The following is a 71559-nucleotide window of genomic DNA, read 5'->3' as shown; positions in this document are numbered from 1 at the left end:
AGATGCTACAAAAGCATGTTCTTTTATAGACTTCAAACATTTGATGAGCGACACTGGAGTTGTAAAGGTCCTACAAATGAAGAGAAAATTCAAATGTTAAGATTTAAGAAGGTCTAAAGAGACACAAGTAAGGTGTACACATTCAGAGATCGGACTCAAAGAAGTTCACATACCTTCCATGAAGAACATTGATATCGTCTTTTGCTGAATTAGGCCAAATATCAAGTTCAATCACCCTGACTCCTCTCTGCAATGCCTTAATTATTGGTACATCACTGCAGTCACTGCTGAGCTGATTCCCCGTTAAGTAAGAATTATGACCCGTGAATATGAAATAATGTTGCATTGGAGCAGTCATGTCATGATGCACCTGTGAAAAAATAACAATAAAAATATGCTTTATGTCAAGAGAAGACTACATATTCCCTGCAGGAGATCATTCATAGAATCATGTGTCAAAAAAAAGATAAGTTAAACTTTGACAATCATCAACTCAGCGCAAAGAAGTCCAATAGGCTAAGAAGTCCAATAGGCTAAAACATTGTCTTCAAAAAATGCTTGAAGTATAATTGAAGTAGCAGCTTGCATACTTGCTCAGGAAATTCAGATTTCTTCATAGTTAATATTGTCTATATTAAGTGTGTTAGGGTCCATAACACACATTTTTAGCAACAAAAAAAATCCACTTTCAAATGCTAAAAGTTACAACTTCAGCAGTAACTCCAGTAAGTATGGTCAGGTATATACTGTACTCACAGAGATACTCCTCCAATCTGAAGTCTTGAAAATTGTCTCAATGTACCGCCAAAGTAACACCTACACTTCCTCAATACAACAAACTACCGTTGCTATTTCTATCAGAACAACCCACTTAATTTTCTTTTGAGACTTTCAATTTAAACTCAAAACCCTCAAAAGGAGCAACAAAACCATCTATAATAACTCGAATCAAGAACAACAGTTCCAAGCACCCAGCTTTCGCCTCGTGACATTGAAGCCAGCATTGACAGCATAACCCAAATGGATTTTGATTCCAACCATAAATACCTTCACACCCCATTTGGACCATTTCTCCTACAAAACTCCAAATCATATATAGCAATCTTCCCTAAAGTCAAAAGCATCTAAAATTACAAACTATTCCATTACACCAGAATTAATTACTGCCAATTTTTAACCATAAATAACCCCACATACATTTCCCCACAAAACCTCCAATCACAAAATTCACCCCTCAGTCAATACTTACCACCTTTACACAAAAATTCACCTTTCCAATCACATTTTAACATACAGACAACTGATGATCAGTTGACATTCCTCAAAAAGAAATACAACAAACATATTCTGTTTCCCTTTTCCAAAACCCAAACTAAATTCAATCCCATCAAAAAAAAAAAAAAACATTTTCCATCCACAAATTACCCTAATCAAATAATTCCGTCTACATCATTTACACTTTGTGACTCTCTATACACCCGAATAAACAAAAACCCACCCGAATAAGCGAATACCCACTTTATATTAATTCTTAAATAATTCAATCCTGTCCGATCCAATCCAATCAATAATCAACCAAAAAAAAAAAAGGGAAAAATTACCTGGGAATTAAGAGGAGAATTAAGATCATCAGAAAAGAGAAAAAAGAAGAAATCATCAAGAGTCAACCCTTGGCGCGTAAACTTGCTAAGATGTCGTCGGCGTCGAAGAATGTCGTCGAGAAGACGAGTAGCGTCGGGCTCCGTCGTATCCTCCGCCTGAAAATCGACCAGAAAACGGTGGAGTTGCGCCGCATTCATGTGGGTCCCTTTTTGGGAGTAAATTGTAAAAGCTTCAACAAGATCAAATGGTGGTTGAATGTCATTGATCTTAAACTTTCTATTGAAACACATAAACATCTTGTAATTATGATGGGTACTACTACTCCCCATTTTTAATTTTTTTTTTTTTATCCAAATAAATATTATAAATTGTGAAAAAATATGATTAAATTTGAAATGGATTAAAATAAATTGAGAAATGAATGAAGAAATGTATGTATTTGAAGGGTTTTGATTGGAAAAAATGGAGATTTATGGAGGTAAGAAAGTGGGAAAGAAGGGAGATTTTAAAGTTGTTTGTCTTTGTATCTAATTTGATTTGATTTTTGATTGGTGAGAAAATAAATAAATGTAAGTTCGAAATAAAAGAAATAATAGTGAGTGTTGTCCTTATCTGAAAATAATAATCGTAAAACTGTTGGTGTTGACCGTTAAATATAGCAGTTATCATTAACACGGCTTCGCTACGTTTTTCCCGCTGCTTGGGTTGCTCAACTTTGATTTGTTTTTTTGGATGCATTAGATTGTGCAATAAAATGGTTATCATTTATAGAAAAAAATGGTTATCATTAATGATGGAGGAATTATCTTTTCAATTCACTCTTAAAATATCTAGTCACTAGTCTGCTAATCGGAATGGGTTGATTTATAGGAAGATTAAATTAAAGCCATGTTTACTAAATAATATTAAATAAAAATAATTTCAGTTTAATAAAAATAAGTTCAGTTCAGTAGAATTCAGTTTTCCTAAAGAAGAATTATAATCGAAGATCAGTAAAAATAATTTCAGCAAAAATAATTTAAATTCAGTAAAATTTATTTAAGTAAAAATAATTTAAGTTCAGCATATATAATTTTGTTTCAAAAAAAATAATTTTTATTCAGTAAAAATAAGGTAAAGTGAAAGGAGTCTAACTGTGTCATTCGCTTAATATATAAATTAAAAAATAGAGGAATTGTACTTACAAAGTACGTAATTAGGGTGCTTAAATAATTTGATAGGCCAAACAATATAGTTGTTACAATAAAAATAAAAATAAAAAAATACAGAGTTTATACATATGGTTAACAATAAATTTATGATAAAGAATTATATGAATTAGAGATATCTATGATAAAATTAATTTTTGGAGTAAATAAACTACAATTACTCTGTGTAATAAACTTAAACTTTTAGATGTAAGTATTAAAATAAAAAAAAATATAATAAAATAAAATAAAATAAAAAATAAAAATCTTATAGGTGTAATGACCCGAGATATTAATAATGGAAAATTAGTTTGATTATTTAATTTTGTTCCTATGGCATGGGGCATCAAGTATATGTGAGATATCACCCATATCAACATTGGACATGTGGCAAATTAAGGGCAACACCTCTGACAAATATCGGATCGACATAATATATGTCGCCACCAACCCACCACTCTTCAGTCTTCTTCCCTCATCAGCAAATACTATAATTGATAAATACTCATATTCCATTAATTATAAAAGAAAAGTACAGTATCTGAATTTTTAATTATTTTATGGGAAGAATAAATGTTTATGTATGTGAATTTAAATACACTTACACATACCATAATTAAATTGATAAGAGTAGAATTATTTGCTGGCTATGACGTACAAAAGGATGATTAAAGTTAATTACTTGGATTTGAATAATACGAGTATTAATCACCTCAAATAAAGCTGATGAATGAAGACCATTTCTTTAATATCACAGACGTGTTTGTTAAGATTTAAGAGGGATACAACAACTTTCTAACTATTTATTAACAACTTTCTCATGTGAACGTTTCACATACTTGCCACCATCTAATTTAATCAACTATATGGACATAAGCTAACCGTCCTTCATTCCTTCAAACTTCATTAAGTATTCATCGTATTATCAGTGATCGACCTCCAACAATATATTTTACAAGTTATATTAATGATGATAATTTTTAGTTGACGATCATAAAAATGTTGATATATTTTTTTTTCAAATATAATACTCCCTCCGTCCCTAAATTATATATTTTTATTTTTAACATTTATTCCTCACATAATAGAGGAAAGTAGGAATGTAATTTAGGGACGGAGGGAGTACTCACTATATGTATAAAGTTAAACTGATTGTGTTTTCATGAATTATATTGATTTAATTTGTTTACTTTTGACTTCAACTGAACTGAATTAAGCTGAACTGAACTGAGCTGAGCTGAACTGAACTGAATATTTTATAAGAGAATGAAATTAGGAGCTGAACTGAAATAAACTGAATTGAGCTGAACTGAACTGAATTTTAACGTAAGAGAACAAACCCTTAGTATGGTGTATTTTATTTATTTTAAAAAAATCTCTAAGATGTTTACGTTAACTAAATTGAACATAAATCTTTTCCTTTTTCACTTTTTCTTTGGTAGTTATAATAGGGGTATTATGTAATCTTTACCATGGCTTATTGTTAATGACAAAAACATCTTTATCTTTTGGGAATACCCATATACAACATAATGACACAGAAGTAGATCAAATTAAGACAAAAGCTATCAGAAATCTTCTATTTTGGAGCTACATTCAAATAAATCTATAAAGATAGGACAAACAAATCTAATAGTCATGAAAGTTTAGAACAGAAAATTTTAGTACTTGAGCAAATTGTCGGAGTACACTATAAAACTTGATTCACACAAAGACTAATTGTAATAGTATCTTAAATAGTGTTCATAAGCAAACTTTGTACTGTACTATTTTACAAGCATTTTTTTTTTAACAGTGAATTTAGTGACCAATGACCCTGCTGTTCAAACATTCAAGGGAGAAATTGCAATAAACCAACCCTAGTATTCCGTATAAGAGTACGTTATCTACCAACAAAAACCCAATAAACTTTTTAGGGAAGTAAATGTCCAATTATCCACTCAAACCGATAGAAGTGACAAATTCATATATGCCCTATAAATAATCCAATACAAATTCCGATTTGTATCGACATATATCAAACTCGATCCATTTACCTGAATTGACACGTCTACTCAAACTCGTAAAAAACATCCGAAACACCATTATTATTATACAAAACTAAAAACCCTTAGAACTACACATAAAAACATCATGAAAGCGAATACGAGTAACCAATTAGCCGGACAATCAACATTCGGTAGGAAATCGGGCGTTAATAGTTACTTCACTTACTTGTATTACTTATAGAAAACGGGCCTGATCTAAAGAGTCCGCTAATCAGTGATCTTCTGATTTCAATCTCCTACCAAAAAAGGAAATCCCTAAAACTGGAAATCAAAGTGAGCTCAGAAATATGGCGATTTCCAAATGGATCATATTTCCTGCTCTACTATGGCTTCTCGCTCTCTTCGGATTCTTACTTCTTATTCTGGTATTTCTTCATTATCTTTTTTTGTGTGTTTAATTTCATTCTAAACTAGTATATAATCTCATGTTTTTTCACCTTCAATCTCTCAATTTATCAGTGTTTTTTTCTTGATTTAATCTCAGAATTTGCATCTTGTCAAATCCAATTTCTGTTTGATTCAAAAAAATATACAAAAGATTGTAAATTTGTCAACTTATGGTAATCATTTAAGTGATCCCGGGTCACCTCAATTGCAAAAAACTAGCGATCCGCTCGTTAAAAGTGAGGTTTTAGGGACTAATGATGAGGTGAGCTTATAGTTTGTGTTTGATTTGGTATTACCCATTTGGGTTTTTTTTTTTTTTTTTTTGGCAATTTTACATGTTATATAGTCAATTGGTGTTTATTTGATTGGAAAGTATGTGTTTTAGGGGAAGGTGTCGGATGGAGGATTGAAAGAAGTGACTCACCGGGTTTTCTTTGATGTCGAAATCGATGGGAAGTTTTTAACATATACATTTGAGAAATGTTTGAATTCTTGATGAGGTTTTGAGGTGTTTTATGAGAAATGTAGCTGCTGGTTTAAGAAAAATAACAAAGGAAAAGAGAAAAGAGGTTCAAATTGTTATTGCATTAGAAATTTAGAATGGTTACTCGTGATCATAATAGCTTAGTGAAAGATTTTGTTTGAAAGGTGTGGATTTTGTCTGCAAGTATTCGCTGGACGTGTTGGTTTTTGCTTAAAAACTAGCAATCTGGCATATAATGTTATTCTGTTGCAAAATAATTCACAGTTCTGACAGTTCATAGCATAGTTCCTGTCATGGCCTGCATTTTTATTATCACTTACTTTTGCGTGGTATGGTCGGCTTGAGGTATCTGTTACCTGTATGCATAATTTGCATGACGAACATTTTTCTTATTTCCATGTGGATACATGCATTAGTATTGACAAAGGGCAAGCTGTAGCTATCTTACTTGACAACTCTAGCTCAAAACCGAGAGTTTTGTTGTTTGGGAAGACATGTGAAGGCAGATGTATCATTTTAGGAATAATGACACCTTTTCTAAGAAAACTCCTATCATTGCTGAAATAGCTAAAATGGCCACAGGCCCACATTTGATGGTTAGAATGGGATTGGTGTAAAATTTGGCTTATTCAATTATCTTGCTAGCCTTTTCTCTACTTGTTTGTACTCTTTGTAGCAAATTTACAGGTGTAAATGCGTATATAGATTAAAGTCTTATGAAAAAGGCCTCCTCCCTATTAAGCCTGCATATATCTAACACCCGTATCCTCTGAAAAATTTATCGGCAGTATATCACACAGTTAATTAGTTATATGACAGGGACCTCTTCTCTGCAATGAGCCTCGATAAGGCTTTAATGCTCAATAAACCACACCTTCAAAATATCTGCATAATATAGGAACATCTGCATTAGATGGCAGATTTAGTTATGATTTAAACATGTGTAATGTGGGATTTAACCTAGCTGGAAGCATTACTGACTATTGAGTTTGAATTATTCAATCTAGACTTGGTACTTTCCTCCATTTTAACCAAGTATGGATGTTCTTCTTTTCACATACTTCTCAATGGGGATGAGTCATTGGTAGAGATAGGGGGGAGATGTAGGAGAAATAAAAGTTAAAGTCTTTCCAACATAACTTCAGTACTGTAAGCTATGGAGCAGATAAATTGAACTCATCTTCCTTTCCCTAAGTTAATATATGTTCTTCGTATCCAATTGAAGGATTAGTGTCTTCATACATTTTTAAGCAAAATAACGTTGCTTTGATATTTTCCGGCATAGAGACATAAGAGTTTATATCAGTTACTGTCTAAATGTCTATCATATATAGATCAAGGTGGCTCATTAATGAATTCCATTCAATACACATTTAGATTTCATAAGAGCAGTCCCAACTGTTTTGTATTCTGGAACTATGTGATTAAAATTTCCATTATGTGAAGGGAATCTGATTATTATTTGTTTATTTTTCAGGACGAATTGTTATGGGCCTCTTTGGAAAAACAGTCCCCAGAACTGTAGGTACAGTTCTCAGTTTACTTAAATGCTCCATGTTAACTGCACTGGAAAATCACTCAGTGTTATTTTTTTTAATCTTTTTAACTGATGGGAAAATCTATCTTTTTTGCAGAGAATTTTCGAGCACTATGCACGGGTAGCCATGTAACTTTTGCTCCCTTTCTTTTAGTTTTTGCCTCTATTCATGGATCCAATTGGTGCAATTAGTATCTACAAATTTCCAGCTATATCTAATTTCCTTACTTCTTTCTAAGAGAGTGATCTTCAAAAATATTAAGAATTCGAGGCTAGTGCTCTTCTTTTTGCATGTTCTAGCCAGATGATGAACGCATCTTGCACATGGGTTTCTTGTGATTTACCTGTCCGGCCATCCGAGCATGTGATTTACTCTTTAATTAAAAACATACAATTCTGCCGTCAAATAGTTGCTTTATAAATTGTTAGGTGATCTGAGTGAATGTTGTTTTAGAAGCATATTTGTTATGACTTTACAAGTAATGAGAGTAATTGGCCGTATATTGTCATGAAATCCACATGCCATTGCCACCTTTGCAGCTTCTGAAGCTAATTCCCATATGCTACCTGGACAAGTGTGTTTCAGTTTTATTTCTTGCCTACACTCATCTTACTATTTAAGAATAATGGAGGATCAACCATTTTTGACAACATTTCCATGAAAGTTTGCATTTCTTGCTGGTATAAATGATAGTATGAGCTACACTTTACATTCTTGACAATGGATTATATAAAACCAACTAGAGTTGACTAGCTGAGGTGACTTACTGAACTGGATCGGAATAGCTTTGTCTTAACATTGAATTTTTATGACTTAAATAGATCGCTAATTATTGCAGGAGAAAAAGGAGTTGGAAACAATGGGAAACCTCTGCACTTTAAAGGAAGCAAGTTTCACCGGATCATTCCAAGTTTTATGATTCAGGGTGGTGATTTCACTGTTGGTGATGGCCGCGGTGGAGAGTCTATATATGGTGAGAGATTTGCAGATGAGAACTTCAAACTGAAACACACTAATCCAGGTAGCATAAATTACCACACATATTCATTATACTGGAGCTGTTTTTTTTTTTTTTTTTTTTTTTTTTGAGGGGCAACATGTTTATTTGTTTATCTTAATTTATTATATTTTTGCATTATGAGAATGCACCAGAGAAGCTGGGTCAAAGTTTCCTTGGGCTAGCCTTGTACCTTTTCTTTTGTGCAAAACTTAGCCTTGGTATGATTAATTTGTTCAAGAGTTATCTTTCTGAGGAAGTGGGTATGCTATGGGCACATGCCTTGACAAACTAGCTCCACTGCTACTAAACCGTAATGCTTCTAATAATGATTATAGTATTATATTGCAAGAATATGATCTGCAATTGTTTGCATAGCACTTAACTTCTCGTATTTGAATAAATCTTTTTGCTGCTTACTTTGGCCAGGAATTCTTTCAATGGCAAATGCTGGACCTGATACCAATGGATCACAGTTCTTTATTACAACTGTTAAAACAAACTGGTAAGTTGCTAAGTTTTGGATTCTGTTATATGTTTCTTGTTTATAAAACGGTGAGAGAGGGGGAGAGGGTGGAGGGCAGTTGGAATTGAGGCTCTCATGGCCCTTTCTTTCAGAATTTCTTGTTTCTTTTCATTAAAAAAAAAGAAAGAAAGAATATCTTGTTTCTTCTTATCAAAATCCAGGAACTTAGCTTGGTAACCATCCATAAAACTTGGCAGAATTATGCATATCTAACTATTATTGCATATCCTTGGCCGTTCAATATTTTTTGTGGATTCCACAACCCAGGTTCTGCCAAGTGGTCATCTAATTCACATTTTGTTAATTTTGCTATTAATTTAGTTCAGTTAAGATTATGAGTAGTATTAACGGGAAAACATTATATTTACACAATGCTTTGGTACTTAAACTCATTATGATATAAGAGTGGAAAATAATTTACAACAAACGTTAACGTCTAGGAGCAGGATTTTGATGCCAAGTCCAAATCACCAAAAACCCAACCAAAATAGACTTTTTCCCTGGCACAGTTACACCTGTCACATTGCGCTAAATTTGTCCCAAGCTGCGTGTCCATATGATTCTCTTTTAGCTTTAGATGAGGTTGTGTTGGTTTGTGGTCATTGTCGAGCTTTTGGAGGGGAGATATTAGATAAGTGGGACTCAATTCTAATAAACCTTGATGAATGCTTCAACTAAGGTTGTAATAATTTTTCCATTTGTGGTTGCACTTTATAGGTTGGACGGGCGGCACGTTGTGTTTGGTGAAGTGTTGTCAGGAATGGATATCGTTCATAAGATTGAGGCGCGTGGTACACAAAATGAGATACCAAGAGGCAAAGTTGTCATATCAAATTCCGGTGAAATAAAATCATCGTCGTCTTGAGTACAGAAGGCGTTGCACATCTTCACTCAGTAGCCCTTGGAAGCTGGCACCAGTGAGATACAGCAGACTTTTGATATTTCTTGGACAAACATATACTAGCATCTTGTACGATGTTGACATAATTGTAATCCCAGCATAATATGCCACTATGCCACTTACTATCAATATCTTCTTTTTGCTGAATTGCAACATCCTGCACTTTCAATGCATTCTTCTATATTCTGAAAGCTATGCGGGAGATCATGTAATTGCATAAATACATAATTATTGTACTCCGAGTCTTATAAATCTAGCATATATTCATGACGCGTCAATCAAGATGTTGGGGCCTTAGGGGTTGCTAGTCTAAGTAATTGTTTAAATGATTAGTTTAGGTGTTTGGCCAATTAGCCTAAGACACCTCGACGGCTCGACCATTGAGTGGTTGTTACGAGGTGACACCAACCTGACCGCTAACGTTGCTAGAGGCTGACAGAACCTCTAGAAAGAATAGCTTCCTTGCACTACTAGAGTGCTAGTTGCCTATGGCCTATGGGAATTAGTTGCACTGGGCCATGACAGTTTCATGTACTAGATTCGAGTCGTTCAACTTGAAATGGGGAACATAACATGGTATTTTTCTTTTCACCTATCATATCATATGAATATATGATTCATATCAATAGGTCAAATAAAAATGTACTAGTTCATTCATAGTTGAAATATCACACAATTTGCAGCATTTATGCAAGTTATTCAATGCCATTTTCTCCTAGCTTAGACTCCTTATCCAGTTATCCGTATTCTTCAAATAATTAAATGTGCTCATGCAAGAGAATTAGATGCCAGGGTATCATGCTGCACTTTTACTCCCACCTATGTCCTTTTCAAAGATGCTTATTGCTTTTACCAAATCTTTTCACCTGTGTTTGATCAAGATTCATATAAAAATCAGTGATCTCTTGAAAATTCGTCAACTAGATTCCTATATTACGACATTGAATACAATCAACGCGCTCCCTCTTACACACGCGCCAAAAAATATCTCACATCGGATGTGGTGTGTAAGATATTTTGAAAATATCTCACTAAACTTGAACAGTTGAACATATCCCATAAACGAGTTTGAGTTGAAATTTCTACATCTAACTCGTTTAAAAATAATAATTTCGGTTGGATTAAGGGATTTGCATCCTATTTGTGATCAACAAAGACTTTAACTTGACTTGATACGATATATTTGTTATTTCTAACTACATAATAGATGGACTACAAATCTATAATCATCCATAAATCAAGACTTGTTGACTAGATAATAGCCTACAAGAGTACAAGATTATCATTATAAGTTTCTAACAAATACAAGAAAGAGAATTGATCACTTACCAGAATTGTAGCCTAAAAGAGCCTCCTAAAGCAATTAAAGAAAAATAGAAAACAAAATCATGTTGTGTTAACTATCAAGTGACTTGTTCAACTAGAATCCAAGATGAAAAGTTGGCTCATTAAAGAGAACAAACAAAAGATCATGCGTAAAGTGCTCCATTTTACATTTTCACTAGCATCAATTGGGAACAAATCAATACACTGGCAAATTCTAGCAGATTAGATTTAAATGTAAATGCCCTGGACTTTGTAGATGGGATGATCAATGAGTGACTATTAGGGCCTGTTCCGATTGACTGAACTGAACTGATTAATTAGTGATTTCTAGCTACGGATTAGTGATCTTTGAGTATTTATTACTATACATATGTGTATATACAAATGTACATATTATTATTATTATTATTATTATTATTATTATTATTAATTTTGATTATAATTTTGATTATTATTATTATTATTATTATTATTTATTGATGATTATTATTATTATTTATTGATTATTATTTCAATTATTATTGTTATTATTATTATTATTATTATTATTATTTATTGATTATTATTATTATTATTATTATTTATTACTTATTGATTATTATTATTATTATTATTGTTAATAATATTATTATTATTATTATTATTACTATTATTATTATTGTTGTTGTTGTTGTTGTCGTTGTAATAAGAGCTTAAAAGAATGAAATTTGGCTTTATATCATTAGCAATATCATTAGACGTAAATTAAGAGCTGAACTAAACTGAACTGAATTTCAACGGAAGAGAACATGCCCTTAGTCTTTGCATGAATATGGATAAATACAAATACGCGTATAAACCTCATCTAAATCTTTTAAGATCAATTACATTATACTAAAAGCGAAACTTAGAGGGACACTTGGCAACATAATGTAAAAAAATTTCCCTCCAAAATTACTTACTAAAAAAAAACTATTTTTACATTAAAATAAGGTTTGTATCTAAATTATAATTTATACTTTGTACAAAATCTAAAATAAACTTCCTTAACTATCAAATTGCCTATTATAACTAAGCTATTACATCATATTTAATTACTTTCTTTTTTACAGTATATATTTATTTTATACATTTTTTTTGGTAGAATTTAGTGTAATATAAGTATTTATTAACCGTGCATTGCACTGGATTTTAAGCTAGTTGTTAATAAAGAGGAAATACATTATTTTAGGAGTTCATGTGACGATAAAAAGATAGACAAGAGTGATAAAAAAAAAAATCGTATATGATGAAGATATTAATAGAGCGACTAAGTGAGATCACATACAACTTACGAGTTAAAGAAACAATTATATTGAAAATTCTTTTTTTTTTAAAAAAATGTATAGCAATTACATGCATCATAATAAGATTAATAACTTAATAAGGACTCTTTAATTGTTTGATGTAGCAAAATTTAATACTTTATTCTTAATCGTAATTCCGTAAAGTTTACTACATATCTAATATCCATCAGCAAAAGGACTCCGCGGTTGTCACACTATATATATATATATATATATATATATATATATATATATATATATATATATATATATATATATATATATATATATATATATATATATATATATATATATATATATATGTGTGTGTGTGTGTGTGTGTAAACAGGTGCACAATACAAAATTTGATCCACACCTACCAGATTATGCTATAATACTCCATATAATATTTTGTTAATTGGTACTCCTTGTTACAAAAACCAAAAATAAAAATAATAAAAATAAAAAATAAAGATAAAGTGTCAAAATATGTTCATCAAGTCATCATTCCTCAATCGATTTTGAATGTGTTTCATGTTGATTGCTTTTCTTAACCTATCATCAATCCTGGCTCCAGCTATCAAAAATAGACACATCAAGTGCTAATTATCCAGATGTTTTGAGTGCTAATCCTGATATTACACATTTCTAGAATTGACTAAGCATGAACAAATGGACAATTTCATGCCAATTATATGATCCTCAGCTCCAATCTTTTTGACAAAAAAAAAAAAAAAAAAAAAAAAAAAAAAAAAAAAAAAAAGATTGGAGCTGAGGATCATATAATTGGCATGAAATTGTCCATCTGTTCACGCTTAGTCAATTCTAGAAATGTGTAATATCAGGATTAGCTCCAATCTATGACATATATTGTCAATTTCTAACTTCATTTTTTACAATATGTTCAATGATTGATTGATTTTTTATTCTTTAAATCAAAGTATCTAGTACTGGATTAATGAGTATGTTACTTATTCAATACCTTTATCATGGGATTTTTTTTATAAGAACTAACGGAAGATCGAATTAAATCATCATAGATATTGACTTTTTGCAGTATTCATCACTCTTGTTTGACCATATAATATGAGTCATACGTTAAGCAAAATATAGTCAAGTGAGATCTTATTGGATTCGTCTCATATAATACTTTCACAATATCCACTTTTTATAATTTTTACACTTACATAATTGTAGATATTTAGCATATAAAATGTGTTTTGGGATGCGTAATTCCTCCTTGTTGCAATATTAACAGAACGGAGGAAGTATACATTAACTACACTTATAAAAGTTTTTTACTCCTTTTTAAATTAGTAGATTAAATTCGAACAAATTTAGTACAGAGTAAAAACTCATTACGATTCATTACCAATCAACGTTCATCCTTACATCTCATCTCATAGCTTAAATTACATAAAATTGAACAAAGGAGCCAAATTCTCCTTCATTATTATTTTTTTTTTCCTTGACAAAACTAATTAGTACTAGCAATTAGTACCACTTATTAGTACTAATAAATCACACCAAGGCAGATAATCTTTTTTATCTTTAAAATTCCCCTTTTACTCATTATTCATCCTTCCATTGCTACTTCCTCCCTTTCCTCCACCTCCTTGCCGTTGCTGCTTCACCCTTCCGGCGAAATTCCCCGACAATTCGGAGTAAATCGACGCGACTTTCGTAATGTTCCCATTCAATTCCTGAATGATGGCCACATTCTTAACCATATTATCCGGCCTCCTCGACTGGTGGTTCTCGTTAGCCTGCTGGATCAGCATCCTATTCCGGTCCAACACCGACTGCACCTGACTAAAACTGTCCGCAAACGCATTCCACGCCTCCGGATCCCTGCAACCGTCGCCGGAGAAATTGTTTGCAGTTCTCCGGCGACGGTTGCCGGCGCCGCCAACAGACTCCATGTTCTGTTGGCGATCGCCGTCTTCTAAACTCGAATCGCCTCTCGAGTAAGACATTAGTCAAACTTTATTTTATTTTTTATTTATATATTTTTTCAAGCTACCATAGGAGGCTACTTGGAGCTCTGGTTTGAGGAGAGAGACGGGTAGAAGAGGGATTATATAGAGGTGAGTCATCAAATGAGGCGCGTGAAAAAGAGTTGGGAAAAAGGGTAAATTTGGAATTTATCACGCGCTGAGGATGAGAGTAGGGGAGACTAGAGATGAAATATCCAAGGGCGGAGATATTTTTGTAATGAAAAAGTGCAAAAAGAGCAAAAGTGATTCTGCCACGTAAGATGGAAGGGTGAGATGGTGAATACGGTGTCGTTTTGGGGTATACTATGAATTGTAAGCACTTTTTGATAAGCTCTGGTTGAATAGTCTTTTGGATAAAGTTTCTGGTGAACTTGAGAAAAAAAAAATTGATGAACTAATAAATAAGGGATACAGGCTGGACTTTGAAATTGACATTTTTTTTTTTTATTTGAAACGAGTATATTGTACGGAGTATATTTATTTTTTAATTTAAAAAGTTATTCCCCCTGTTTTTAAATGTTTACTCAACTTTTATTTTTTACAACTTTGACGAATGTTTGTAATTTATACTTAAGAAAAAATAATGTCCTGTGTGTACTTGTTGAAATCGTATCAATTAATGGATTATTAATTTTTAATTGTTAGAATTTCTACTTATTGATAATTAAAGATATTATCGATTAAAGATTAACATTGACATACGTACTCAATAAAAATGGAACAATTCTTTAAAAATAGAGGGATTATTATACAGTATTTTTGTGCTTTTAACTGGTTTTGTCATTGTCATTGTCATTGTGATCGTTGTTGTTATTTAGGTAAACTTTTATGTACAATTGGTTGTATTATGTACACAATACATGATATAATCAAATAAATCATAGTATTACTCGTATGTATTTGTTGTTGACTTGTTGTATTGGTGCCTTGTGTGCAAATAACTAAAAATTAAATTATTATTTTTTGAAAGAAACTAAAAAATAATTTTGATTGTACCTTATAAGAAATGGTTATTTAACGAAAATCGTCCATAATTATATGCTAATTATTTCACTAGTGAGAATGTGAGATGTTTTACGTATTCTTGTTCATTTTGAAGTTTGAAATCCAATGAACACATTAAACTTTAGTTATAAAGTGGTGAAAATGGATTCATATGAGGAGATTAAACTTTACACAAAATAAACTTTTAGAGTATATTTATATGAAAATGGTTTCATATGAGGAGATGAAACAAACAAACCCTTATTTTCACCTATTTTACACAATATAAGCTCAAATAAAAGTTACTTTGTATTAAATTTAATTTTTAAAAAAATCAATAAAGTCAAACAAAGAATATACCCTAAATTGAGCCAAATATTACTAAGATATTTATGGATTGAGTATTGAGATGATTTTAGTACTTCCTTGATAATTTTTTATTTTTTTTTAAATGTTACCACTAAGGATAGTGAGAAGCAATAACATTTTTGAAGAATCATAAAAAAGGCACAAAAGAGCAACATATTAACGCCACGCTAGCAACTAAATATGTTTTTTTATTTTATTTGTCTTCTCATGATGTTATCTCAGAAGATTTCCTCTTTCACTTTTCTCATTATTATTCAAGATCAAACCATGCATTATCTTTTAACATTCTTGGTCCTCTTAGATAGTTGGAGTAACATGCTAGTCATCAGGGGCGGATCTACTAAGGTGCACAGTGAGTCACGTGACTCACCAGCACAACAAAAAAAAACAAAACTAAGAGACAAATAGGCGGTCTCTTTGTGCTTCTATTTGAGATTAGCCCACTGTTAGCTTTTTTAATATCAAAGAGACCGCCTATTGAAATATCATATAGGTGGTCTCTTTCTTGTTGCTATTGCCACCACGTCATTAGAGACCTGTTATCTAGATAATAGGTCTCTTTTTGTCAACCATTTAATTAGAATAACTTTTTGCGCTGCTTTCATATTACATTAAAGAGACCTGTTATATTTAATAACAGGTCTCTTAAGTTATCTTAATTTTTTTTTTAATAATAATTCTTGTTTTTAAGTAAAAAATCATAAAGTTAGTTTAATGTAATAGTTTTATGGTATGTATTTTTATATCCTATTTTTGGATTGAAATCATTTTGGTGAAATATAATTTTTTTTATATAATTTTTGGATTGAAACAAGTGATCAATTATTGATAGTGACTCATAAGTTCGAAAATTCTGGATCCGCCACTGCTAGTCATTTGCTATTGTTTATTTAAAATATGGTGTTTTGGTAATATAGCACTTTAGATTCATTGCATAATTTTATAACATAGTGAGCACTTTAAACATAAATGTTTGAATATGAATAATGTAGCAAATGAAAAGATTTTTGTGGGGAAATTAGAATATATAAACCATGTGGAAAAAATATAACTATATGATAAGAATGTCCAATAATTTGTTGCGCCAAACTAATAAGTCATCGCTCTATCACAATTTATATTGCACTCAAACACTTGCTCAATGTAGGGCGATCTAATATTTGGTGGGTGTATACATGTTATAGAAGTGATATACAATGTCATATGAATATATGTAGTGAAATTCAAATATCCGCTAGCTAGGGATATTGATTTTTGCGCGTCTAATCAAATAATTGTGCACATAGAAATGTTTCACAATCTGTATGTACTCTTCTTCACTATATACATCATTAACAAATAATAAGATTACTTTTCTGTGGATAACACTAGTTTGGACTATAGAGAAATTTTGTGAGAGTTAGATTAAAATATGAATTTTACCCTATAACTGTTCATCATGTAATAATAATAATAATAAAAAAAAAAGTATAATTGTTTATAATAAAAGCAAAAAGATGTTATAAATTACAAATAATAATTATATGTTCCACTTAGATACAAAATACATAGTAATAGCTACGTAATATATATTCTAAAACGGTAGAATAAAAAATACGTCCGTCATTCAATGATACAAAATGTTAAATACTTTACTTAAAACCAACCTTTATACTTTTATCTACAACGCTACCACTATTCAAAATTATACTTTGTATGTCACTAAATGCCTCATATTTCTTTATCCACCATCCAATCCACCATGTATGATGTATCTATCCTTACTTCATCATTTAAAGAAATAAAGGTAGTGGTTGGATTAATTATATTTGGTAGCTAGTTTTTTTTTTTTTTTTTTTTTTTTTTTTTTAAGTCTTCTAATTCATACTCGAAATAAAAAAACAATTTATTTGCTTAATTGTCATCCACGCAATCATCAATATTTTATACAGTTGTACATACTTGTATTGAACTTTCTCAAACATGTAAGACAATTTAATTTCAGAGTTAGGAAGTTAAAAAAAAAAACATTTTTAGATAAACTCTGAGCCAAATTCATTTCCAATCAATATTCATCCTTACAATACAGCCACATTGCATAAAATTTAACAAAGGAGCCAAATTCCCCTCTTTTTAGCTCCTCATTTGTTCAATGTTATTTTTTGAGGGAACTAATTACTAATTGTTTGGGTCCAATTTAGTCAAAATTGGGCCGGAGCATTAAATGATCCAATTAAAAGCCCAAGGTCAAGGTTCAACTCTCCAATTGCTCAAAAGTCAAAAGTCAGCCCACAAAGTAAGCCAATTGGGCAAAAGCCCAACCTCTCCAAATATGATGAGGTATAAAAGCCCTCATATTAACACATTCAAGGGGACATCTCATAACATCATATACACTATCAGACACAACAACACATGCATCATCACTTGCATTATCTCATACACCGATTATTGCAGCTCATATGCTCATTCTTGCATTGAGAAATACTCCACAAAAGCCTCAAGCTACAAACTCTCTTGCATAGTGTCTTCCTTTTTACACATTGTACTGACTTTAGCATCGGAGGGGCCTTCCTCGGAAACACCCCCGAGGCTAGTTTACGTGTGTTAACTGTGCAGGAAACCTTCGGCCCAACACAGCTTGGATCGAATCCAGTCTTCTCCATTTTAGTGGACCTTCGGCAAGGTCCCATTGTTTTCAACCGAAACAATTTGGCGCCGTCTGTGGGGAAGACTTTCAAAAATCTTTAAGCCAAATTCCTAACCAAGATCATCTTGCAATTATCTTAGCAGCCATGGCTAAGAACCGCAAGAGCAAAAGCCTCCGTCAAGGAGCGGGCGAAAAGCCTAAAACCCCTACACCATCGCCCTCGCCGGACCGGAACTCTCCCAAGGGTGCCGGCTCGGGGGGAGGATCACACAAGGAGGATTCCCTATCTCCTATAATGCATGACTCCCAATATAGGCCGGACCACTCTCGGTCTAGCAGGGGTCAGTCTGATCATAGGACATATTCGGTGTCCCAAAGCCAACCATCGGCTGCACGGCCTCATTACCACACTCGGCCGGGGACCCCTTTGACGGGGCCCAGTTCGGAGGAGGTGGCAAGAGCGCTGGCAGTACTCATGGAGGCAATGAGGGCACAGAATATGCCACCGCCTCGTGATCGAACTCCTCCGCATACCCGGCATCAGCGGAGGAAGTTAGACCATGACGGTGGGAAGCTTCCTTCCTTCCGGGAACTGGAAGAGTGGGAGGAGGATTCTTGGAAAAATGAAAAACAGAGGAAGAAGAACTCTCAATTATTTAAAGGATCCTCATCCTCAAGACCAGCAGCGCATAAGAGCAGCAGCTCAGCTTCTCGGCCAGAATCTACTCGCCGGGAACCTGAGACTGCTCGCAGAAGCGTCCTTGACCGACTCGGCGGCCAGGAACCGAGCGTGCGTAGTCGCCTCACGTTCCCTGCAGCCGAGGCCCAGACTTCCCAGCCAGGGACGAAAACCACTCCTACCTCTCTGAGAGGGCGGAGCGCGGTCCCTTCGGCCAGGAACAAGGGCAAGGCCATTATGCTTCCCGCTAGTTCACCATTCGAGCAATGGATACTAGAAGAGCGCGTACCCACGGTTAAAATACCGTCGCATATCACATATGACGGGACCACGGATCCGAAGGACCACGTGGCCTCGTATGAGACTCATATGCATCTTTGCCCCAGATCCGAGGCGACTTGGTGCAAATATTTCCCAACCACTCTCAAGGGGGTCGCGCAAGCGTGGATCTCCAAGGGAGTAAGGCAAGGCTCCATAACAGGTTGGGATGATCTGTCCTCCAAGTTCAGGAGCAAGTTTTCCACGGCAAACCGCCGAGAAAAGACTACCGCAGAGCTCATGGGTCTGCAACAGGGGGAAACCGAAAGCCTCCGAGACTACCTGACCCGTTTCAGTAACGAGTCATCAAGCGTCTCTCAGCTGGACCAGGGGCTAGCTGTTTTTGCAATGCAGAATGGCCTTCAGCCAGGAAAATTCCTAGACTTCATGGTCATGCATACCCCGCAGACCTTGGAGGAAGCTCTTAGTGCTTCGGATAAGTTCATCCGAGCCGAAGAATGGAATAAAGCAAAAACCCAACCTCAATCCGGGGGAGGGAAACAGAGGCAAATACCCTTGTCTGAAGGCCAAGGCCATAAGGCAAAGGGAAAATCAAAGGCCTCGGAGCCATCTTCGGCCAGCGACCTAAAGAAGGACAGGTTTGCCTCATACACAGGCAGATACGAGTCCTACACTCCGCTCTCTCTTCCACGCGCCAAAATTTACAGTGTGACGAAGGAGGAGCAGAGTTACCGAAAGCCGAGACCACTCCCAGAGTGGTATCAGCGAAAAAATAAAAATCAGTGGTGTGAGTTCCACGAGTCTTCGGGCCACAACACTGAAGAGTGTATCCAGCTGAAGGACCAGATAGAAGACATGGTCCGGAAGGGATACTTGAAAAAATACATCGCGGATCACCGCGAGAAAAAAGAATCCGAAAGGTTAGCAAAGGACCCTCGGCAGGACCTTGATTTCCCCCGGAAAAACAGTAAAAAACCGGAGGGGAAATTCCCTCCGATCAATGTTATCTCGGGAGGAATATACTCTCGGAGGGAGCACAAGCGTCACCTTAGAGCTTTGACTCACCAGGTGAACAACGCTGACATTCAATCTCCCCAGTCGCCGGTGCCGAACATGACGTTCACAGCCGCCGACTGCCGGGGGATTACGTTCCCTCACGAGGATCCGTTGGTGATCATCGCCACGGTGGCCAACCACGACGTCAGTAAGGTCCTTGTTGACGGTGGCAGCGGAGCAAACATTCTGTTCCGAAAGGCCTACAACCAAATTAAGCTGAAGCCCAAGCACCTTACGCCGGTACCCTATCCGGTATCCGGGTTCAATGGGGCTTCAACTTATCCAGATGGGAAGGTGACACTTCCTGTCACCATCGGTTGCGATGAGGCAGCCCGGAACGTCATGATTGAGTTTTTGGTCATCGACGCTCCTTCAGTGTACAACGTGATTTTGGGGAGACCCATAATTCACGAGATCCAAGGGGTCGTCTCAACTTATCATCAGCTGATGATTTATGTCTCAGACGCCGGCTTCCCCGAAAGGATACAGGGCAACCAGAAGGACGCCCGAAGGTGCAACTACCTCAAGCCATCCAGTAGTCGCCCAGATAACGACAAGGATGAGGAGGAGAAAGAAAAAGAAAGAGAGCCAAGCACAAAAAAGCCGAAAGGCCTAAGTGCTTCGGCCCAAGGATCAGTGCCCAGAGAAAAAGGTCCCGAAAGGGAAAAGGTTGACTCTTCATCTGAGCCGAAAGACTCAGAGAGCCAGCCGAAGAACACAAAGACTGGGACACCTGCTGACATTGGCAGCAGACCAGATTCTGAAGAGTCCAGTCCATCAGCAATGGACATGGACCAACAGACTGAAACAGCAGAGTTGGCCGAAGGAGATGCTGAGAAATGTGTAACAATCGGGATGGACCTTGATCCTAACACCCGTTGTGAACTTATTCAGCTCCTGCGGGATAACAGAGATGTGTTTGCTTTCTCGGCAGCTGATATGCCCGGGATAAGTTCAGACCTCATCTCCCATAACTGAAGGGTCCATGCAAGGCCTCTCAAAATTGGGGATCTTGTCCTTCGGAATGCTGCTGCAGTTCAGAAAGGCCGAATCCATGGGAAGCTCTCAGCTACATGGGAGGGACCTTATGAAATTTATGATGAGCTTCAGCCAGGGACATACCGACTTCGGCAGTTGGATGGAACTGAGTTGAAGAATCACTGGAATGCTGATGTACTGAAAAAATACCATGTGTAAACCCTTCGGGGCAGAACAATCTTTGTAAGTACATTTTGAACTAATGACAGGCCTTGGAGCCGCCATTTATATAAAATTTACAACTGTTTATCCTTTCAAAATTTTCTTTGTTCTATCTACTCTTTGAGGGTTTTTTATTCAGCCTCGTCTGAAGCCTTCGCCTTCGGGTAACTGGGTTTCAGATTGCTGACAAAACCTGTCTTTTTAAAGAACACTGGTCTTTCAGCTGAAGTCAAACTTCAGTAAGACTTGTTCTCCAAAGACATGAGTCCATGGACAATTCTGGGATATTGCCTTAACTGAGCCTTGTATCCCAGAGAGCCATTATCCGAAACATTGCCTTAAGTTGGCCCTGTGTTTCGGGTATCCATTTTTCAAAGATAGCCAGAAAATCAAGGATAACAGCAACAGTTGAAAATTTTTAAATCAGCCTCGTCTGAAACCTTCGCCTTCGGGTAACTGGGTTTCAGATGGCTTACAAAACTCAGTCTTTTTAAAGAACACTGGTCTTTCAGCTGAAGTCAAACTTCAGTAAGACTTGTTCTCCAAAGACATGAGTCCATGGACAATTCTGGGATATTGCCTTAACTGAGCCTTGTATCCCAGAGAGCCATTATCCGAAACATTGCCTTAAGTTGGCCCTGTGTTTCGGGTATCCATTTTTCAAAGATAGACAGAAAATCAAGGATAACAGCCTTTTTAAATCAGCCTCGTCTGAAACCTTCGCCTTCGGGTAACTGGGTTTCAGATGGCTTACAAAACTCAGTCTTTTTAAAGAACACTGGTCTTTCAGCTGAAATCAAACATCAGTAAGACCTGTTCTCCAAAGACATGAGTCCATGGACAATCCTGGGATATTGCCTTAACTGAGCCTTGTATCCCAGAGAGCCATTATCCGAAACATTGCCTTAAGTTGGCCCTGTGTTTCGGATATACGTCTTCTTTAAGAACGCTGGTCTTTCAGCTGAAGTCAAATTTCAGTAAGACTTGTTCTAAAGAGGTTAGTCCCAGAAAGCTAATATCCCAAGCATTGCCTTCAGTTGGCCCTGTGTTTCGGATATCCAACTTTCAGACAATCTTCAGTAAGACTTGTATCCCAGAAGCATTGCCTTCAGTTGGCCCTGTGTTTCGGATATCCAACTTTCAGACAATCTTCAGTAAGACTTGTATCCCAGAAGCATTGCCTTCAGTTGGCCCTGTGTTTCGGATATCCAACTTTCAGACAGTCAATCTTCAGTAAGACTTGTATCCCAGAAGCATTGCCTTAAGTTGGCCCTGTGTTTCGGATATCTATTTTGAAGAAGTTCAGAAATTGCTTATTCAACTAAAGTCATACTTCAATTTCTGTGGGGGCAAGAAGCACGCAGTGCAGCTATGTTCGGCAGAGTTGAAGAAAAGAAACAGTAAAGCATTCAAAAATAAAGCAACTGAAGAAAAAAAAAATTGAGCTACAAGTTCAATAATTCAGTATCGGCAGCCGCCCACAAGCGGAAAATAACAGCTGCCGAAATACGTACATAAGCAAAAAAATAAAACTGCTGTACGACAAGGCAAGCTGAAGCAAAAAACAAGGCAAAAAACTCAGAAAGCGGCAAGTCTAAAGTTAAGCACATGATGAACCGCAAGATTCTGAAGACGACTGCCCGAGTTCCTATGCTTCAGCCGGGGGATCAGACTGATCAGCGTTGAGTCCCATGGTGGCCTCAGCCCCAGCAGCCGAAGAGGCGGGCTTTGCATTTTGCCGAGCCTCCCTTTCCCTCTGCTCAGCTTCCAACTCCAGTCTTTCAGCTTCCTCTTCGGCTTCCTCAGCCTTAAGAATTTCAGCTTCAGCTGGAGTTGCATACTTCATGTGAGGGTCTTCGGGATTCTGGACCCACTCAGCACATTTAGACCAGTCCAGCTTCGGCTCAGCATGAAGGCAGAGTCTTCGGCATACTCGGAATCCGTTTCTGAAACCCATCTCATATTCCTCTTGGGTGTAAACACGGACTTTGAGTAAAGCCTCAGCATCAGCCAGCTTCTTCTGGGTCTCCTCCAAGTCTTCCTTGGATTTCTTCAGCTGTTCAGCGACTTTGGAGGAGGAACCCTTCAGCTCATTCAGCTCTTGCTGAATTTGGAAAGCCTTTGTCTGAGCTTGGGCCACTTCAACTTTCTGGATCAGCAGTTGATCCTCAGCCTCTTGGAATTTAGCTCTTTGAGCTTCAGCAGCAGCAGCAGCCTCTGAGAGTTGGACGTCTTTGGCCAAGAGCAACTCTTCAGCAGCCATTCGGCTGGCTTCAAGAGCCTCTAGACGCTGCTGCACTTCAGCTTGTGCAGCAGTTCCTTCTTGAATTCGGCTCTCAATAGCAGCCTTGAATTTGGAGACGTCCACTCCCATATGCTCCTGGAGGAATTTTTCCCCTTCCATCAGTGGGGGAAAAACCTCCATCTCCATAGCATCGCAGAAGGTTTTCAGAGCTTCGGCAGCTTTTTTACCGTACTCCTCAACCTCCTGCTGCTTCTCTTCAGCTGCTGCTTGCTTCAGCTTAGCAAGCTTAACTTCCTCTTCAGCCACCTTCCTTTCGTGCACAGCAGCGTCTACCCTATCTTGTAGGGTATCAATCAGCTCTACAGTGAGAGTCTGATTGTGCACGAACTGAAAACAGGAAGACAAAAAAAAATAAGTAATAAGAAAAAAAAAATAGAGCTGAATTTCGGAGGAAATGAAGGAAAATTACCTGCATCATCAGCAGTTGGTTAGACCTGGCTGGGTCAGGAACTGATCTACTGGATTCGCCCATCCCAGCAGTGGCCTTCAGCGACCAGATCCTTGCCCTGTCTACTTCGGACATGCCAGCAAAATTGCCGAAGTAGGCTGCAGCTCCTTCTCGGTTTTGACCCCATATGAGGTCCCAGATGTGATTTGGGATTGGAATTCGGGGGGCCGAGAAACCCATTTCTCCAGAATGCAGAGTCTGGAAAGAAGGGAAGGACGACGATGGAGCTTGATTAGCTTTGGTTGTCTCAGCATCGTCCTTCTCAGAGGAGTCAAGTACTATGACCTCCTCTTCTTCAGGGGTGAGGACGAAAGCCTCAACCTCTCTTGCGATATCTGCCGTGAAGCCTTCAGCACTTGACATCACGGCATCTTTATTTCCGTGCTCAGCAGCACTTTCCTTGATTTCTTCTTGGACCCCTCCCTTAGGTTCGGGAGTCCTCTGATCCACCTCCATCTCAGGAGGTGGCGGAGGGGTCTTTTGAGGAGATTGGGGTGTTGGCTGGGGAACCCTCGGCGATCCATTGCCTTCCTCAGGTTCCCTTATTGCGACGCCGATGGTCATCGGCCTCTGCTGAAAGTCATGAGGGCCGATGATGGCCATCCTTCGGCGCCTTTTCAGAAGGGGCTGCTCGTCCATATCTGAGTCTGAAGACTCTTGTATTTGATCTTCGGGACGAACAGGAGCTTTGCCTTCTCTGTGTCTGTTACTCTCTTCAGACTGTAACAGACAGGGGGGAAGAAGAGTGTGAGTAAAAAAAAAAAAAAAAAAAAAAAAAAGAAGAAGAAAAGAAAAAAGTTGTCTGAAAGCTCACCGAGGTTTTCAGCAAAGCCTCGTCTTCTTCAGCTGCTCTAGCTGCAGCTTCGGCTTCAGCAGCTCTGGAGGACCCTTCTCCTCCTTCACAAGCCTCAAGTACTCGTGCAACCTCTTCGGCTGTGCGGGCAGCTTCAGCTTCCTCGTTCAGCAGCTGAAACCAAGGGTCTCTCTTCTTCCACCAAGGCTTCTGCCTCTGATACAGAGCAACAGCCTCAATTTGGAAGTGGGAAGAGTCCAGATGAACTTCCCTATGCCTCGGCTCAGTGATAGACGGGGCCCGTTCAGTTACAACTCGCTCTCGGTTAACACCAAGACGAGCGTAGTTAATACCAACGTTGGTCTCGTCCCGCTCTGAAAAAAGGAAAGGGAAAAAGTTTAGCTCAGATATGTTGGCACAGCATAAAAAAGCAAAGCGAGAGAAGAAAAAGAGGTAGTTAAAAGCCTCGGCCCCAGCCGAAGAAGCTTACCATCCTTAAACTTTCGGCTGAGGCCAACAGCTGCTAGCATATTCTCTTGGAAAACGTAATGCGTATCGGGGAGCCAAGTCTCCGGGATATGCTGCATTCGACCACTCCCCCCCGGGTTCGGCAGCTTGCCGAAGATATGTTGCTGATCCAGGTTCGGATCCGCCCCGTTATCTGCGGGGGGACCTAGACTTCCCATTTCGGGATCAGGCTCAGCTAAGTACCGGGGAGCGCTGAAGACACAAGGGTGGCCCGGATCTATGGGTGCCCTAACCCAAATCCATTGACCTCTCCAGTCCTTGTCTGAAGAGTCATTTGGCCACATGGTCAAGTATTGGGGCCGGGACTCAATCCGATACCACCCAGAACCATGGCTTCCGTGCCCACTCTGAATATTTGGCACTAGCCGATGGAGCTTTCTGAAGCAGTGCAGGTTCGGCACGTATTTGAAGAACTTGCAGACCCATAAGTATGTCATCACCCTTCGGATGCTGGTGGGGGTTAGCTGACATAGGGAAATGTTGTAATGGATCAGCAAGTCTCGGACGAAAACGTCCAAAGGGAACCTCAGCCCATACTGAAGCTGTCTCGTGTACACCCCCACATACCCCGGGGGTGGACGATGGATTCTATCGGATGCTGAGGGCATTCGGCACCAATATCCATCAGCTTCAAAAATGCCGTAGTGCAACTCAATTTGCTCAGCAAATCGATATTGATCGGCGTTCTCTACCCACCATGAGTAGGGGCGGTTCTTTATCATGGCCGAAGCGACTTCGGCATTCTCCCACTCTGAAAACCCAGGGAGGATATCCCAAAGGACAGCGGGAATTTCATCATCCCGTCCAGAAGCACTCGGCTCATCCGTTCTTTGAGGAGGAGCCGAGGAAAGGGGAGTCGCCCTAATCCCATCAGCAGGGTCAGACTCCGGCCTTCGACCATTCCAGGTCCCAATCCTATTCCTAGGATCGGGAATCGGCCTTGCTCTTCTTGGAGCACGGGCTCTACCTCTAACTCCTCTTGCCATGGACTATTTCGAAGAGAAAAGTCGAAAGAAAAGGGGAAGGAGTTCGAATTCGAAGAAAAAATAAACTGAAATCAAAGGAATTTACCTTAATCTGAAGCGAAATTTGCCGATTTACGAGTTCGTAGTGGCAAGTCTCAGTTTCTAAGCTCAATGCTCGGGGGAATTTGCGAAGTTTTGATACGGATTCTTGGATTCTCTCTCGAAGAATTCTGGGTTTGTGTTGGTGAATCAGTGAGGAGAATGACGCGCCTCTGTTTATATCTCCAGGTACGGGATACGAAGAGTCTGTGCTTTAATTTCTCTTAAGTACCCACTAAGTAACCATTAAACACATGTCTTGTGATTAAACCGCCCATTATCCGTCCAACTTCCGCAAATCATTAACCGTTGTTATCTCATTAATTACGGTTTAAATTCAAATTTTTGGATCAATTAAATCATTTACTTCCCTCCTTTTCTGAGTTAAATCAAACCCGACCCGTCATTCTTCCAAATCGGGTCTGGGGGGCAAGTTGTTTGGGTCCAATTTAGTCAAAATTGGGCCGGAGCATTAAATGATCCAATTAAAAGCCCAAGGTCAAGGTTCAACTCTCCAATTGCTCAAAAGTCAAAAGTCAGCCCACAAAGTAAGCCAATTGGGCAAAAGCCCAACCTCTCCAAATATGATGAGGTATAAAAGCCCTCATATTAACACATTCAAGGGGACATCTCATAACATCATATACACTATCAGACACAACAACACATGCATCATCACTTGCATTATCTCATACACCGATTATTGCAGCTCATATGCTCATTCTTGCATTGAGAAATACTCCACAAAAGCCTCAAGCTACAAACTCTCTTGCATAGTGTCTTCCTTTTTACACATTGTACTGACTTTAGCATCGGAGGGGCCTTCCTCGGAAACACCCCCGAGGCTAGTTTACGTGTGTTAACTGTGCAGGAAACCTTCGGCCCAACACAGCTTGGATCGAATCCAGTCTTCTCCATTTTAGTGGACCTTCGGCAAGGTCCCATTGTTTTCAACCGAAACACTAATTACTCTGATTATTAGTACTAATTAATACATAAAAGCTACACAAATTTCTTTCTAATTACCTCTCCCATTACTATTTCCTCCTTTATAACTTCCCTTCCCTCCACCCCCAGCCGGTTGTTGCTGCCTCACGCTCCCGCTAAAATTCGCCGACAAATCGGAGTAAATCGAGGCGACTTTTGTAATATTCCCGTTCAATTCTTGTATGATCGCCACATTCTTTTTCATATTGTCCGGGAGCCGGGACTGGTGGTTCTCGTTCGCCTGCTGGATCAACATCCTATTCCGATCCAGCACCGTCTGCACCTCGCTAAAGCTCTCGGCGAAGGCGTTCCACGCTTGTGGACCTCCGCAACCGTCGCCGGAGAACTCGTCCATGTTGTTGTTGGTGGCGGTTCTACGGCGACGGTTGCCGGCGCCGCCGGCAGACACCATGTTCTGCCGACGATCGCCGTCTTCCATACCCGATTCGACTCCCGAGTAAGACATCATAGTCAAACTTTTAATCTCTCACTTCTTCTTTAAGAAAGCTATGTGGAGGAGCTTTGATTTGAAGCAAGGGAAAGGGTAGAGGAAGGTATTTATAGAGCCGTAGAAATGTGCGTTATATAAATGAGGCGCGTGGGAAAAAGGTGTTTAATGGGGTCAAATTGGAAGTTGCACGCGCTTAAAGTGAGAGTAGGGAAGTTTGAGGTGAAATATCTAAGGGTGGAGATATTTTTTGGCAGGAAAAAGTGCAAAAAGAGCAAAAGCGATTCTGCCACGTAAGATTGAGAATCGGGTTATGTTGAGACGTCGTTTTGTTCACGAGAGTCTTCTAGGAATCTAAGGTGAAAAAAATCTTTGCTTGAATTTGAGTGTAGAAAAAATGTAAAAGTGTCCCTTGAAGCACTTCAATCGACATTGTAGAATTTTTCCATGGATGATTTCAACTATTTTATGTCTAAGTCTTTAGAGTTTGTATTTGTTAACATAATAAATTACATTTGAGGTGATAATTGACGATGATAATTATTTATCTATGATAATTAACATTTGAGTTAGTTGACTTTGTAAAATGTTATTAGCTAGCATTTGTTATTATTGTTATTTGAAAACGAAATAACGTACAAGACTTCAAGGACATACGGAGTGTGAAATTCTATGTACTTCGTATGATTTTATTATTTTTTTTAAATCTTTTTTTACAGGTTTATATATGATTGATTATACGTAGTAATAGCTAAAAATATTAATCGAAAAATTATACCAGGGCTTGTGTTAGTGGTTTTATATAGTCATTACTCATTAGTGTGGAGTTACGATTTAAAGTAGGAATGTTTACCTTAAGATTTTTTATATAGAGTCTATAGACAAAAAATATCTACACCTTGTTACTTAGTAATGCAAAAGGTTTACACTATTACGTTATACCGTGGAGCAAAGATATTTTTGCAGAATCAAAAAAGTGCAAAAGAGCAACACATTTATACCATGGCAACAAGCCAACAACCATAAAAAGTTTATTTCTATGAGCATCCCCTAATATTATATACGGCTTGTCCTTTATTTATCCCACGAGTCTTTCACACTTTTCACTTTATCTTTCTAGTTGACACAAAACTCCATCTCTTTAATTAAAATTTTTTGTAATTACAAAAAAATCAATAATATTCTCATCTAATACAAAGTATAATATATGCAAATATTTTTTCTAACACTTGAAAGTTGTACAATAGTATGTCGTATCACACAGTGGTGGATGCATGTACTTCCATTTGAACATGAATTTTTTCCCCAATAATATTGCTTATGTTTGTATCAAATAACCCCATTAAAATTTATCAAACGCATTTGATTCCGTTAAATTTTTTATAGGATTTGCCACTGGTATCATAAGTTTAATACGGAGTATTATACTTCATGCTATAAATTAATACATAAGATAATCATTGACATGACTTCCTTGCTTTAATTGACATTTTCTGCACCCCAATAAAATGCATGGAGTAATTAAAGTGCAAGCTGTTTAAATTTGTTTTTTTAAAGTTTATACTATTAATTAAACCAACAAAGCTGGAATAGCTCAGTTGGTTAGAGCGTGTGGCTGTTAACCACAAGGTCGGAGGTTCAACCCCTCCTTCTAGCGTTTTTTGTGTGTTTTTTTTTTAAAACCCAGGCTATCCTCTTTGCGACGAAATGTTGATTATATTACTTCTTTCAAAAAATAAATGTTGATTATATTACATGCAATTATCTGGAATGATAATTCTATTAAAAGGAAATGGGATGATGTTTTATTTTTATTAGCTAAATCATACTTTAAAAACATAATACAAATTATACATTTCATATGTTCCTAGCTTCGTAACCTTATTTATCAAAATTACGATCTTAACAACTCAAAAGAATTCGCATAATGATGTAATTGTCTTAAAGAGATAAGTCATATTATGTATTGTATTGCAGATTACATAAACGCTAATTTCACTTAGAAGTAAACAAAACTTACACAATAGCCTTGAGAAAATTTCAAAGGATAAATTGAGAATGATGCAACTCTCAAAATGTGCCACGTTTTGTCAAAAAAAAAAAAAAATGTGCCACGTATCTCAAAAGTGAGTAATTTTTATATGTGCCAGGTAACTCAAAAGTGAGTAATTGTGTTATTTTATTATATATTGTCATATTATCTTAGCAATGCTACTATCTTAGAGCTGTCAAAAGTTGATCTGACCCGAAATACCGACTCAAATCCGATTATTAACCGAACCATCTGACCCGAAAAAATGGTGACCCAAACCCGACCTGAAACCAACCCTAGACCCGAGTTGACCCGATTTTGTGAGACTCGAACCCGAACATGAACTGACCTGGAGATGACCCTACCCGAATGTAACCCGTAAATTATTGACCTGAATCGAACCCGACTAGAACCGAAATTGACCCAAACCCGTTTTAACCAGTCAAAACCCGAATTTAACCCGACTTGTTACTAACCTGACTTGAATTCAACCCGACCCGAATGTAACCCAACCTGTTACAAACCCGGCCCGAAATAAACTCGACTTGTTATTAACCTCACCCAAATTCAACCTGACTTGTTATTGAACTGACCTGAATTTTACCAAACCTATTACAAACCTGCCCAAAAATTCAACCCGATCGGTTACTAACACGACTCGAAATCAACACGACTTGTTATTGACTCGACCTAAATTCAACCAAATTGTTCTTGACCCGTTTTCAAATCACCTTAAATGCAATTTAGACCACCTTATCATTATTGTTTAAAGCATTTTGTCTAGGGAGACCAAGTCGGTCCAGGCCAGCAAAAGAAAGAAGCATCATCCTCAAATTTAAGACTTAAATTTAGACCACCTTAACATTATTGATTAAAGCATTTTGTTGTATGGTCAAAGGAGATAATTATCTTCCTAAATTATAGGCTATAGTTCCCTAGTATATTGCCATATATATTATAGTCAAAGGAAATAATTAGTTTGATAAAAATGATAATTATCTATTTATAGTTAGTTGAACCTGAATATGACATGACTTGGAAATGACCCGACTTGATTGTAACCTGCAAATTATTGACTTGAACAGAACCCGACTTGAATCCGAGAATGACCCGACTTGGAAATAACCTAACCTGATTATAACCCACAAATTATTGGATTGAACCGAACCCGACTTGAGCCCGAGAATGACCTGACTTGAAAAAGACCCGACCTGATTATAACCCGCAAATTATTGACTTAAACCGAACCCGACTCAAACCTGAGAATGACCCGACCTGATTCTAACCAGCAAATTATTAACTTGAACCGAACCCGACTCGAACCCGATAATTACCCTAACCCGTTTTAATGCATGAAAACCCGAATTAAACCCGACTTATTGTTCACCCGACCTGTTATTAACCCGACCTAAACCCAACCCAAACCCGATAAGAAGTATGACCTGACGTGACCGACTCAAGCATGACCCAACCCAAACCCGACTCGCATGAGTTATTGAATTACTCCGAATTTACCAGACTCGCTCTTACCGACCCAAACCCGACCCGTTTACCCGAATTGATAGCTCTACTTGAAACCTCTAAATTTTTTCAAAAAATGTGGATATTAGCCTTCAATTTGGAATTTTTTTGACTTTTTTTCACCCGAAAATAAAAATTGCTGAAATATATATCATGTTCCCTAATACCCTCTAGGAGTCCAATTAGCTAGGTGTATCCAATTTGCCTTTAAACGACCAATTTACCAGTTTACAACTTGCACTGATTTCATTAAATCAAGACTAAGCTACCACGAACATTTATAACAACATATATGGTTCCAAACGGCATTATATGACCTCGAGATGTATCCCCTAAAATCTCAATGCTTTTCGGCACCAGGCACCGAATCGAAATTTCTCAAAAAAGTGGATATTAGCCTTTAATTTTGGAATTTTTTGACTTTTTTTCGGCCGGATATAAAAATTGCCGAAATGTTTACCATGGTCCCTAATACCCTCCGGGAGTCCAATTAGGTGAGTGGAATCATCCAATTTGCCTTTAAACGACCAATTTATCAGTTCACAGCTTGCACCGATTTCATTAATTCAAGCCTACCACGAACATTAAAGACAACAAATAATGATCATATATGGTTCCAAACGACATTATATGACCCTGAGATGTACTCCCTAAAATTACAAAACTTTTCCTCAGCGGGCCTCGAAGACTCCAAAAATTCTCAAACAGCGAGGATATAGCCTTCAATTTTGGAATTTTTAGACTTTATTTCGTCCGAAAATAAAAATTGCCGAAATGTTTACCATGGTCTCTAAAACACTCCAGGAGTCCAATTGGGTGGGTGAAACCATCAAATTCACTTTTAAACGGCCAATTTACCGATTTACATATTGCGCTGATTTCATGAACTCAAGCCTATACCACAAACATTTATGACAACATATAATGATCATATATTGTTCCAAACAACATAATATGAACCCGAGATGTATCCCCTAAAATCTAAAGGCTTTTCGACACCAGGCTCCGATACCTCCAAAATTTCTCAAAAAGCGTGGATATTAGACTTCAATTTTGGAATTTTTTTTTTTTACTTTTTTTCGTCTGGAAATAAAAATTGACGAAATGTTTACCATAGTCCCTAATATCCTTTGGGGGCCCAATTAGGTGGGTGGAACCATCCTATTTGCCTTTAAACGGCCAATTTACCGGTTTACAAGTTGCACCGATTTAATTACCTCAAGCCTAATAAGAACATTTATGACAACATATAATGATCATGTATGGTTCCAAATGGCATTATATGACCTCGAGATGTATCCCCTAAAATCTCAAGGCTTTTCGACAACAGGACCCGAAACCTCTAAAAATTCTCATAAACCATGGATATTAGCCTTCAAATTTTGAATTTTTTTGACTTTTTTCTGCCCGAAAATAAAAATTGTCGAAAATTTTACCATGGTTCTTAATACCCTCAGAAATTCCAATTGGGTAGGTGGAATCATCCAATTTGCCTTTAAACGACCAATTTACCGGTTTACAACTTGCACCGATTTCATTAACTCAAGCCTACCACGAACATTTATGACAACATATAATGATCATTTATGATTCCAAACGACATTATATGACCTCGAGATGTATCCCCTAAAATCTTATTTCTTTTTGACACCGAGCCCCAAAACCTTCGAAATTTTTCAAAAAGCATGGATATTAAGCCTTCTATTTTGGAATTTTTTGACTCTTTTTTTTCGCACGGAAATAAAAATTGCAAAAATGTTTACCATGGTCCCTAATATCTCTAGGGAGTCCAATTGGGTGGGTGAAACCATCCAATTTGCCTTTAAACGACCAATTTATCGATTTACAACTTGCATTGATTTCATTAACTCAAGCCTACCACGAACATTTATTACAACAAATTATGATCATATATGGTTCCAAACGACAATATATGACTCCGAGAAGTATTCCCTAGAATTTCAAGACTTTTAAACACCGGGCCCCGAAAACTCTAAAATTTCTCAAAAACCGTGGATATTAGCCTTCAATTTTTGAATTTTTTGACTTTTTTTTCGGCAACAAATAAAAATTGTCGAAATGTTAACCATGGTCTCGAATATCCTCCGGGAATCCCATTGGGTGGGTGGAACCATCCAATTTGACTTAAAACGGAAAATTTATCGGTTTACAACTTGCACCGATTTCATTAATTCAAGCCTACCACGAACATTTATGACAACAAATAATGATAATATATGGTTCCAAACGGCATTATATGACCCCGATATGTATTCCCTAGAATTTCAAGATTTTTCGACACTAAGCTCCGAAACCTTCATAATTTCGCAAAAATGCGTGCATATTAGTCTTCAATTTTGGAATTTTTTGACTTTTTTTTCGCTTGGAAATAAAGATTGCCAAAATGTTTACCATGGTCCATAATACCCTTTGGGAGTCCAATTGGGTGAGTGGAACCATCCAATTTGCCTTTAAACGTCAAATTTACCGGTTTACAACTTCATCGATTTCATTAACTCAAACCTACCACGAACATTTATGACAACATATAATGATCATATATGATTCCAAACGGAATTATATGACCCCGATATGTATCCCCTAAAATCTCAAGACTTTTCGACACCATACCTTGAAACCTCCAAAATTTCTCAAAAAGAGTGGATATTAACCTTCAATTTTGGAATTTTTTGAATTTTTTTCGCCCGAAAATAAAAATTGCCGAAATGTTTACCATTGTCCATAATACCCTCCGGTAGTCCAATTGGGTGGGTGGAACCGTCCAATTTTCCTTTAAACGACCAATTTACCAGTTTATACCTTGCACCGATGTCATTAACTTAAGCCTACCACGAACATTTATGAAAACAAATAATTATCATATATGGTTCCAAACGACATTATATGCATGCCTTAAAATCTCAAGTATTTTTGACACCAGGTTTCGAAACCTTCAAAATTTCTAAAAAACGTGGATATTAGCCTTCAATTTTGGAATTTCTTGACTTTTTTTGCCATAAGATAAAAATTGCCGAAATGTATACCATGGTCCTTAATACCCTCCGAGAGTATAATTGGTTGGGTGGAACCATCCAATTTTTTTTTAAACGGCGAATTTACCAGTTTACAACTTGCACCGATTTCATTAACTCAAGCCTACCACGAGCATTTATGACAACATATAATGATAATTTATGGTTCCAAATGGCATTATATGACCCCGAGATGTATCCCCTAAAATCTCATTTCTTTTCGACACCAAGCCTCAAACCTTCAAAAATTTTCAAAAAGCATGAATATGAGCCTTCAATTTTGGAATTTTTTTGACTCTTTTTTGCATAGAAATAAAAATTGCCAAAATGTTTACCATGGTCCCTAATACCTCCAAGGAATCCTATTGGGTGGGTGGAACCATCCAATTTGCCTTTAATTGGACAATTTACCTGTTTACAACTTGCACCGATTTCATTAACTCTTAAGCCTACCACGAACATTTATGACAACAAATAATGATCATATATGGTTCCAAACGACATTATATGACTCCGAGATGTATTCCTTAGAATTTCAAGACTCTTAAACACTGGACCCTGAAGAGTCCAAAATTTCTCAAAAACCGTGGATATTAGCCTTCAATTTTTGAATTTTTTGACTATTTTTTTCGCCCAGAAATAATAATTGCCGAAATGTTTACCATGGTCCCTAATATCCTCCGGGAGTCCAATTTGGTAGGTGGAATCATCCGATTTGCCTTTAAACGACCAATTTGTCGATTTACAACTCTCACTAATTTCATTAATTCAAACCTACCACGAACATTTATGACAACATATAATGATCATATATGATTCCAAATGGCATTATATGACCCCGATATGTATCCCCTAAAATATCAAGGCTTTTCGACAACGGGCCTCGAAACCTTTAATTTTGGATTTTTTTGACTTTTTTTGCCCAGAAATAAAAATTGCCGAAATGTTAACCATGGCCTCGAATACCTTTCGGTAGGGCTAAGAAAAACTACCCAAAAAATCAAAAACCCGAAAAACCGATCTGTAACCGTTCCGAAAATTAGGGTACCTGATCCGATAATCATAACGTTTCGGGTACCCGTTTTGATAATTTGTTATTATATTGGGTATGGTTATTGGGTATCATTTTGAAATTAATGGTTACTCGATCCGTTCTGATAAGATTTTTTTTTTTGCTTTTTCCCCCTATTTTAATCTATTTTTTTTTGCAATCTAAACTCTTACTCTCTCCGTCCCTAAATTACATTTCTCTTTGGAAATTTACACGGGAATTAAGGAGGAAAGAATAAGACAAATAACAATAATTAGATAATGCAATAGGAAGTACAAAGATAGATTAGTTATTACTCATGACATGTCATCAATCATTTGCAAAAAAAAAAGGACCAATCCCATGCTCCTAATTGAAAATTTATAATCAATCATATTCATTGTAATTTGGCACAAGGATTATGAGTGAGATTAGGTAAGGATAAGTGAGAAAGCATTAAATATAAAACAGAAAAAGAGAGTTGATTTACTAAAAAAAACTTACCAAAAATAGAAAGGAGGAATGTAATTTTGGAATACCAAAAATAGAAAGGAGGAATGTAATTTAGGGACGGAGGAAGTACTTTATTTCATAATTAATTTATAACATCAATTTATTAGTAATATTATTAATAATTTGGTCAAAATCGTATGATTTTGTTGTTAATTAGTTGTAAATTATATCATAATAACTACATAATTAAGTTTATTTATCATTATTGGATATCTTATTAACCGATCCGAAAATCCGGGTACCCGGAGAATTTATCGGTTCGTGTTATGGATATCACTTTTAGAGATTTTGGTTGTTGGGTACTCGAACCGTTAGTACTAACGGTATGGGTACCCGTCCCATGCTTGAATCCGAGAATGATCCGACTTGGAAATAACCCAACTTGATTATAAGCCGCAAATTATTGACTTGAATCGAAACCGAATTGAAGCCGAGAATGACCTGACCTGATTATAATCCGCAAATTATTAACTTGAACAAAACCTGACTCAAACCCGAGAATGACTCGACCTGATTCTAACTTGCAAATTATTGACTTGAACCGAACCCGACTCGAACCCGAGAATTACCCTAACCCGTTTTAACGTGTGAAAAACCGAATTAAACCCGTCCTTTATTTTGTTCACCCGACCTGTTATTATCCCGACATAAACCCGATAAGAAGTATGGTCCGACCTGACCTAACCTGACCCGACTCAAGCATGACCCAACCCAAACTCGACCCACATAGATTATGGAATTAATCCGAATTAACCCGACCCACTCTTACCCGAATTGACAACTCTACTACTTACACGTCTTTGTACATACATATTTTTTTGATTATTTTTGATCACCACAAACCGACTAGATAGACAGTGAGAGATATTGGGTTCGATTCTCACCCTCGCCCTTGTGGCTGTCTAACCACCAAAAAAAAACTGGCTAGTTAGCTAATCCAACGGAATTGTCAAATAAATGACGTTATTTTGAGACGGGAGGAACAAATGAGTACTGTACTAAATAAATAACTCAAATAGGACCAAAACACCCTCACTAAAATGATTTTGCCGTTTTTCACTTTTGCTGGGTTTATTTAAGCGCGCACACAACGATTGAAAGAGGAAACTACGCATACAAATTTTGGCGCCTTGAGTCGTTAGCTTTTCATACCTCCGTCGAGTTTTCGACTTTCATTTCATTTGCCAGCTGCTGCGCTACTCATAGCATCAGGTGATTCTCTCTCCTCTCAATCTCTCTTTCTCTTTGAATTTGGTGATATGTTTCAGTAATTCAACACATCTTTCAACTATTTTTTCAAATTACAGGTTTGAATTACTTTAAATTATTGAATTCTATTTTGATAATTTGCTAATTTCAGATTTCGGCATAAGATCGGCGTAATTCTGTTGAATATTACGGAACATATCGATTTTTATTGCGAAAAACCCTAAATTGAACCACATTTTGTAAATTAGACTCAATCGATGTTAGTCGCTATAATTCATGATCAGTACTTAAAATTATGGTTGATTTTCTGTTTTTGGTTGATTTTCTAGGGTTTAAGTTCGCGAAATAATGGAATCGTACAACCTTAGGTCAGTGTTGGAGTTGCCTGCTCCTTTCAGATCAACCTTCAATTTCAGGTACTATGCTTAATCTTAATGTATCTTACTTTTCCTGCGCAATTGATTTTTAGTTACGTCTAACATGTTGGTTTTCGTACCTTGATTTTGATTTTTGCTTCATTTCCACGCTAATTTAGGTTAAACACTTAGAAATTGGCAGAATTATGATTATTATTTCGCGATTAATTTATGATTAATTTTTTGTGAATCATACTTTTTTGGATTGTCTTTGATATATGAATTGAGGATGAACTTTCGAAATTTCAAAATTATGATATATTTTCATCTTGCTATTTTGATCATCGTCATCTTCATCGTTATATTGATGATTGGATATGGAATAGTATTTTTGTTCTCCTTGCATTAATTGGTTCTGATTTGTTGTTTTTTATGAATTGCCGCTTTGATTCATACATGTCAATCCTCTATAGTTTGGTTTTTAATTTTATAGATAGTAGTTCATGTGTCTTTTGCTTATTGGTTTTATTTGTTGCCTTGAGGCTCATTTTTTTAAATGAACTGTACACTTTTTTTTAAAAAAAAAAAAAATGTTTATATGACTACATTTTCTGTGCTAATGTATCCCATTTTGTCTTTTCATTATAGCCGTATGCCCGTATGGATATCTTTCCATATGTGACGAAATCCTTCTGTCTTACAAGAACTACTTATGAGTGTTTATTTTGGTGCGTTAAGTTTATTATTGGCTTATTGTAACTGCACTGAGATTCTGCATCTCTGTATGGTGGTAGATATTTCAATTCTCTACAGAGTGAATGCTTTCCTTCCTGTTTCCTCTCCGATGTAAATATGGTCGTTTCTGCACCAACTGGAAGCGGTAAAACAGTGCTATTTGAGCTGTGCATTTTAAGGCTCCTCTCAAAGTTTCTTTCAGCAGACGGGAGATTCATCCACGTGAAGGGCACCCTGAAAACGGTAACCTTTCAATGGCTGGTTTTCCTTTGGTTGATCTGTAATTGTTTGTACCTTGTATTACGCTTCCTGAATTTTTTTCAAGTTAATATGAAACACTTGAGACTTTCTTCCCATTTGTGACATGAACGTCTTGGGTGGGTAAAACTTCCTTAATATCTAAGCTGAACCGATATAGTCAATTTAATCCTCTAATCTGCAGCGAATTGTGGAGGTTGGGTGGATGCTTCTGCTTTTTTTAATTGAGTACTGGAATATTACTCCCTGAATGGTTTTTCTTCTATCACTACCTATAAGCATCAAATACTTTCATTAATCATCATTACACTGGAGTACTGCATGACCCTATGTTCACGATAGAATTAAGATCAGTGCATCCTTCATTTTTTTTATTTTAATCCATATCAGTTATGATAGTATTATTGCTTCTTGACAGATCTATATAGCACCTTCCAAGGCTTTGGTACAAGAGAAGCTTAGGGATTGGGATCGGAAGCTAGGTGCTTGGGGCATAAGTTGCCTTGAGATGACTGGGGACAATGATTCGTACAATACAAAGAATATTCAAGAAGCAGACATAATTCTAACAACTCCTGAGGTACACATGATATATTCCTAGACTCCTATTATCCCAGGGTATATTTTCATAAGATGTAATAAGTGATAGTTTGCACCCGTCTTTCACAGAAATTTGATGCTGTGACTCGCTATAAAATAAAAGATGGTGGCTTGAGTTTTTTCAGTGACATAGGACTTCTGTTCATCGATGAAGTTCACCTATTAAACGATCCACGTGGTGCTGCTTTGGAAGCAATAGTGAGCAGGATTAAAATGCTTTCTTGCAGACCTGAAATGAAATCAAGCCCCCTGGCTCATGTACGATTTATAGCTGTTTCAGCTACAATTCCAAATCTGGAGGACCTAGGTACACTTTAATTGAACATTTCTTGTTTGTTAGAACTTGGTTGTATATAATTTGATGATGGATAATGATCCTCTCTGCAGCGGAGTGGCTAGTGGTTCCTCCTCAAGGAATGAAAAGGTGTTTCATGATCTCCTATCACCCAATTTGACTGGTGATATTTGGTTCAAATTTTAAACAATTACATATCTCATTTGTTTTATGCTATTCTGCAGGTTTGGTGAAGAAATGAGACCTGTAAAACTGACTACCAAAGTTCTTGGTATTTGCAAAATTTTGTACCTGATATTCTAGCTCATAACTTGACTGGGAATTAAAAAAAAAATTGCAAATTCTTGTTTTATTTTGCTCAAATATCACGTTAATGATAATGGAAGAGTTTCTCTGCATGATAGATCAATGTTTAGGCTATCTACCTGTTACTTTATTTATCATACAAGTTTTCCATTCATGGCTTTCTTCTATCATTAGTTTTTTGTTTTGTTTTGTTTGTTGTTTGTTTTTTTCCCCCCCATTATTATAAATTTGATGTCCTGCTTCTTATTTCATCTATCAATGTCTTTTATAGGGTATGCAGCAGCCAAAAATGATTTTCTCTTCGAAAAGGCATGAGTCTTAATCTGACTAAAAGCAAACTGATTATTTAACCAGATACACTGTTCTATTGCTTTGTTCAAAGAGTAATTTTCTTTGGCATGCTAGTTAGAAGCTATGGGAGGTTATCTGACTTTCCTCTTTATGTTGCTGTCATTGCTGATTTTTACTTTGCCCTCTTCCAGCGCCTCCAAAACTACATCTTTGGTAAGTTTAAGCCATATAGCTTAGAGTCAGAGTTAACTAATTTTAATAGTTTTTTCTACTTCAAACTCATTAGAATGTTAATTTTTTTTGCAGATATTTTGATGCAGTATTCTAGAGGAAAATCTGCTTTAGTTTTCTGTTCGACCAGAAAGGGAGCACAAGAAGCAGCACAGAAGATCTCTCAGACTGCCATGACCCTTGGGTATTCAAATCCATTCATCAAGACAAATGAGCAACTAGAGAGATTGCGAGAAGCTTCATTGTCATGCAGTGATAAACAGCTGCAATCATACATTCCCTATGGTGGTATAAATTTGACCTAATCGGAAACCATTTTAAACATATTTAGTCTCAATGTTTGGTTATGCTGGACATCATTTTTGTTCACAAGCCTATTGGATTCTTACAGTTGGTTATCACAATGGTGGTCTTTGCATGAAGGATCGAAACATTGTAGAGAATCTTTTCCTTAATAGTGATATTCAAGTTCTTTGCACAACAAACACGCTAGCACATGGAATCAACCTACCGGCACATACAGTGGTGATCAAGTCTACACAGCACTAGTATGTTTACGCATCTTTTTTTTTTTATAAAAAAATAGAATGAAAAATTGAAAGTAGTACTGTCTTTGATCTTTGGGTACCTTTATCTCCAGTAATAAGGAAAAAGGCAGCTACACGGAGTATGACAGATCCATTGTTTTACAGGTATATCGTTAATTACACATGACTGTTTCAACTTTCTATTTGACGACTTCTGAATATGTAGTTCTGTTCCATCTATAAAGACATTCCATCCAGGGTCCCTTGTTGTATTGGGATTATTCCTACAATCTTCTACTTTTGTGTGGACACTAGGCTGCATAATCCTTTTTATAATCACTTGGCTATCAAAATTGGAAAGACATTTGTTGAATATTATCTAATCTACAAAACCTTTTAAAAAGTATTACATAGTGAGAAATTGTGAAGTTAAAAGCCCCTCAATATTTGCATCTGTTTACCGAAGTTATTGATTATCTTACCAAGTGAGACCTTTTAAGGTGCAATCTTTGTACGCTAAATAAAACGTGAACCCTTTTCTCAACTTCGAATCAGGGAAGCAACAGTTTGTCACTCACTCATTGTAGTAATTAAGGCTCATATAATTAAGTCAGTAAGACACTTAAGAATCTAAATAACCTAAATGTCAACTTACCAATACACAGAAAACAAAATATTGTAACTGGTGCTGTAATTTTCACTTTTATATGAGAAACAGCTATTTGGCTATGCCTACTAAGGGAGGGAGTTTACAGCTTTGATACTTGGACTAGATATTCTTGTTTGTCTCGGATAATTCTTCTAGGGTTGTAAAAGTAAGCGTCTACTGTCAAGTGCTCATAGCCATGCTGAAGTGCTGAGGATCTAACATGGATACTTGTGGTGGAATGAAGAGTTGGATTTGCAAAGGTTCAAAGCTCTTTAGAAGCAAGTGAGATGGAGAAAAGAAAGTGGTGAATTTTTTAATAAATTGTATCTTCTTTTAATGATTTATTTATTTTTTCCATAGAAATGGAATTTTTAACACCTCTTGGGATTATTCTGAAACAATGAAGAGTAGGTATTATTTTCGGCAATATAGTCACTTCAGACAATTAACAGGGTTCTTGTAAGGTCTTCAATAACTCAAGTAAAGAATTGGTAGTAAACTGATCAAAGAGTTGGTGTTCCCATAAATTATTATGCTTGGCTGGTCAGTGTTATTTCTTCAGCTTCCAAAAGACATGGATATTGTTCAGTTTATAACTCAACTAAGAAATTCAAAATGTTCAGACATAAAGTTCAGCATTCTTCCCTTGAGAAAAGAAGATAATATTTAGATCCCCGTTCTGAAGTTGTTGTCTTCAGGTGTATCTTTAATTTTATCACGTTTGACGTAATCTGGTAACCTTGCAGATGTGTGGTAGAGCTGGTCGTCCACCTTTTGACGATACAGGACTGGTTATCATCATGACAAGAAGGGAAACAGTCAGTCATAACCTTATCTCTCCTAGCCCATAATGATCAAATTTGTACTTCTTACTTGTACTCTTTCCTAGTTTTATCTTTAGTAATGCTTATTCTTAACCTGATCTTCAAATTGCTCATGCTACACATTTCTTTTAGGTACATTTGTATGAAAATCTTTTGAATGGATGTGAAGTTGTAGAATCACAGTATGTATGGACCCTCAAAATTCATAATGCATAGTTCTATACTCTATGTATATAATTTTTATATGTTATAGTTTCTCTACTGCTAGATTACTTTCTTGCATAATGGAGCATTTGACTGCCGAAATAGTACAACTAACTATCCCTGACATTACACGGGCAATTGAATGGATAAAGTGTTCATACTTGTATGTCAGGATGAAAAAGGCAAGTATCTTGAAATATATACCATTAATCACTCTGTAACAATTGTCTTAGCTAATTCTTTCAGTACTTTCAGAACCCAGAGACTTATGCTATTCAGAAAGGGATTTCTAGAGACCGTATTGAGAGTCATATGCAAGGTACTAAATTCATTGCTCTCTTTCTCTTTTTCTTTCTTCTTCTTCTTCTTCTTCTTCTTCTTTTTTTTTTTTTTTTTTTTTTTTTGGCGATAGTATAACTACATTCCATACAGTAATATATTTTAGATCTTATCAAATGGTACATATGACTGTCACAGATATTTGTGTTAAGAAAGTCAACGAGTTATCAAGAAACCAGTTGATCTGGACTGATGAAGATGGTTTCCTCTTGAAGCCACTAGGTAGGCTTGGCTCATAAATAGAATATTTTCAATATAATCTTATGCCTCACATGATTGTATCCTCTCTTCACCATTAAAGATGGGGGGGACAGGTTAGTGCACTAACGAGCTGTGCTGAATAAACTTTCAGAGCCTGGAAGATTGATGACGAAGTATTATTTGAAGTTCAACACGATGAAATACATTATGCAGACTCAATCAAACTGCAGCCTAGAAGATGCACTTCATATTGTTTGCCGAGCAGAGGAGTTAGCTTGTATGTATGGAGTATATTAATTTTTGTGCGATTTCCTGCAATATGGAGAGCTGATTTATTCCTTTGGTTGGTGAATATAGGGATACAGCTTAGACGTTATGAGAAAAGGCTTCTAAATGATGTCAATGCTGACAAAGATGGCCGCCTTCGTTTTCACATCCTTGGAGACAAAGGGAAAAAGAAAAAGCGCATTCAGACAAGGGAAGAGAAAATATTTGTTTTGGTCAATGATTGCTTGACTGGAGACCCTCTGGTCCATGATTTATCCTTAAGCCAGGTCTGGTTATATGTTACTTCTTGAATTCAGTCTATTTATGACTGGCTTGACCTCCATCTTATGCACTGTGCTCTGGTTCATGTTCATACAGGATGCAAATTCTATATGCTCAAATGGATGTAGAATTGCCAAGTGCATGAAAGAGTACTTTTTCTTTAAAAAGAACTACAAAGGAGCATTGAACTCTATCGCTCTTGCAAAATCTCTACATCATAAACTGTGGGATAGCTGTCCTTACTTGCTGAAGCAATTACCTGGCATTGGAATGGTGACAGCAAAGGTAACTAGACACCATATATGCTTTGAGATGCTGATGGAAAGTTTACTCTAGGGTTAAGATTGCAAACTGCTTTTATGCTCAGGCATTGCATTCTATGGGAATAACTTCATTTGAGACCCTGGCTGAAGCTGATCCTAGGAGAATAGAAATTGTTGCCAATCGGAAATTTCCATTTGGAGATTTTATTAAGGAGTCTTTACTTTCTTTGCCTCCAAAAGTTGAGATGAAGATTGAGGCAACTGAAGGCCAGGGGCAAGGAAAGCCCAAGCTGGCAGTAACTTTGACTAGGCTGACACAGGCCCAATCTAACAAACGGCATTATGCTGATATGGTAAATTATTAGGAATTGATTTTTAAGTTTTGATATAAAACAAAATCTGGTGTACTAAATTTGGGATGGCTGGTTTGGGAATTCATTCTTTGCAGGTTGTTGGTATGGAAGAGGAAAATATGATCATCTACCATGAGAAAATCAGGTGATACTAGTTTCACTTGAAATCATTTCATCTATTCATCACCCATTATTTTGAGGCTTTACTTTTATGATTGGGTGGTTTGCATAAAGAGGAAAACACAAGAAGCTGTTTTTACCATATTACTGAACTTCCTGAAAATATGTGCTATGACCTGTCATTCTCATAATAGTGATAAAACTGTATTTGTTATTCATCTTCTGCTTTTATTAATGCTCTTTAAATATTGTGGCAGGGTGGACGATTTTCTCAGGTATGATCACTTAATTTCTCAGTTTATTTGGCTGCAAAATATTAAGCTTCAAATGGCTCATTTATTTGATAACTTATGAACATATGGAATGCCATTAGCCAATGACATTATTGTATATTTATCTCAAACTTCTTCTGGGAGTGCAGCTGTGAGAGAAACACTTATTACAAACATGTTACTATCACAAAAGTAGTTTTAAATTGATAGGCTGAGATGCTCATTCACTTCAGGATGTAATTATCTTGTTGAGGCTTCCTGAAATATCAGAAAATTTCATTTTTTAAAGAACAGATTCTTGTATTTTTGTTCTGTGCTGTAAGTCAAAGTATTTCCCTGTATTCTCTGCATCTTCTAGTATGATCGAAATTCATGGACAAAGCTACAATTTTGAGATAAAATTAAAGGATTTCAGTTTGATATGTTTTCAACTAAGCCTTTGTATTTTTCCTCAAAAAAAAAAAAAAAAAAAAAAAAAAAAAAAAAAAAAAAAAAAACTAAGCCTTTGTATCTATTCATAGACTCTTAGTTGGTGAAAGTTGCTACCTTCTTGCATCTGTTGTTGGAGATAATTTCTTTTGTTTACAGCCCATACCATACGACAGTGGTTTTGCCAAACCATCTACAAGGAAAATCAACTGTAAAGGCTAATTTGGTTTTTGAAGAATTCAGTAAGACTTCTGATCTTAACATATAAATGTCTTTTTTTTTTTCCTTATATTTGCCATTCCCTGTCTCGTTTTGTTTACTTTATTAATTGTTATTTCTTGTTAGGATTTTCTGGATTCAGATAAGTTGATGATGCTCCTTTCCTTTTACATTCATCATAGATGGGTCATGAATTGACTTTGGAAAATTTAAGAGCCATTTGGAAATCACAAGTCCCTTTTTACAAATTTAGCACTTGCCATGTAATTAGCAAAGTGTAGATTTGGGTAGTTGTACTATTGTGCAGACTAAGTTGTTGATCTTCATGTTTTGACAAATCAAGCAAATAAAATGGGACAGAGGAAGTAGCTTCATCTGGGGGTGGGAGCTCTTTTGTATTTCTGCACACTCTGGTACATAAACGTGAACTTATATTATGCTGTACTCCATGCAGTTGGTATTGATATACACCATCAGATTGAGCACCTTGAAGAGATCAAGTCAAATGTGACTCTTAGACTTGGAACCAAGAGATCTTCCTCTGTCCTACCTCCTGCAGAAGCTTCTCCACTCAAAAGCACTAGGGGAAGTGTAAAACAAGCTAAGGAGCAGTCAACCCGAACCAAAGTCAATAAAAAAGTTGATGACATGTAACTGAACTTTAATCTTGCTTGGCACTGTCCCCCCTCCCCAACACACACACACACACACGAAAAATTAGGGAAAATACTGGCATAGTCGACATTTGTTTCTTACTTGTAAATCTTTGTTTTGACAGGCCCTCTTTTAAACTCATAGATGATGAGCCAGATGAAGGTATGGCTAAAAACACTAAAATCTCATATTCACTTTGTTTTCTGTTTATGAATACTAAAATCTATGTTGAGGTGTGTTCTTGAAGGTAGTTTTGATGGTAAAGTTGCTGAGGATGACTGCAAGATTATATCTGGGAGTACAATCTTTGATCACATTCGTAAAAAGGCCAATGATTTCCCTGCCATAAAGAAGTCCGGTGCCATTAATTTTACTACGTCTGAAGCTTCAACTTTGCCAACAAAGAGTATTTGTGTAGAGCAGCATGTTTCTCCTGGCATGATTGAATTTTCTGAAGAAGTTGAGGGAAATACTGTCAATCAACATATGGTTAGTTTAAAAAGACAGTACAGTGGCCATCTAGACATCAATGGAGATGCAATTGTTAATCAAGAGACTAATAATGTTGAAGAGTCAGCAGGTAAAATAACACGATCACTACAACCTCAATTCTGCACCTCATGCTCAATTTAACCTTCGTTTTATGTTGTATCAGGTGTATTTCATTCTCGAATAGAAGTAAACAGAAAAGAAGTCCGAAGACTTGAGCACATACTTGATCATGTTAGAAAAAGGTCCAAAAATTTACCAGTGATCAATACATCAAACACCAAAGAAGGGTTTTCTGGAGTACAAGGGAACTTTTCTGACAAGGAGCAAACACTTGGTCATCTGAATGTTGCCAATGAGAAACAGTCATATGAAGCTCCAGTTGGGTCTCTGATCTTTTCTGATCCCGAAACAATTGAGCATGAGTACAATGTACATTCGCCTGCAGGAACCTTCAAGGACAAAAAGCGTGCATCTTCAACTTCAAGAAAATCATTGGATCTTCCGTTTGACCTCTTCAACAATCAACCTAACAGAACATATACTGCTAATCCATCTCTCAACTCTTCACTGTCAAGGAAAGATGTCCACTACGAGCCTCCAGGCGATTCTGCAGAGCCTAAAAGCAGTATCACACTAAATCATCTAATGGAAGCAAGTCGAGGAAGCTGTTCACTTGAAACTGGGGACATAACCAGGAATGTCAACTCATTTCTCGGATTCAAGAGTGTCTTCTCATTCCTCTGATTTTTAGCCTGATTCATTTCTTGGATTCAACCTGATCTGGCTCGTAAAAAGCACAGTAGTCATTTCTAATATAATGACATTTTTTTTTTGTTAAAGATAATACTACGTATAATAATGGTTATATTAATATAAATCGTCGTCAAAATTAATACAGTAGTATAAAATGTGAATATGATGCGAAAATTTTGTTCTCATATTTTGTTCTTTTAATAAGGAACCTATCAAATCTACGTAGTATATGATTCTTCTTACAGTCGTACTTGTATTATTTATCTAATTACGGTATATCGTAAAGGCGGAAACAGGTGCTGTACTTTGCAAGCTACCAAATGCACAATTTGATTACAGAATAAGCAAATATTTATTCCGATGATTCCACAGAAGATGAGAGTGGATCTCTACAATCAACTAAGAACAAGATAACTGTAATGAAAGCAGTAAAACTACATAAGCCACAATTATACTACGATATAGAGGCCCCGACGACAAATAATTTTTTGTTCACTGTATATAATAAAATTATGATCGAGGTAAATATGAGCCAGTATTAGGCCATTTATCCAACTATTATCTCCAAGCTAAAGCAGCCACTTCTGCTGATACTCGATCCTGAAAAGGATGTATACTTAGAAGAGGCAGCAGAAAAATCCTTAAACAGTTCAGTCCCACTGAATTTTCCGGTGAAATGTCCAGTCTGACCCGTTTAATGCCTTAGTCCCATCAATAGAAACCATATAGTATGGGGAGTCTTCAGCAAATTCAGTTGGCATGGATTTCCAATGCAAATTCGGCTCCCAGTCTGCTTCCTTGAGCACCTTCAGTATCTCTTCTACCAATATATTGCTTCCTTCGGCAGAGAAATGTATCCCATCTCTGCCAAGTACAAAATCAACATAAAGTTGAGATACTTTTCTTTGTAATAGTTTAAGTCTTTATATAATTTACCAAAATAATTGGTCACATTCTAAATTTAGTAAGTTTTTCGATGATAATTCAATGCTGAATGCATGTGAAAATCATTCAGGATTAAAGCAGCAAGTGAAAGTCTTTAAAACAGTTTAGTTAGAGGTCAAAGCAGGAATCTTATCAAACTTACGTAAAACAAGCTGTCAACCAGTCCTCCCTCTTCTGGATTGCAGAGTAAAGATCAATCACTTTCAAATCCATTTCCCTGCATAGCTCTATCAGAGCTTCAGAATATCTTTGACATTGTTCATTTGATCGATGTAACTCTGATAGATATATACTGGTTCAACAAAAACACCTACTTCAAAATTATAATCCTGTGATGTAGAAAGTTTAAACAAAAGAAGAGGTCCAAAAGGGAAACCTTCTGTTTTCTCGAATATGGTCTTCATTCACTGGAGGACTACTAAGGAAAATAATCCGTGTCGTATCTGAAAGACCCTAATTTGCAGACACTTATATTAGACTTCAGATAATATGTAGGAACAAAGGATCCAAATGAACATAATTTGCAGTGTAGCTGCAAGAAGACTAAGAAACAGAATAATTTGCAGAAAACTACAAGTCCTTCAGGTGTTTAAATGAGAACTTCAGATGAACATATAAATCCAATCTTTGCTCATTGTTGCCATTTCCTTAGGGCCTATTAATCTTAAGAGAAATCACATCACATGAATAGCTTCTTAAGATGCAGAATTTGGGATGATTGAAAGAAAAGGGCAGACTATTTTACAGCCTCAGGCCCTCAAAAATCCGCTTTATTCAGTGATGGTTACATATAATATACAATGTAAACAGCACAAGAGCTAAAACTTCTTAAAAAGCAAAGAAGGCAGCAACACCACACCTTAATATGAGTAGCAATCTTTCTCATGTTCTCAACGTATTCTGAAAGCGGCACATGAGGGCCAAGGCCTGATGGGTGGCTGCCCATCGAATCATTACCTCCGAAGTACACTATCACCAATGAAGGTTGAGTACTAGCATCCTAGAGTCCAAAAATATAAAATCAAGGTCAAAATCTTAGCTGGAAGTGCAATTATAAAAGTCATTGATATATGTGGACAATCAATAAAGAATGAACGTCAAAGGCAGAGCAGTACACATTTTCTCATGTGGACTGTAATACAACACAAACACAGCTAAAGACATCCTTTGCAATATACTTTGTAGAAAAGGAAAGCTGTCTAACAAGTCAAATTTCATAAATCTTACCACAGAGAGACAATGATAAAGCAAAAGAGGGACAAAAGAGGCAAAGGGGACGGAGTTTTTTCAGCATCAATTAAAAAGGGTTCCACATGGTGGCCTCTAATTATTTCACTTTGTATATGGTGTTTTATGGCCAAATCCTAAAGTACCATCTACTTGTGCATATTATCTCTAACGTGCCCTAATGGATGTTTTATGGCTAACATTTGGTGTTTTATGGTCAACCTTTAACATAAATAAGTAAAATTATTAACTTACCCTCTTAATTAATCCAACCACCACCGGTGCCGCCTAGCTGCCCCACTGCCACCCAGCCGCCGCCATTTCCACCCACACCCACTAATCACCCAACCTCACCTTAAACCCACCCCAAACCACCTACCCAGCCGAAACAACCTACCCCGCCCCAAAACCACTTCCACCCACTCAAAACAACCCATCTCTAACCACTAGGTAGTAATTTTATTTATTTAACTTTAAAGTTAACATAAAACACCAAAATCAAACATCAAATTAAGGGCATGTTAGAGTCTTAGAGATATATACAAAATCATAGGGTCACTTTTTAGAATTAAGACCAAAAAAAAAATCCAACTGTACTGAAAAATCAATAATTAAATGACCACCATGTAAAATTTCCCAATTATAAAACAAATGAAACAGAATACTCGTACTCTGTATCACATAAGCTACACGGCCCATACAGCTAGGCAGAACTGATCCAATAAGCCAAACAGACAGATGATAACAAGCCACAAATTGAAAAGATACAATATTTGCATTAGCAGGGGCATTCAAATAACTGTCCTCGGGGAAAAGGGGGTCAAAAAAATAATTTAATCAAGGTAATTTCAGCAAGGAACATAAAAGGGTCACAAGTCTGCTATTTATTTTAGAAGCAGATCTACAGAATCTATATCTTGTCGGATTCATAACAGGACTAGCAATTAAGAAATTGACAGTTGCAATTATGAAACTGACAATCTTCAACCAGATTCTCAGGATTGATGAGTGATGAGCATGATGTGTCTAACAAATTCAAGGAGATAATTGTTATTGAATTACGTTTAACATATAAACAAAAATTATTAATAAAAAAAAAGCAATAATTGATTAAGGCAGAAGCTCAGCACAATAGCAACAATTCTACAAGTATTTCTTCACAAATCATCTGGCAGGGAACTTAAAAGCTACAGTAGCAGTTTTTCAGACCTACAATGCTCAGTCCGTAACACAAACAGCCCTCTGAGATGAGCATGTGGCTGCTTATAGCCACACTACTTAAAGCAAAACCTTCTCTATCCAATGAGGCCTTAACCTAAGAAACAATAGAGGCCGAGGATACAATAGGTCTTAGCATCAGATTCCACTCTGTAAGGCATGCATTATGATGATCTCCAATGACCCTTACGTGGACTACTTCCTAGACAGCATGACACAAGACATGGAATAATCCCTGCTTCCAATAACATATTTCTCTCAAGTACCAAATCACTAAAACACTTTCACTATGAGTAATTAGCCAGTCCACCCAACTGCCAAATTTCTCTCAAACATGCCCATTCCTCCAATTGTAATGAACAAAAAGCCATAATAGTTATGGATTCTGATTAATGTGCACAGCTTTTATGTTATCTTTTGGGATATACATCATTCATTTGTTCTAGTTTTCACACTATCTCCTTACATTCAAAGACACATAAGCTCCATTATATCATCTGTCTAAAACCAGAAAGTACCCTTGGCTAATTGGCTTGTACATCATTATCTAATAGTCCCTGTAAGTTGACACCAGCTTTTCCTGATGTAACACTCATTCAGTTTTCCATTCACAGTAGTTACAGTTGGATCTCACATAAAGAGGTGGCTCAAAAAAAGTGTTTGCAACAAAAAGAATACCAATAATGATAGAATTACCTTTGGAAAGACTTGATCAAGGACCTCCAGTGCACGACGAGAGTTCCAGCAAGTATATCCTCGCACAAAAATGTCTGCCTGTACATATCAGAAGCCAAGATTTAATAAAAGCAAATGAGTACATAAGAAATGGCTATGATGAAACTGGACGTGATGTGGGATGTTTAAAGCTAAATAACCATGGTATAAAAACCAACATAGCCGCAAAGTACATTAAAACAAGATTGTCATCAGTAGTTATATCTCAAACTATATACTCCACAAGGAATTCTTCTTCTATTGAAGTGAACATTTTGCTAGATCAATATACACCAGCTCAATTAACATAGAGAGTCAAATGTAAATCTCCTCAGGAAAATGAGGAGCAACTAAGCAGCCAGACTATGGCAAGAAAACAATCAAACCATTTAGAGCAAGCTTGATGATGACATGTAATGATCAAACTCTTTGGAGATCACATCTTTATATTCCCTTAACTTTCAATGTTTTTTTTTTTTCCCCCTACAAAAGCCCATACTCAAAGCTTGCTACACATTTACCATATTGGTGAGTTGATTGTACATGTGAACTAGCATTAATAAATTTAACAGGTCATACTCTTACTACCAATCAACATCCTACTACCCTTTTAATTGTATTAATAAAAAAACCTCTTTTACAAGCTATTTGCCCAACCACTTGTGTAAAGTAACATTGTTGTTGCCTAGGAGAGCCATTAATCTATAAAGCATAAGTGTGAGACGGTTGAATGGTGACATTTTCCGTCTCATAACTACGATCAAACCAAAAACAAAATACCCATGTAGCATTGGCCCTAAAAGCATTACAAACATCCTTGTACATGACTTACATATGTCAATCCTGTTTCATTTCCTAAGAAAATGCTGTACAACCTTAAAATATTAATATCAAAACAAACTCACAAAAACACCTTTAACGCAACATATCATAACCCACAAAGTACAAACCAAAAACACACTAATATCAATGAAATTTCACATACACAATGAAATACATAATCAACCATTAAAGAAAATCATCATTCACAATCAAATCATTTCAACTATAACAAGATCATTTGATTCATCAATACCCAAAATTCACCGCAAAAGATAACAACTTTCGCAATAAACTAACATAAAAATCAAATCTTTATACAAAAAATGAGACAGAATAAACCTTGCGAGCATAAATATCAGCAAGAGTGGCACCCCAACCGCCATTACTAAAGCTGTATTGAACAATCGATGATCCGAACAGCACGAACTGGGGTCTGGCGGGTCCCACCATTGTTGTAATGGGAAAAATTTGGTGAAGTTTGAGAGAAAAATGAGGAGAAGAAAGATTCAGAAATTTCAGAAAAATCCAGATTATTGGTGAAGTGGGTAGAACAACTGAAAGAAGAAGTAAATAAATAAGTAGTGTTGTACGAGTAGTGAGTGAGTAAGTAACTAGGGATGCATAATTTGGTGGGATATTCAATGCGACGTGGGCTTTTGTTAATTTTGGTATTCAATTGCAGAACCATACTACTTTACTCTACTCTCCCAACCTCCATTTCATTCATTTGCATTCAACCTTAATTTTATTATGAATTCCGTAGTCAATTTTTCAGGGGAAAAGGCTATTTGCCCATCAACGCCGTAAGTGAGCTGGGTTTAGGAGGTCGTGGGAGATGTACTAGCCATATCTTAGCCTTTTACACATAATAAATTAATAATGAATATCCCGTACCCCATAGGTCCTAACTTATAAACTTTATAACCCTAAAAAAAAATTCCTCTATAAACATTATTTGAATATGTATGTTTGTGACAAGATTTGAGGACGGGGATGAGAATATGTGTCACTTGTACAATGTCTTGTATAGTTGTGTGTATTGTGTAAGCCAGCCTTTCATTTAACCATGTCACTTAGATTGAAAAAACTTATTGGTTTTCCATGAGTTTACTCTATACTAGCCAACTTATTGTGATCTGATTTAAACTTGACGGGTCTTAACTTTTTCTTTTTTAAAACTTATTTTTACTTTTTTTCAAAACCTAATGAAGTATGGAAGTATTACAAATCTGAGTTGAATAAAAATTTAAAACGAAGCCATATCAAAGTAACATAAGAAGTTTTGAAGTAATACGGGAAAAACAAGAAAGTAACAACTAACAAAGCACGTTCAAGGTTCAAATAATTGCTAGAAAAGGTGTCAATTAATACTCCACCAAACTTGGGCATACTTTAATGGTAGTTGAAAAGTCTGAAGATTGCACGTCCACTTGGGCTTTTTCTATTCATTTGCTCTGAGACTGCAAGTACTGTCTAAAATAGCCAAAATAAGACTAGTAAAGCAATTGCGGAGTAACATTACTATATGAGGTAATACACCTGCTTTAACTCTTATCAGTTACAGTATCATTCAAGTTTGAAAATTTTGCATTGATGAGTAGTAACTCCATTACCACTACATGTCTACATTCTTCCCAGTTCTTCTAGATGTAGATATGTACATTTTCAAAGTCATTCAATTACAATGAGATAAGATATACTTTGTATACGATAACAGGTTATCAGAAGAATCGAAACCATTTCATTAGAAAACATATAATCGGCTTATGTTTCTTTTTAGTAAACCATGTATATGACTGGTGTATTGTAGGAATTATATACATTAACAAGCTTCTGTTTGCGATATACCTGTACTCCTGTAGTATACGTGCTGTTGTCATTTATAATTTATCACTTGTTGGATAAAACCCCTGAAAAAAATATATAAGGATTTTCAAGAATTGCATCATATATTATGGGTGTCTGGTACTCTGGTCCATAAATTGGAACGTAAGCTTAAGAAGCACAAATACAATACAGGAAGTGCAAAATCAAATAGCTGGTTCACAAAAGTGTGAAACAAAGTAGAACCGGAGGCAACAAAGATGGTTCAATACTGCTGCGCAGCAGCAATGCATTATTTATAATCTATGCTTGTCATTTGTCAATTACAATGTAAGGACCCCTCTTTCGACCTATTGGGGTTTGTTCAATATTGAATTAATTAAATAATGAATGATGTATTCAATTCAATTATATTCACTGTAATTCTAAATAATGGTTGTAATTGTAATCAGTTGGCTTAGGCCAAAATAACATGCTTGTGTAACTGAAACAAAAAGTGAATGCCTGCAGCCTGCAATTTTAGCTGTGGAAACTAGCATTCAGCAGCCCAAAGATTTTCTATATAGCAAAATTTTCTGAAAGTGCAACAACCATATACCAAAGTGCATTCCCAGAAGTCGAGCTCTTAAAATAATCCCTTCCAGCCAGACAATTAGCCTTGTTATCAGAGATTTCTTTTTCATCAACTTTGCCTGAATGACTGCTTCGGAAGAAACCCGACCAATGATCAAGAATGTATCCAAAGAGGATCCTTGCAGCTGAGCAAAATATTCAAAACTGGAAGTTAGATCAGGCAATACAATCAAATAGCAGATAAAGACAACTACTAATAACATACTCTCAATATAACTCTGTTTAGTAGGTGAAACAAATAGTTTACATCCCTAGCAAATCTCAACCACTCTGTTCATTGTTTCTTTCCCAGTGGTAATAAGACTAATAACAAACAAAAATTGACATTGCAAAGTTAGAGTGTCATAAATTTGGCAAAGTAGTCTCACCCATATATTTGTTATTTATTTTATCCTGCACCCAGGACTAGGATGTGCATCCATATATCAGCATTACTTCATTATTTGTAATATTGAAAGTGTCCGTTATTTGTGATTGAAAGTGGTCACAATTTAAAGGACATTTGGTAACTAATATCTCAGTTGTCTTCCGCATAAAATTGCATATCTCCTTAACTCTGAAAGGAAATGAATAAACCACCACCACCACCCAATGTGATCTGCCTATAAAGGGTTCCCATTAACCTATTAATTCTCCCCTCGGATCATTTCACCCAAAACTCTCGAAGAGTATCTAATGACTTAATCATTAGACATCCTTTCCACACGAATTCAAAATGGTCCTTACCATACTGGCAATAGAAAAGGACTGGAGAAAACAGAGTCGAAAACCATCTGACAACAGGTGGAACAGCACTAATAACTCAAGATGATGACACTTTTTTTGCCTTGTGCACTCATTGTCCCCATGACCCTCAACAAAAAAAATGGCCATTTACATAAGAAGTTTATCAAAATAAAGTCAGTTCATCAAATACTGATCATTGTTGACTACATGTATCACTTTCATGTACATTGGTCACTTGGTCTGTCCAAAAACTGGAAACTATAAAGGGAATAACATATATAGTAACTGAAGTCTCAAGTTTAAATGCATTACCAAAACATTGTTGACTGATCGCAAGCAATCATTGGTCTTCAGCATCAACAAAATCACACGAGGCAGCCTCCTCAAAAGTTCTGAGATCTGAGGGAAGTACTGGGATGCATACATCTGGAAGCAACAAAGCATAACATCAATTTGTAACAAGTCAGTAACAGAAAACCATCATGAGAAAAAACTAGGAAGCACATGAGCACATCCATGATTATAAGGAAGATCAAAATCAATTACGTAGTATATTAAAAACTTAAATCAACACTGCATATAAAAAAATCTCCTTAAAAAAGACAAAAGGTAACACTTTGTAATGAATAAATTTACCTGGAGTTCTGATCGATCATTCTCTGTCCCCTGTATCATCAAATGATCAACTGAGGTATCAATGACCCTATTCCAAGGCCTCATTGTCAGAATACCGGCAAATAGTGCATAGAGGTCATCCCCAGCACCTAGCTTTGCACTATTTTCTCTTATAGCCTTTTCATCAGAAAACACCAACCCCTACATAACAAATCATAAAAAGATCGTCTCAAATGCTCCCTTTATGTCTATACAAAATTTAGGAAACTTAAAATATTAAGATAACCACAGAATTAACATATTCACACCTTCCACAATGCAGCATAGTTTACTCTGGTATCAAAGTCAAGTTCTTTATATAGACCATGGTCCAAAAGTACCAACTGTGGTTTTCTCTTGCCTGTTAAAAGGAAAGGAAATCAGAAAGCCAGAGTCAGTGCATATGTCATCTTGAAATAGAGTTCTCTAGACAAAGAATGGAGATCAATGTATGATGAAAAGCTAAACAAAGATGTGCTCACCCAAGCAAAAAAAAAAAAAAAAAAAAAAAATGTATTCTGCACGTGCACACACATTTAAATTTCAACATTACATGAACAATATGTCAAATTTGCAAATTTTTGAGAAAAAGAAGAGTATAAAACTGAAAAGGTCACAAGATAACACAAGAAAAGAGACCTACATAATCAACCTACACATTTGATTACAATAGTAAGGACAACTAGGAAATGAACCTGATGATGTCATTCAAGGACTTGACACTCTCCCAAAGCTAAAATAAGATTCTCAATTCTCCTCTTAATCCAGATTCTTTAGACTCTCCTCTATTTACAGAATTCATGATACCCCTTTTCCTTTAACTTGTTAACTGCCCTTCTCTTCAAGCTTCCTAGTTGATTTATTGTACAATTCCAATAATACCCCTTGTATGGATAGTTCATAACATTGAGATTTAGTACAACACTCTATTCATTTCAATGCTACGCAAGTGATCTTCAGTAATAACAAGTTTATTAAAATTTCATTAAGCACCTTGGGGTCATAAATGATTGTTTAGAACTATATAAGCCCACAAGTCAGTCACAAAATAGGTCTATAATGTTTTGAGAATGATTTTAGTTTAATATACGGCTGTTTCGAAATTTTGTTGATTCAAATGAAAACGATGGAAAAAATCTCAAGGTCATAAAACATTCCCCATATATGCCCACAACTTGGTCACACTAATGTTTGTGGTTTTCTAAAGTCAATAACAAGAGGCATGTCCATAATTGATTGAATAAATAGTTAAGAGGCAAATTGGACAATTTTAATCACCCCCGTGATGGTCACCTAGGGTCTCATATGTTCCATGAGAAGCACCACAACCTTGGGTCAAAAAAGTCAAAGTTTCAAAATCGTAGGCAATAATCCACGTTTTTTGGATCATTTTTCCAGAGATTTTAAGACCAGATGTCGAAAAATCACGAAATGGAAAGGGATGCATCTCGGACTCGTAAAAGGTTGTTTGGAACCATATATGTATATAGTCGGCTTGGATAATGATAGGAGGTGTGCCCGTAGTTGGATAATTTAACACTAAAAGACAAAGTAAACAGTTTCAAACACCAGCGGGCTGTTGAGGTTAGTGGGTTCCATAGAAAACATCCAGTCTTCTTTCCTTATTTTTTCCTTTTTTGGGTACGAAATTGTCAGAAATTTCCAAAAGTAAAGGCCAGCCCATGCTTTCAAACATATTTCGGGAAATTTTTCAAAAAATGTAGTGGGAATGAGGGTTGTTTCTCATGGTCATAAAAGTTGGCTTGGAACTATAAAGTCCATAATAGACTTATCAATAGGCCTATAAGGTCTCAAGACTATATTTGATTCAATTATATGGTTATTTCGAAAATACGTTGTGGTGGATGGTTTCAATCACAACTAGGCATCCCGGGTCTTATTAAAGTGTCAAGAATCCTTCATTACCCATCCACCTTTAATAATGCATAGGTTGTTTATATTAGTGTTACACCCACCACTATCATTGTTGATTTTGGTTGTGTTCAATTGTTCATAGTGAAGGCTTAGTGAAAGTATCCAAAACGGGGCCTTATGGAACCATATTGATAATAATACTAGGATACCTTTCCGATATATGGGTGACTTTCCTTAATCGAAAAAATAGCTTTTTATGGAACATGAGCGTATATCATATAAGATTTAAATTTGGTGGTACTATCTTTCCTGGATAGACCCATCTTCGACAAAATATTTGTGCAATGCAAAAAATTACATGGATAAAGATTACCTAATATATTTCTTTTGCCTGAAGGCGATGGGCGAACTATCAAGTTGGCTGCATGTGGATCACAGTGCACAAATCCATGTTTGTAAATCATCTCTGCAAAAGCCTCGCTAATCTACAATCAATTACATATCACTAACCTTATTAGACACTATTGAAGGCAGAAATACAAATTTTGGACAAAAAAAAATTTCAAAAAAATGTATAAATGAAGGCTCAGTGTAACAAAATAAACTAACGGAAATTTTATTATGAACCCCGGTCAAACTAGTTATCCAATTCCAAAAATCTTGCAAAGTGGATATTAATAATTATCAGGATTAAAGCATGGAAGAAAATTATTAAAAAAAATCAGAATCATAGGTCATGTAATGCTAGGAGTCCGGGACCAAGCCATGCTATACCAAAGGTCTTAGGAACGCTAGACCATGACACGCAATCAAGTGCAGCAAAATAAGGAAATTTACCAGTCTAGAAACATCGTATGGTAGAATTCCCATTTTCCAAATGCCCTTCACATCATCAATTTGGACACCATCTATATACTCCATAGTTAGCAATTTTTTGGTACTCATGTTCCAGTAGACCAATGGAACATATATACTGTCTGATATATGTGGTGATAGTTTTTGAAAATTATGCAAACATTTTTTACTGTTCTGTGCCTCCACCAAGAAGTCTAGTTCCTGATAGCCATAACAACAATAATTATATCAGGCCCTTGCATCAAATAAATAAAATCCAATTAACTTAAGCATTTAAATCACATACACATAATTTAAATGATATTATTTATAAACCAATTATGTAAAACGGCCAGAAGATAAAGGCTAGATAAGTTATGACAATACATTAAAACCAAAAAAAAAAAAAAAAAAAAAAAAAAAAATTCTAATTTTGAAAACCTTATCTTCTACAGGAGTTAACTCAAGAAATCAAAATACTAGAACTGCTTCAAATCTATTACTAGATAGAGCTGTCAAAAGTTAACCCGACCCGAAATACCAACTCAAACCCAATTATTAACCGACCCATCTGAACCCGAAAAAATGGTGACCCAAACCCGACCTGAAACCAACCCTAGACCCGAGTTGACCCGAGTATGAGAGACCCGAACATGAACTGACCGGGAGATGACCCGACCCGAATGTAACCCGTAAATAATTGACCTGAACCGAACCCGACTTGAGCCGATATTAACCCAAACCCGTTTTAACCCGTCAAAACCCAAATTTAATCCGCCTGTTACTAACCCGACTTGAATTCAACCCGACCCGAATTTAAACCGACCTATTACAAACCCGACCCGAAATCAACCCGACTGGTTATTGTCCCGACCCAAATTCAACTATACTTGTTATTGACCCGACCCGAATTTTACTTTTAGTCTATTACTAACCCGACCCAAAAATTCAACCCGATCTATTACTAACCCGACCCGATATAAACACGACTTGTTATTGACCTAACCTAAATTCAACCCAAATTGCTCCTGACCCAATTTCAAATCACCTTTAATTCAATTTAGACCACCTTATTATTGTTGATCAAAGCATTTTCTCTAGGGAGACCAAGTCGGTCCAGGCAAAAGAAAGGAGCATCATCCTCAAATTTAAGAGTTAATTATAGTATATATTTGTTGTATGGTCAAAGGAGAGATTTATCTTCCTAAATTATAAACTATAGTTCCCTAGTATATTCACATAATTATACTCAAAGGAAATAATTAGCTTGATAAAAATGATAATTATCTATTTATACTTAGTTGAACTCGAATATGACCTGACTTGAAAATGACTCCACCTGATTGAAACCTGCATATTATAAACTTGAACATAACCCGACTTGACTCCGAGAATGACCCGATTTGAAAAAAACTCAAGCTGATTATAACCCGCAAATTATTGACTTGAACCGAACCTGACTTGAACCCAAGAATGACCCGACTTGAAAATATCCCGACCTGATTATAACCCGCAAATTATTAACTTGAACTAAACCCGATACAAACCCGAGAATTAACCGGCCTGATTATAACCCGCAAATTATTGACTTGAACCAAACCCGACTCGAACCCGAGAATTACCCTAACCCGTGAAAACCCGAATTAAACCCGACCTATTGTTCACCCGACCCGAATGTAACCCAACTTGTTATTAACCCAAACTAAACCCGACCCAAACCCGATAAGAAGTATGACCCGACTCAAGCATGACCCAACCAAGACCCAACCCGCATTAGTTATGGAATTAATCCGAATTGACCTGGCCCTAGTTGACCCGACCCACTCTTACCGACAGAAACCAAACCCGTTTACCCGAATTGACAGCTCTAGCCGAAACCTCAAAAATTTCTCAAAAAACGTGGATATTAGCCTTCAATTTTGGAATTTTTTGACTTTTTTCACCCGGAAATAAAAATTGCCAAAATGTTTACCATGGTCCCAAATACCCTCCGGGAGTCCAATTTGGCCAGGTGGAACCATCCAATTTTCCTTTAAACGACCAATTTAACGGTTTACAACTTGCACCGATTTCTTTACTCAAGCTTACCACGAACATGTATGACAACATATAATGATCATATATGGATTCAAACGGCATTCTATGACCCCGAGATGTATCCCCTAAAATCTTAACGTTTTTTGACACCGGGCCCCAAAACCTCCAAAATTTCTTAAAGTGTGGATATTAGCCTTCAATATATAAAAATTTTGACTTTTTGTAGCCCGAAAATAAAAATTGCTGAAATGTTTACCATGGCCCCTAATACCCTCAGGGAGTCCAATTGGGTGCGTGGAACCATCCAATTAGCCTATAAACGGCCAATTTACCGATTTACAACTTGCACCAATTTCATTAATTCAAGTCTACCACAAACATTTATGACAACAAATAATGATCATATATGGTTCCAAACGACATTATATGACCCCGACATTTATTCCTTAGAATTTCAAGACTTTACGACACCAGACTCGAAAACTCCAAAATTTCTCAAAAAGCGTGGATATTTCAATTTTTTTAATTTTTTTAATTTTTTTACTTTTTCGCCCAAAAACAAAAATTGCCGAAATGTTTACCATGGTCTCTGATACCCTCCGAGTCCAATTGGGTGGGTGGAACCATCCAATTTGCCTTTAAACGACCAATTTACCGGTTTACAACTTGCGCCGATTTCATTAACTAAAGCCTACCACGAACATTTATAACAACAAATAATGCTCATATATGGTTCCAAACGGTATTATATTACCCCGAGATATATCCCTAGAATTTCAACACTTTTCGACACCAGGCCCGAAACCTCCAAAAATTTTCAAAAAGTGTGGATATATTAGCCTTCAATATAAAAAAATTTTGAATTTTTTTAGCCCAGAATTAAAAATTGTTGAAATATTTACCACGGTCCCTAATACCCTCTGGGAGTCCAATTGGGTGGGGTGGAACCATCCAATTAGCCTATAAACGGCCAATTTACCGATTTACAACTTGCACCGATTTCATTAATTTAATCCTACCACGAACATTTATGACAACATATAATGATCATAAATGGTTCCAAACGGCATTATATAACCCCGAGATGTATCTCCTAAAATCTCAAGCCTATTCGACACTTGGTCCCGAAACCTCAAAATTTTCTCAAAAATCGTGGATATTAGCCTTCAATTTTGAAATTTTTTTACTTTTTTTCGCTCGAAAATAAAAATTACCGGAATATTTACCATGGTCACTAAAACCCTCCGAGAGTCCAATTGGGAGGGTTGAACCACCCAATTTGCCTTTAAACGACCAATTTACCGGTTTAAAACTTGCACCGATTTCATTAACTCAAGCATACCACCAACATTTATAACAACATATAATGATCATAAATGGTTCCAATAGGCATTATATTACCCCTAGAAGATCCCCAAAAATTTCATGGCTTTTCGACACCGGGCCTTGAAACCTCAAAAATTTTCTCAAAAAACATGGGTCTTAGCGTTTAATTTTGAAACTTTTTAGCTCTTTACGCTCGAAAATAAAAGTTTTTGAAATGTTTACCATGGTCCCTAACACCCTCCGGTAGTTCAATTGGGTGGGTGGAACCATCTAATTTGCCTTTAAATAGCCAATTTACCGGTTTACAACTTGCACCGATTTCATTAACTAAAGCATACCACTAACATCTATGACAACATACAATGATCATATATGGTTCAAAACGGCGTTATATGACCCCTAGATGTATTCCCTAGAATTTCAAGACTTTTCGATACCAGGCCCGAAGACTCCGAAAATTCTCAAAAATCGTGGACATAAGCCTTAAATTTTGGAAATTTTTGACTTTTTTTCGCTAGAACATAAAAATTGCCGAAATGTTTACCATGATCCCTAATACCCTCCGGTAGTCCAATTGGCTGGGTGGAACCATCTAATTTGCCTTTAAAGGACCAATTTACCGGTTCACAACTTGCACCGATTTCATTAACTCAAGCCTACCACAAACATTAATGACAACAAATAGTGATCAATTATGGTTCTAAACGACATTATATGACCCCCAGACGTATTCCCTAGAATATCAAGGCATTTCGATTCCGGACCCCGAAACCTACAAAATTTCACAAAAAGCGTGGATATAAAGCCTTCAATTTTGGAATTTTTTAATTTTTTTTCGCATGGAAATATTAATTGCCGAAATGTTTACCATGGTCCCTAATACCTTTCAGGAGTCCAATTGGATGGGTGAAACCATCCAATTTGTCTTTAAACATCCTATTTACTGGTTTATAACTTGCACCGATTTCATTAACTCAAGCCTACCACGAACATTTATGACAACAAATAATGATCATATATAGTTCCAAACGGCATTAAATGACCCCGAGATGTATTCCCTAGAACTTCAAGACTTTTCGACACCGGGCCCCAAATCCTCTAAAATTTCTCAAAAAAACGTGGATATTAGACTTTAATTTTGAAATTTTTTACTTTTTTTTACGCCAGGAAATAAAAATTGCCGAAATGTTTACCAAGGTCCCTAATATCGTCCAAGAGTCCCATTGGATGGGTGAACCATCCAATTTACCTTTAAACGACCAATTTACCGGTTTACAACTTGCACGATTTCATTAACTCAAGCCTACCACGAACATTTATGACAACAAATAATGATTGTATATAGTCCCAAATAGCATTATATGACCCCGAGATTTATCCCCTAAAATTTAAAGACTTTTCGACACCGGCCCAGAAACCTCCGAAATTTCTCAAAAAGCGTGGATATTAGTATTCAATTTTGGAATTTTTTGAATTTTTTTTTGCCTGGAAATAAAAATTTCCGAACTTTTTTTCATGGTCCCTAATACCGGTCGGGAGTTCAATTAGGTTGGTGGAACCATCCAATTTTGCCTTTAAACGGAAAATTTAATTACCGGTTTACAACTTGCACAGATTTCATTAACTCAAACCTACTACGAACATTTATGACAATATATAATGATCATATATGGTTCCAAACGGCATTATATGACCCCGGGATTTATCCCCTAAAATATTAATATTTTTCTACACTGGGCCTTGAAGCCTCCAAAATTTCTCAAAAACCGTGGATATTATTAGCCTTCAATTTTGAATTTTTTTTTTTTCGCCCGAAAATAAAAATTGCCGAAATGTTTACCATGGTCCCTATTCCCTAATACCCTTTGGGAGTCCAATTGGGTGGGTGGATCCATCTAATTTGCCTTTAAACGACCAAATTACCGATTTACAACTTGCACCGATTACAATAATTAAAACCTACCACGAACATTTATGACAACAAATAATGATCATATATGGTTCCAAACGGCATTATATGACCCCGAGATGTATCCCATAGAATTTCAAGACTTTTCGACACCGGGCCCCGAAACCTCCAAAATTTCTCAAAAAACGTGGATATTAGCCTTCAATTTTTGAATTTTTTGACTTTTTTCGCCCAAAAATAAAAATTCCCGAAATATTTACCATGGTCCCTAATACCCTCCGGGAGTCCAATTGTTTATGTGAAACCGTTCAATTTGCTTTTCAACGGTCCATTTACCGGTTTACAACATGCACCGATGTACCGGTTTAAAACGGCCAATTTAATTAACTTGCACCGAACTTGACTTGAACCGAAATTGACCTAAACCCGTTTTAACCCGTCAAAACCTGAATTTAACCCGACTTGTTACGAACCTGACCTGAATTCAACCCGACCCGTTCCTAACCCGACCCGAATTTAACCAACCTGTTACAAACCTGATCTGTAATCAACCCGACTTGTTATTGACCTGAACCAAATTCAACCTAACTTGTTATTGACCCGACTCGAATTTTACCAAACCTAGCACTTACCCAACCCAAACCCAACCCAAAATTCCAACCCGACCATTTACTAACCCAACTCGAAATTAACACTTGTTATTGACCCGACCTAAATTCAACCCACATTGTTCCTGACCCGATTTCAAATCACCTTAAAAGCAATTTAGACCACCTTATTATTGTTGATCAAAGCATTTTGTCTTGGGAGACCAAGTCGGTCCACGCCAGCAAAAAAAAGGAGCATCATTCTCAAATTTAAGAGTTAAATATAGTATATATTTGTTGTATGGTCAAAGGAGATAATTATGTTCCTAAATTATAGACTATAGTTCCCCAGTATATTGCCATATATATTATAGTCAAAGGAAATAATTAGCTTGATAAAAATGATAATTATCTATTTATAGGTAGTTGAACCCGAATATGATCTGACTTAGAAATGACCCGACCTGATTGTAACATGCAAATTATTGACTTATAACCCGACTTGAATCCGAGAATGACCCGACTTGTAAATGACCCAACCTAATTATAACCCGCAAATTATTGACTTGAACCGAACCCGACTTGAACCCCAGAATGACCCGACTTGAAAATGACCCGACCTAATTATAATCCGCAAATTATTGACTTGAACCGAACCCGACTCAAACCCGAGAATGACCTAACCTGATTCTAACCCGCAAATTATTTACTTGAACCGAACCCGAGAATTACCCTAACCCGTGAAAACCCGAATTAAACCCGACTTGTTTGTCACCCGACCCGAATGTAACCCGACTTGTTATTAACCCGACCTAAACCCGACACAAACCCGAGAAGAAGTATGGCCCGACTCAAATATGACCCAACCCAAACCCGACCCGCATAGGATATGAAATTAATCTGAATTGACCCGACCCACTCTTACCCGACCCGTTTACCCGAATTGACAACTCTATTACTAGATACCAATCCAATGAAAACAGATCTAGGTTTCTTAGCAGCATGCCCTGCGAACCCCAAGGCCCCCAACTTGGTAGATCAAAAGCCTGGTCCAGAAGACTCGAACTAGTGAGACTATTATTAAAGAATTCTCAACTACAAAGGTAGACCAACCTGAATATACAAAAATGAAACTCAGTGCATTTATTTTTAGCTAATACACCCTCCAAACTCCTTACAAACACTGCATGAAATGTAAATAAGCATCATTCATTGAATTTATTTTCTGTGTAATTTCAATTTTCAATAACGCTTTGGGACAGCAAAATTCAGAAATTTTCATCATTGTCTTCAAGCAAAAACAATCCAACATAATATGGAAAAGTGTGCCGGGTATAAAGAAAGACAAACACCAATGATTACTAATATCAACAAGTTTTCATTTTGATTTCCCATGACTAAGAATTTAATCACAACAACGAATCGACATACAAATTTAAGAAGGAACATAGAGCAAAGGGCTGAATCACAGAATTCTTCAGAAGTTCAGATTGAATCACAGAATACTTCAGATCTGACCAATAAAAATAGATAAAACTACATACACAGAATTAGCTTTTTCAGAATGAAGAACACCAAAATTAGCATATTGATAAAGCAAAGGTACAGCCTCAATCAAATAATGATATCTTGTGACATCCATCCTTAAATTCACATTATATACTCGTATTGATGAACTTTCGTGCCTTACGGAGTTACGCTAAAGGTTATAATGTCAGAGCACATTAAGTAGTTTTTTTAATAACGCCCTTACTCACTCCATCTTATAAACCCACCATTCGCAAATTATAAGCTCGGTCAGTCCACGATCTTTGTCAACCCCAAATATTATCCAATTACCTTGAATAGGATATTTACCTCACAAAAACTCCAATGATGTGGAACCCTACTCATTTAGGTAATCCCTACTATATACACTTAGCATGCGTGCCCAAGCATACAAAGACAGTCATCGAGGACAGAGCAGGGAATTCAGTCACGTAATCTTGTCCTCTCTCTCTCTCTCTCACACACACACGCGCGCGCGCACACAAACACACATTTAATCACTCCGCTACTATATTTTCTTAACATGCGTGCCCAATCATAAATGGACAATTAGTCGAGGACAGAGAGTGTAGTCGTTTAACTGTCCTTAATAAAGGGGAAAGCAGGGAATTAAGTCGCGCAATCTTTCTCTTTTCCTGATAAATCCTAAAAGACTAGTTTAATCCACACGCTACAACTAAAAATAGCCCAAGGGAGTAGCATCTGATGAGTCATTTGGCAAAGAAAAATATACATGAAATCCAGAACAGTCAATAATGAAGTCTCATAGGGAGTAAATAGTCATATCAGCACCAAGCCACCAAGTAGATGCATATAAGCCAGATAAAAAGTCAAAGAAGTGATTTGAGGTTAAATGAGAAGGAGCTAACACTTTTTTGCTCTTTTTTTTTTTCTTAACAGAGTGTGCATGTTTTATTAACTGCAACGTTTAGAAGTTAATAACACGTGCAACTTTATTTAAAAGTATGTGCTCTGTTATTTTAATCAAGCAAATCTTTATTTTCAATAGATGCAATTTCAGTTCAGTAAAAGATATACACAGAACTCATAAATAATGCACATTCAGTTCCAGAAATTTGCACATCACCCTTCCAATTAAAAAGGCTTTCTCATTGGGTCTCTCCCCAACATCTTCAACTTCTGCTTCTCTATTTATATTTAAGTTTTACAACATACCTTAGGCAAGCTTTCTCGAACTTCAGCGACCAACCACCTATATACGACAAGATATTTGGCACATTAGAGCAGTGGGTATAGTTCAAGGACAAAAAATTTACAGTTTTTTTAATGATATGGCTCTCATCATGTTTAAAGAAATTATCTTAGCATGGCATCATAACAAGATTTTAAAATTGGGTAATTATGCACTTTGAATATTAACCTGTAAACAAAAGTGCAATACATCAAAGTACCTATAATCAAAATTGGGAAACAACCGATGAAGAGTGTTTACAATCAGCTCCACAGTTGCATAATCTGCAGCCGCAGTATCAGTCATGTGAGCATGCTGTACCTGGATATTAGAAAGTAGCAGGGAAATGTAGAAAACAAAAGGAAATACTAGGCTCAGCACTTAAATCCACATTGTGTATGATCCATGATCTTATTTACATTAATAATACAGAAATTGTAACCTTCACAGCGACTTTTTGGCCATTACGCAGCAGTGCAACATGAACTTGTGCAAGGGAAGCGCTTGCTATGGGAGCAGGATCAAATTTGGCAAAAATCTGCACATAATAAAGCAAATTTTGAGCTCCAGCTACCAGGGCATCAACTCTCTTCTGGGGCCTTGAGGGCATCAACTTGCCTTATTTTCTGGCAGAAAGGAAAAAAAGAAAGAGAAGCTATCTGAACTCCCCCCCCCCCGCCCCCTCCCCCTCCCCCCCAGCTCAGCCTTGGTTTGGATCTCACTAAGGGAGAGGTGGATCCATCAGGAGGGCATTAACCTGCCTACCATCCCATCACATTGGCTGGAATGGCAGGTCCATGGTCCATTGGCCAATATGGTCATATGGATGTTTCAAGGGGAACACTATCATACCTATAAACACAATAACAACTTCGAAGCCTATATAAAGAGAGGCACAACTAAGGTTAGAGAACAAATAAAACTTATAGTTTCTAAGTGTTCTTTTTCTCGCCTAGCACCCCACTCTAACACTGGAAGTTTTTATAGTTTTTAAAAGGTGTTTTTCTCTCAGATTCTATGATATGTGAAAACTATCCATTTGTATGCTGAGAAGCAAACGCAGAGCATAACATAAAAGAAGAGATTAAACTAAAGAAGCATGTTATGGATTCAAGAAAGAAGATAAACAGGTGTGTGTGTGTTGGGGGGGGGGGGGATGAACATACTTCATCTGGCATCCCTCCAAGCTCCTTCTTTATAACGTCACACACTTGATCATATGATGAAACCGGACATTTATTCAGCATAGACTCCCTCATTGTTTTTACATACTCTTCAGGCACTAGATATTCCTGAATCAGAGATGATAAAAAAAACAGCATTAGAATTGTAGAAGCAAACAAAAATCCATCTATGCCCTCTAACAAATCTATTAGACAATCATGCCAAAGCTTCAAATTTATCACAGGTAGTAAATTCAGTTTGCTATCGGTTCTTAAATGCTAGAAAGTATAGAAAATACCAATTGACCAATATGTTGACCAAGCTTAATATATATTCCTCCATTTCTGAAGCATAGATCTTGGAGCTTAAGAGCACTTCTAAGATGAACTTTATGTTTCATTTTTGAATACTCCGTGCTCCCATCTGGTAATCCCATCAGAGAATATTCATAATCTGATCCATGCAAAAAGATGTCAGAATGTATACAAAATATTTCCAATTATTTTAAAGAAATACATATAAAGTATGAGACCATATAGTTTAGTAGGACCATTCTCAAGGCATAGGTAAAGAGATAAAACTCAAGAATAAGGCATTGTGTATTTATTAAAAACATACTATCTGTCAAGTACTCAAGTAAAAAAGATTGCCCAACAAAATGGCACATATTTGAATCCTAATATAAAGGCAACTACGAAAACACCTTGAGAAAATCGCCTTCATTACAGCAAGATCCTACCACAAACAAAAGACAATTTGTTTAACGCTAGTACCAAGCTAGGAGATATAGTATTATGTGTGCAGTTCAGCAAAAAGAAATAAGAAGAACAAGAAGCACCAAAACTTCTGCTGCCCTCAGCATAAGGTTTAAGGCTAGGGTTATATGTTACTCCGTAAGAATTAACTAATGGACATAAGATTTGTTCTTTAGCAGATATTGGCATATTGCAATCTCAAACATCTAGTTCACTGCTGGGCTAACAAGTGACTAGTTCAACATAGAATGTCGGAGTTGCAATAGTTCCTAGGACATCACTCCGAACAAGGCCGCTATGCACCAAGAAACTAATTTCCTGCAGCTGCCTGCATAAATGTTTTAACTATCCTCCATTTTTTTTTAAAACCTCGTCCTTCTTATTCATCTAAAAGAAACACCTTCATACCATTTGTGATTCAATTCGCCATTTTGGTATCCTAATTTGATATCAAAGATCCAACTCTTTGAACATTCCATTGTTAAGTACTATGTTACTCAGTGCACTCGAAAGTATAATTGCATAATTTGGTCCAAAATGAGAATCAAATCCAACAAGGGTATTATTTGAGGTGAAATGTAACATACTAAAAATAATACAGATCATAGTATACACACTAGAATTAGGTTAATGAAACATTCATCTAACTATTGACCCAATTGCCAACTAATACACAAATTCATCAGAAATTGAACTTCAAATCACCCAAAATCACTTAAAAACATCAAAATTCGACAACAAACTTCTATCGATTTCCATCAAATCAAAACAAACATCCACAAATTTGAATTCATTACACAAAATACTGAAACCCTAACCCTAATAGAAATCCCTCCACAAATCAAAACACCAAATCTATAAGAATTATAGAAGATAAGAAGAGTACCGAAGACGATGCTAGCGGCGGTAGAAGCGTTGCGAAAGAGGCGTACAGGGACATTGGTCCAAAGTTTAAGCGTCGCCGGAGGATCGTCGGAGGTTAAAATGGTGGCGCCGGCAGATCCGCCGGCGACGGCAGTGCTCGCCGCAATACATTTGGCCGCAACTCCCCATAAAGAACGCGTAGCCATGTTTAAGACCGCGGATTATAAAATTAACTTTTGAATGAGCTGCTATTTATGGGCCTCCTCAGCATGCCCATGATATTCATAATACGAGTATTTATTTTTTAATTATCGAATGGGTCTAAGAGAATAAAAAAAATTAAAAAAAATGTTTGTAACAATTTTTATTTTATGTTTGTCAAGATATAAATTTTTTTTTTTTTTTGAACTGCAAGATATAATTATACTTTTGTAAAAATAAAAGAAAAAATAATAATAATAATAATAAAATCAATCATTAATGTCTTCGATTATACATTTGTAAATATATATATATTATATATATACACGAGTGCTTAAATTAGATTTTACTGTGGAATGTGTAAATAGTGTACTGTAAAAAATTTACATGTAAAAAGGAGGAAGCAAAATAGTAATAATAATAATAATAATAATAATAATAATAATAATAATAATAATAATAATAATTCGTGAGGGGAATTAGATAAGGATGTTATTGCGTTGCTAAAACGGGTTCATGCGTTCGCTAAGACGCGGGATATTGGTGCTAGTGCAGCTGCTCACATCTTTAGTAGGACCGGGTTCGCTATAGCTAGAGGGGTGGGGGCCCAGATTGTATCTCGGCTCCCTACCAATTTTTGTAAATTGATTGAATTTGTAGGTTTTAATGTTGATAATAATAATAATAATAATAATAAAGAAAAACAAATTAACTTAATTGGGTAGGTAAGAAGAACAGTCATATTAAGGCCCTGTTCACTTCACCTTACAAAAATTATTCAGTAAAAATAATTTCAATTCAATAAAATTAATTTCAGTTCAGTAAAAATAAGTTCGGTTCAACCAAAAATAATTTCAATTCAGTAAAATTCAGTAAACTTAAAGAAAAAATATAATACAAAATTAGCAAAAAATAATTTAAGCTCAGCAAAAATAATTTCAGTTCAATAAAATCAATTTCAGTTCAGTAAAAACAATTAAGTTCAGTAAGGGTCTGTTCTCTTCAGCTTAATTTTAGTTCAGCTACAATCAGTTTAATTTAGTTCCTAATTTCCTTCTCTTATAAAGAATTCAGTTCAGCTCAGTTCCTAATTTCCTTCTCTCATAAACTGAGTTTCCCCGACAAAAATATAAATTGATGACTAAATTATCCCTACTATTCAAGATTAAATATTCTTATAT

At 36.3% G+C, this 71559-nt stretch overlaps 6 protein-coding genes and 1 non-coding gene across 10 annotated transcripts in view; 3 read left to right on the top strand and 4 right to left on the bottom strand.

Annotated features, from left to right (window-relative positions):
• The window catches only part of LOC110733441 (phosphoinositide phospholipase C 6-like), a 4856-nt gene extending 2530 nt beyond the window's left edge, over positions 1-2326 (bottom strand). The window contains exons 1-3 of the mRNA XM_021913494.1: positions 1602-2326; positions 174-370; positions 1-70 (exon numbers count right to left, since the gene is read on the bottom strand). The exon at positions 1-70 is cut by the window's left edge and continues 66 nt beyond it. Of these exons, the coding sequence (XP_021769186.1) occupies positions 1-70; positions 174-370; positions 1602-1931 (597 nt within the window). The 5' untranslated portion in view covers positions 1932-2326. The remainder of the gene's footprint in view (positions 71-173; positions 371-1601) is intronic.
• A 2604-nt stretch (positions 2327-4930) lies between these two features.
• Positions 4931-9904, top strand: LOC110733440 (peptidyl-prolyl cis-trans isomerase CYP20-1-like). Of its 3 annotated transcripts, XM_021913492.1 has the most exons (7): positions 4933-5202; positions 5322-5486; positions 5610-7233; positions 7343-7366; positions 8085-8267; positions 8673-8748; positions 9487-9904. In XM_021913492.1, the coding sequence occupies exons 3-7, from the start codon at positions 7197-7199 to the stop codon at positions 9632-9634; spliced, it is 468 nt and encodes a 155-aa protein (XP_021769184.1). In that variant the 5' UTR covers positions 4933-5202; positions 5322-5486; positions 5610-7196; the 3' UTR covers positions 9635-9904. The 3 variants fall into 3 exon arrangements, with proteins under 3 accessions (XP_021769183.1, XP_021769184.1, XP_021769185.1); XM_021913491.1 differs by lacking the exon at positions 5322-5486 and having other exon boundaries at positions 4931-5202; positions 7186-7233; XM_021913493.1 differs by lacking the exon at positions 5322-5486.
• Positions 9905-13594: 3690 nt separating this feature from the next.
• Positions 13595-14445, bottom strand: LOC110733439 (protein EARLY FLOWERING 4-like). Its single transcript, XM_021913490.1, has one exon. The coding sequence runs from the start codon at positions 14274-14276 to the stop codon at positions 13866-13868; it is 411 nt and encodes a 136-aa protein (XP_021769182.1). The 5' UTR covers positions 14277-14445; the 3' UTR covers positions 13595-13865.
• Positions 14446-29649: 15204 nt separating this feature from the next.
• On the top strand, positions 29650-29723 carry TRNAN-GUU. Its single transcript has one exon. It is a non-coding gene; the product is annotated as a tRNA-Asn (tRNA).
• Positions 29724-37274: 7551 nt separating this feature from the next.
• LOC110733438 (DExH-box ATP-dependent RNA helicase DExH17-like) lies at positions 37275-47565 on the top strand. The gene is made up of 28 exons (XM_021913489.1): positions 37275-37406; positions 37733-37819; positions 38554-38737; positions 39171-39332; positions 39422-39659; positions 39740-39776; positions 39872-39918; positions 40225-40262; positions 40436-40457; positions 40551-40763; positions 40867-41023; positions 41116-41167; positions 42398-42469; positions 42608-42657; positions 42744-42861; positions 42935-42998; positions 43157-43240; positions 43371-43496; positions 43577-43773; positions 43865-44053; positions 44136-44384; positions 44480-44529; positions 44762-44779; positions 45365-45447; positions 45879-46074; positions 46203-46240; positions 46326-46658; positions 46734-47565. Exons 2-28 carry the CDS (start codon positions 37752-37754, stop codon positions 47312-47314), a joined length of 3666 nt encoding a protein of 1221 aa, XP_021769181.1. The 5' UTR covers positions 37275-37406; positions 37733-37751; the 3' UTR covers positions 47315-47565.
• Positions 47566-47656: 91 nt separating this feature from the next.
• Positions 47657-53119, bottom strand: LOC110733437 (GDSL esterase/lipase CPRD49-like). 2 transcript variants are annotated; one of them, XM_021913487.1, is made up of 6 exons: positions 52589-53119; positions 51410-51487; positions 49128-49268; positions 48645-48721; positions 48411-48560; positions 47657-48187 (listed from the first exon to the last, which is right to left on the bottom strand). In XM_021913487.1, the coding sequence occupies exons 1-6, from the start codon at positions 52697-52699 to the stop codon at positions 47974-47976; spliced, it is 771 nt and encodes a 256-aa protein (XP_021769179.1). In that variant the 5' UTR covers positions 52700-53119; the 3' UTR covers positions 47657-47973. The 2 variants fall into 2 exon arrangements, with proteins under 2 accessions (XP_021769179.1, XP_021769180.1); XM_021913488.1 differs by lacking the exon at positions 52589-53119 and adding an exon at positions 51814-52013.
• Positions 53120-54334: 1215 nt separating this feature from the next.
• Positions 54335-70414, bottom strand: LOC110733436 (putative ABC1 protein At2g40090). Its single transcript, XM_021913485.1, has 12 exons — positions 70200-70414; positions 68857-69011; positions 68561-68686; positions 67837-67932; positions 67615-67715; positions 67379-67415; positions 58799-59017; positions 58335-58446; positions 56356-56447; positions 56069-56248; positions 55745-55858; positions 54335-54831 (listed from the first exon to the last, which is right to left on the bottom strand). The coding sequence occupies exons 1-12, from the start codon at positions 70381-70383 to the stop codon at positions 54613-54615; spliced, it is 1635 nt and encodes a 544-aa protein (XP_021769177.1). The 5' UTR covers positions 70384-70414; the 3' UTR covers positions 54335-54612.
• Positions 70415-71559: the final 1145 nt, after the last annotated feature.

Source organism: Chenopodium quinoa, unplaced genomic scaffold (genome assembly GCF_001683475.1).
Source record: "Chenopodium quinoa cultivar QQ74 unplaced genomic scaffold, ASM168347v1, whole genome shotgun sequence".
NCBI lineage: Eukaryota > Viridiplantae > Streptophyta > Magnoliopsida > Caryophyllales > Amaranthaceae > Chenopodium > Chenopodium quinoa.
Note: the sequence above shows the minus strand (reverse complement) of the source record. Positions and strands in the feature narration are given on the sequence as shown.

Excerpts from the sequence above, each read along its gene's own strand:
- LOC110733440 (XM_021913491.1), top strand. The coding sequence starts at position 5,139 with ATGGATCATATTTCCTGCTCTACTATGGCTTCTCGCTCTCTTCGGATT. Across the intron at positions 5,203-7,185 it reads GATTCTTACTTCTTATTCTG|GACGAATTGTTATGGGCCTC; the intron begins GTATTTCTTCAT and ends TTTATTTTTCAG. Across the intron at positions 7,367-8,084 it reads TTTTCGAGCACTATGCACGG|GAGAAAAAGGAGTTGGAAAC; the intron begins GTAGCCATGTAA and ends TAATTATTGCAG.
- LOC110733439 (XM_021913490.1), bottom strand. The coding sequence starts at position 14,276 with ATGTCTTACTCGAGAGGCGATTCGAGTTTAGAAGACGGCGATCGCCAA.
- LOC110733438 (XM_021913489.1), top strand. The coding sequence starts at position 37,752 with ATGGAATCGTACAACCTTAGGTCAGTGTTGGAGTTGCCTGCTCCTTTC. Across the intron at positions 39,333-39,421 it reads TAATTCTAACAACTCCTGAG|AAATTTGATGCTGTGACTCG; the intron begins GTACACATGATA and ends CGTCTTTCACAG. Across the intron at positions 41,168-42,397 it reads ACAGATCCATTGTTTTACAG|ATGTGTGGTAGAGCTGGTCG; the intron begins GTATATCGTTAA and ends GTAACCTTGCAG.
- LOC110733437 (XM_021913487.1), bottom strand. The coding sequence starts at position 52,699 with ATGGTGGGACCCGCCAGACCCCAGTTCGTGCTGTTCGGATCATCGATT. Across the intron at positions 51,488-52,588 it reads CTGATATTTATGCTCGCAAG|GCAGACATTTTTGTGCGAGG; the intron begins GTTTATTCTGTC and ends TGATATGTACAG. Across the intron at positions 48,188-48,410 it reads TGGTTGACAGCTTGTTTTAC|AGATGGGATACATTTCTCTG; the intron begins GTAAGTTTGATA and ends TGTACTTGGCAG.
- LOC110733436 (XM_021913485.1), bottom strand. The coding sequence starts at position 70,383 with ATGGCTACGCGTTCTTTATGGGGAGTTGCGGCCAAATGTATTGCGGCG. Across the intron at positions 69,012-70,199 it reads CGCCGCTAGCATCGTCTTCG|ATTATGAATATTCTCTGATG; the intron begins GTACTCTTCTTA and ends TGCATGGATCAG. Across the intron at positions 67,933-68,560 it reads TTGGAGGGATGCCAGATGAA|ATTTTTGCCAAATTTGATCC; the intron begins GTATGTTCATCC and ends TATTATGTGCAG.